The 72,089-nt window shown below is 42.8% G+C and overlaps 2 protein-coding genes and 1 long non-coding RNA gene across 5 annotated transcripts in view; 1 reads left to right on the forward strand and 2 right to left on the reverse strand.

Moving 5' to 3' along the window:
- Positions 1-318: 318 nt before the first annotated feature.
- Positions 319-4,344, reverse strand: LOC138788693 (uncharacterized). The gene is made up of 2 exons (XR_011362632.1): positions 4,037-4,344; positions 319-870 (listed from the first exon to the last, which is right to left on the reverse strand). It is a non-coding gene; the product is annotated as an uncharacterized lncRNA (long non-coding RNA).
- On the forward strand, positions 3,944-14,755 carry IHO1 (interactor of HORMAD1 1). Of its 3 annotated transcripts, XM_069966808.1 has the most exons (9): positions 4,508-4,535; positions 5,757-5,924; positions 6,148-6,211; positions 8,307-8,478; positions 10,618-10,778; positions 10,949-10,997; positions 11,086-11,173; positions 11,549-11,652; positions 13,321-14,755. In XM_069966808.1, exons 2-9 carry the CDS (start codon positions 5,774-5,776, stop codon positions 14,500-14,502), a joined length of 1,971 nt encoding a protein of 656 aa, XP_069822909.1. In that variant the 5' UTR covers positions 4,508-4,535; positions 5,757-5,773; the 3' UTR covers positions 14,503-14,755. The 3 variants fall into 3 exon arrangements, with proteins under 3 accessions (XP_069822911.1, XP_069822910.1, XP_069822909.1); XM_069966810.1 differs by lacking the exons at positions 4,508-4,535; positions 5,757-5,924 and adding an exon at positions 3,944-4,097 and having other exon boundaries at positions 13,321-14,753; XM_069966809.1 differs by lacking the exons at positions 4,508-4,535; positions 5,757-5,924 and adding an exon at positions 4,454-4,504 and having other exon boundaries at positions 13,321-14,753.
- Positions 14,756-45,188: 30,433 nt separating this feature from the next.
- Positions 45,189-72,089, reverse strand: part of LOC138788694 (NUAK family SNF1-like kinase 1) — a 28,091-nt gene continuing 1,190 nt past the window's right edge. Inside the window, exons 2-7 of the mRNA XM_069966812.1 lie at positions 62,745-62,865; positions 60,281-60,432; positions 52,692-52,757; positions 50,513-50,632; positions 49,404-49,536; positions 45,189-48,283 (exon numbers count right to left, since the gene is read on the reverse strand). Of these exons, the coding sequence (XP_069822913.1) occupies positions 47,322-48,283; positions 49,404-49,536; positions 50,513-50,632; positions 52,692-52,757; positions 60,281-60,432; positions 62,745-62,865 (1,554 nt within the window). The 3' untranslated portion in view covers positions 45,189-47,321. The remainder of the gene's footprint in view (positions 48,284-49,403; positions 49,537-50,512; positions 50,633-52,691; positions 52,758-60,280; positions 60,433-62,744; positions 62,866-72,089) is intronic.

Below are 72,089 nucleotides of genomic sequence, written 5' to 3' on the forward strand. Positions count from 1 at the left end.
AGAAAGAGTAGAGGAGAAACCTTGAAAAAAGGGTGCAAAGTCTCTACAAGAACGGGACTTTATTGATTAAAATAGAGAACATGGATATGAAGCAGCATAACACTTTGCAGAAGAGGATAGCTTTCCCCTCAGATGTATAGCTCCCCCCTCAGATGTATAGCTCCGCTATTGGTATGTATATTTCCGCTATACTGATACTAAGCAACCAGTACACTGAGATCAGTATCACCAATAGCACCAGTGTACAATAAGGAAATATTATGACCCTACGTATGGTCAGAGCAGAAAGTTATAATAAATCACATAAGAAGCTGCAGCTCTTAACAGGAATTTTTATATATTAATTATATAAAGATTAGTAATAAGCGGCTCCTTCATGGCCGGCTGAGGTGTCATCTGGCATGTCGTTGTTGGTGTAGAAAGCCAGGACTTTATCCATGGGAATTTTGTCTCCATGTCTGTCACACATATCTTTAATGAAGTGGAGGAAGATGTAACAGATGATGGCTAAAATTACAAGTACAATAAGAATCCACTTTCTCAGAGATGAAATAAAGTTATCTGTCCAATCCTCGCTCATAGCTCGGGCACAATCTTTTTTGGCTTCATTGAAGAATCTCGCCAGGATACCAGGGGTGGCTTCTGGTGTTTGTTGGTTCAGGTCTGGCATAGTGGTAGGAGGGAGTGAAGAGGTCGCTTTAACCAGTCGGCGTAGTGCGTCATATGGCTGGGGAGTATGGCCTCTGTATGTGCTCCTCATTGGGTTAACACTCAGGTGCAGGTTTTTCCATCATCTTGGTTGGTGAGACAGGAATGGTAATGTTGTCTTCTTTCTGATACTTCCTGATAAATGGCCTCCCCTCCACAGGACTGCGAAGAACGGGAAAAGAAGTACAAAAAAATTCAAACTAGATTAAATTCAAGGTTTCTGGCCTGCAGGCTGTGATCAATATACTACAATCGCAGGAGATATAGAAAATGCTGGACACTGTTTCTCTCAAAGAGGCAGAGAACAACTGAGAAGATTATAGTGTAACTTTACTGTACCAATTGTGTGATATCACCTACTTGAATTCTATGACATCATCTACTATGACATCACCCTCAATTCTCTTTCAATGTTCACAAAACAATTACTATAAGGTTATTATGGATTTATATTCAAAACAACCTATGGGTATTACCAGGTAGAAGCATTAAATTAGCTACATCAGCTGTGTATCATTCAAATGCTTCCTAAAGTAGAAGACACAATGGCCCAGATTTATCAAACTGTATAAAATAGAAACTCGTGTAAACTACCAATAGCAACCAATCACAGCACAGCTTTACTTATTTATTTAATTAATTTACCAGAGTTCAAAGCTGAGCTGTGATTGGTTGCTTAGGGCAGTTTACACCAGTATTTTCCTAATACACCTCCTGTGATGCCTCCTGAGTGCTAGGAAGGTCATGGGGCCGCTCTGTCTTAGCAAATAAAACATAGTATCAGGGGTTAATATAATATAAAGTGAAAAATCACAAATAAAATCACAATATACAAACAGAAAATATGTATACTGTAAACAAAATGACCAAATAAATGGGTGCTTTAAAAACAACTTTGTATATTTGGACAGAGGCATCAATATCTAAAATATTTGTAATGGTCAGTGCTCAGAATAGCCGCATAGAGGTCACCATGACTAAAAGTATAGGACTGCAACCTGCATGACAGATTTCACACCTTCAATAATGTGACTATAGCCTCTGACCGCACCCTTCTAATAATTTGACTGCAGCCTTAGAGACAGACCCTGTACCTAAGAAGGTGACTGCATTCTGTGAGACAGACCTGGCACTTTCAATAATGTTTTTGAAGATTATGAGACAGGCCTGTGCAGGTGCAATTCCAATAATGTGACTGCAGCTTGTGAGACAGACCCTGCTCACTGATAATGTGACTGAAACATGTGAGACAGGGCCTTTAGGTTAAATATGTCTATGTAGACCAGCTTTTTTGATGTAAAATGGCCAAAACATTTTTGAACATAAAGATGGATTTCTATAAAGCTGCATTGTGTGTAGATACCTCAGAATCTTTGTTGAGCCCAACTATAAGGGATATATGATTGCTTTGTAGCCCATTCCTGGTACCAGCCTACTTATCTTCCTTCCTTCCCTCTTTCCCAAGTGCTAATGGCATGAGCAGAAGGGGGGCCCACTGGGGGATTCTCTGATTGGCCAGTCAGAGCCTGCCCCCACCCCAGATGTATAGCTCCCTCCTGAGATGTATAGCTCCCCCCTCAGACATATAGATCCCCAAAGATGTATAGCTCCCTCCTCAGATATATAGCGCCCCCCTCAGACATATAGATCCCCCTAAAAATGTATAGCTCCTTCTGAGATGTATGGCTTCCTCCTCAAACATATAGCTTCCCAATAACATGTATAGCTTCCCCCTCCTCAGATGTATAACTCCCTCCTCAGATGTATGGCTCCCTCCCTAGATGTATGGCTTCTTTACCAGATGTATGGCTCCCTCCTCATATGTATAGCTACCTCCCCAGGTATATGGCTCCCTCCTCAGATGCATAGCTCCCTCATCAGATGTATAGCTCCCTCCTCAGATGTATGGCTCCCTCCCCAGATTTATGGCTCCTTTACCAGATGTATGGCTCCCTCCTCATATGTATAGCTCCCTCCTGATATGTATAGCTGCCTCCTCATATGTATAGCTCCCTCCTCAGATGTATGGCTCAATGCCTAGATGTATGGCTCCCTTCCTAGATGATGGCTTCTTTACCAGATGTATGGTTCCCTCCTCCTCATATGTATAGCTCCCTCCTCAGATGTATGGCTCAATGCCTAGATGTATGGCTCCCTTCCTAGATGTATGGCTCCCTCCCTAGATGTATGGCTCCCCCCTCCTCATATGTATAGCTCCCTCCTCAAATGTATGGCTCCCTCCTCATATGTATAGCTCCCTCCTCAGATGTATAGCTCCCTCCTCAGATGTATGGAGAGAGAGTGGGTGGCGGGGGTGCTTCCTGGTGTAGCACAGTCTGGTGAGTAATTTCACCAAAGGTAGTGATGAAAAGAACTCACCTGATTGGGTTGTGCTAGTGGATAGGCACAACTCTATTGAAAGCCTAGTAGGAAGAATACCGCAGCTCCTGCCACCTCACCAAGAGGTGTATAGAACGATGCAAATGTGAACCAGCCAAGGATCACCGGACCCAAAGGGATACAGTCGGGCGCAGGTATTACAATTCAGTAGTGGGTGGAAGACATCAGAGGACTGTCAAAATGGACGATCCGTGCTCCGCAGGTAAAGCAAATATATTTTATTGTACACAGCGCGTTTCGGCCCTCCGCATCCAAGGGGGCCTTTCTTAAGCTTGAGAAAGGCCCCCTTGGATGCAGAGGGCCGAAACGCATTGTTAACAATAAAATATATTTTTGTCCATTTTGGCTGTCCTCTGATGTCTTCCACCCACTACTAAATTGTAATACCTGCGCCCGACTATATGCTGGAGTCCCTTTGGGTCCGGTGATCCCTGCCTGGTAATCCCTCCTCAGATGTATAGGTCCCTCCTCAGATGCATAGATCCCTCCTCAGATGTATAGTTCTCCCCTCAGATGTAGGCTGGATCAGGGTTTTCCCTATGTCCCTGCTGTGTACCGTATCGCTGCGTATTTATTGCTGCGTGTTTGGTGCGATTTTTACATGCGAGTTTTGATTTTCACATGATTTTCATGTGAAAATCAAAACTCGCATGTAAAAATCGCACCAAAAACGCAGCGATAAAACGCAGCGTTAAATACACAGCGATACGGTACGCGTGAAGGCAACCTGTATCTGTACACCACCTTATTTATGAGTGTTGGGGGTCCCCAGTTACCACAAGGCTAGTTTAGTACTGGTCTCTCATGGTGGTGCCTCAGCCACCTAGCACCACAGAAGAGATATGGGAATACACCTCTGCACCTGTCAGGGACATTTTCATTAATTTCTTTGTGAGGTAAATGATTGTTTTGGCTGACCAGGACATACCTGACAACAATCCCAGTTTTGCTGACCAACTGACCAAAGTCCTAGGGTAACTGAACCAAATGTAAGTCACATCAAGCAACATTAACCTGCAGCCACATTGTTGCACTGTAACTTGTAGTTATAGTTTCAATACATTGACTTCTCTTCCACAAGCAGCAGCCATAATATGAAATTCTATTATCCAGTATCATCTCTGGATACTAATCTACCTCAGGGAAAAAGGCTATAATATTATTAACTTCCCCTCAGGACCTGCCTTATATAATGGCTGCGCCTTCCTGACTACGTTCTGAGGTAACACAAGAGTGTTGGCAGCCATTTTAGAAATGGGAGCTGATAAAGCAGTATAAAGCAGAGCAGTGGTATTGTCCATGGCAACCAATCAGATTGCAGCTTTCACAGTGACTGGTTTCTATAGGTAACCCTAGTGCTCCCCTCTGCCCCTGGTCATGTAGATGTCTGTCAGTAGTGAGTGTGGTGTCTCCTGCTGTCACCAGCTGTGAGTAGCTGCAGAGGAGGCTGTGTGGCCATTCCTGTGTGTCTCTATCTCCATTCTAAAAGTGGTGGATGGAGGAGACATTTATACAATGGTTTTCTCACAGAAAGTGTATAATGTAAAGCATTGTGCCAGGACCTGGTCACTGACTATCCCCTTTTGGTGCTGGGGTTGTAATAAATGTAGTTGGGACATCACAATGCACACCACAGCTGCTGTAGAACCTCATATTAAGCAACTCAGCTGCTGCAGAACCTCATAATACACATCTCAGCTGCTGCAGAACCTCGAAATTTGCCCCTCAGCTGCTAACCAACCTTATGGTACACACGTCAGATGCTGCAGAACCTCATAATACACACCTCATCTCAGTGTTTTTCATAATCTGAAGTGTATATCATAATGTTCTGCAGCAGCTGTGGTCGGTATTATAATATTGCAGCACCTGTTGTTAATTATGATGCTCTTCAGCCGCTGCGGCAGGGGCGTAGCTAGGATTCATGGGGCCCCATAGCAAAAAACTTTATGGGGCCCCCCTTCTATATATATATATATATATATATATATATATATATATATATATACTCGGTGATGTGGCAAAAAAAAAATTCTCTTGTGGCCAGAGGCGGAATCCTGCGTGCAGCCACAACAGTGACTGGCAGAGGAGAAAGCCAATGTCTGTTTGTTCTGTCCATCCACTGTATTTAACTATAACAGCGTATTAGGAGCCTAATGGTTATATACATAGGTGCAGGAGCAGACTACCTTTTGCTTTATTTACTGCAGTGTGTAAGTGACCCAGTGTTCTCTTACATGCTGTAACACAAACAAAGGGTTAATGCAGAAGACAATTAGCTTACTCCTGCACTGATAACCCCTGACTTCTGCAGGAGCTCAGAGGTTATCAGAGAGCTAATTGTCTTGAGCTTATATTAACCCTTTTTTGTGTTGCAGCATGTAAGAGAACACTGGGTCACTTACACACTGCAGTACATAAGGGGTTTAAGCAAAAGGACACAGGAGGCTCTTATCTTCCCTGGGCCCCCTCCCTCCACGGGCCCCATAGCAACCGCCTTCCCTGCCTCTATGGTAGCTACGCCACTGCGCTGCGGTGGATGTTATGGTGTTCTGCAGTAGCTGCTGAATGTATTACGATATGCAGCATCTGTGGAGTGTATGAGGATGTTCTGCAGCAGCTGGAGTGAGTATTATGTTGTTTGGTAGAATTTACCCTGTATGATATGATGCTCTGCAAACAAAACTGTTCAGTCGACACTGCAGCTGCTGAAGAACCTCATCACTACATGTCAGTTAATCAGAAATGGACACCGGAAAAAGAACTTTCTAAACATAAATCCTATCACAGACCTAACTTAGGAAGACCTAGGAAGAGTAAGTGTAGTAGTGCTCTGCCCCTCTGTATAATGGCTAGGCTCTGACATGAGGAGTGTATGAATATTGCTTACAGACAGGAAAACCGTCCATTGTAATGCATTACATAGTCTATTACTCCTGCATGTGTCTACAGATTCTATTGTCCTGGGATACTAATGGGAGTGTATATTTTATGCGTAGAAATCGAAATTTTTTCCTCATTTGTTTACTTTTCCTACAGGCCTAAAAATGAATCTGAATGTTTGGAACATCAAAGACATGTTCAGCATTCCTCCAGGAGCTGGGTAAGGGCTTCTCTGTATTCATAATGTAATTTATTTCTCCATCAGGTTTAATTCATGGAAATAGGAGGATTTTAACTGGCAGGCTTCATGGTTTTGTGTGTCTCAGGACGGCCGTCACATAATTCTCTGCTGAAACCAGCGATTCCACTGCATATGCTGAGCGTATTTTTTGTCACATCTGTCACCTTCAGATGCTCAGGCCACACAGCGGACCACTTATGCCTGATTTTGGTATAAAGTATACTTGTTAAAAAGTTGTCTCCAAAATGGCACCAAAGCTGCAGTGAAATATCTGAGCACCTCTAGTGACCAAAAGCAGGCTGAAGGGGGCATGGAAAACACTAAATAGTCGCTGTGGTCCAGCATTATTAGTCTGTAAAAAAGGAACCGGTGTAAACTGTCCACAGCAACCAATCACAGCACAGATTTCCTTTTACCGGAGCTAAAAGCTGAGCCGTGATTGGTTGCTATGGGCAATTTACACCAGCTTTTATTTTTACACTTTTTAATAAATCTGGTCCTTTTTTAAAAAAAAAAAACAAACAAACTTTGCATAGACAGATAGTACAAGCAAATATAAGAAACTTTGTAATAAATCTTATTAGACACACATGCTTCCTTCTCATGTTATCCACGTGTTTCCACGTGTATATTATTTTTTTCTCTGAAAAAAAAGGCTGATTGCTTATTTTCATAGAAACACAGTTATGCTCCCACACTGTAGTCTTAATCTATATGGTTGTTAGATGCTATACTGTATGTCCCATTGTTGTTATGTTCCTATGCTTTAAGTTCCCCTGTAGTTGGGTCTCCATACTGTATACATCCCTCCCCCCTCTGTAGTTGTTCCCCCATACTGTATACATCCCCCCTCTGCAGTAAGGCCCTCATACTGTATACCTGCCCCCCCCCCCCCCTGTAGTGGCCCCCTATACTGTATACCCACCTCTGTAATTCTTTCCCTATACTGTATACATCCCCAGGGCCGCCATCAGGAATTTCTGGGCCCCATACACCCAAAGTGTCTGGGCCCCCCATTAACAAAAAATCCGGGACATATCTTTGACTGATGTCTCTGGTGTGGCGTGGGACACAGCTGCCTGTAGAGGATTTGGTTTTATTCGATATGTCCCACACCAGACCAGTTCCACCCAATCTCCCAGTAGCACCTGCGTCTGAACACCACTCCAGAGACATCAACTTTGAAAGAGGTACCCGTTAAAGCAGTGATGGCTAACCTTGGGAATTGTAGGTTTGACACAGCTGGAGTGTCAAGTCTAGCCATCACTGATTTAAAGGGTACCAGTCATTTAAAAAAAACTTTTGACATGTTATAGAGACATATCAAAAGTTTTGATCGGTCCAGGTTCGAGCATTCAAACCCATACCGATCAGGAGAAGACCACTGCAGCGCATCCTCTCCCCCGCTCTGTGTAAGAAAAAAAAAAGACACCATAGACTAACATTATAAGCCTGTTTTTTTCCATGTATGATGAGGTTCTGCAGCAGCTGAGGTGTATTATGATGAGGTTTTGCCGCATCTGAGGTGTATTATGAGGTTCTGCAGAAGCTGAGGTGTATTATGAGGTTCTGCAGAAGCTGAGGTGTATTATGAGGTTCTGCAGCAGCTGAGGTGTATTATGAGGTTCTGCAGCAGCTGAGGTGTATTATGAGGTTCTGCTCCAGCTGAGGTGTAGGATGAGGTTCTGCAACAGATGAGGTGTAGGATGAGGTTCTGCAGCAGCTGAGGTGTATGATGAGGTTCTGCAACAGCTGAGGTGTATGATGAGGCTCTGCAGCAGCTGAGATGTATGATGAGGTTCTGCAGCAGCTGAGGTGTATGATGATGTTCTGCAGCAGCTGAGGTGTATGATGAGGTTCTGCAACAGCTGAGGTGTAGGATGAGGTTCTGCAGCAGCTGAGGTGTATGATGAGGCTCTGCAGTAGCTGAGGTGTATTATGATGAGGTTCTGCAGCAGCTCTAACACCCTCTATCTATCTATCTATCTATCTATCTATCTATCTATCTATCTATCTATCTTTGTTTTGTATCACCTTATATATTACTTAATTTACACATGATAAATTGTTACAGTATTAGCAAGTCTGCAACTCGGAGTGCTGCTCAGAGTGACCATTCAAGCCTTAGTGATTCCCAGTTCCTCTTCAGTTCTCAGCTGTGCCCTGATAGCTCTTCTCAGCAGGGATCCATGGATTATGCCACACAGACTAAGTATCAAAAAAACTCTACTCAAAACTCCCAAGATGTAAGTATTGGCAAGTATATAAGTATATAACATTATTTATGTAAACAATGTAAAATGGTTTTGGAATGATCTCATCATAAACATCCATATTCGAATAAGGAACAACCCTAACCCAGTCCAATATGCATTTGATCTGATTTACTAATGTAGACTTTAGTAAAAGAAGAAAACATACAAACATTACGCTTTAAAGAATAAGTATTGCAAGTTAATATTCAGATACACAGCGCCATCTGGAGTTTGCTACACAAATATTGATATATAATGAGTCTTGTAGAGAATAGCAAACCTCCAGCATGCTCTGGTTCATCCGAACCCTGAGGCTGCATTCACACGTTCCGTGTTCCGCACGGAACATGGACGTGGAATGCCTGTAACAGACTTCTCCCCCCACCCAGACAGCAACTGTGATAAGATGCTGGGAACGGGGGAACTGTACAGATATGTGGTGCACTGTAATGAATCAGCCGCGCGGCTCTGTCATTACATCACAACGCATATCTGTACAGTTCCCCTGCTCCCAGCACAAATGCTGCCCGGGCGGGGGGAGAAGTCAGTCACAGGCATTCCACGTCCATGTTCCGTGCGGAACAAGGAACGTGTGAATGCAGCCTAACGCTCTGCATTTGAATACTGGTGGCTGAAGTAGTTGGATGCAGCCCTACAGAGGCCTGGAAACATGGATACAGCCTATGTGCAATTGTGATGTAGAATGGAAAGCAAATCTGCTTTATAGGAGGTGTCACACAAAAAATATTGGGGGACATTTATAAAGTCTGCCCTTTTTCTTACGGCGGGCTTACAAATGTCCCCGCAACTCCGGAGCTCAGGGAATTTTTGTAGTGGTGCACTGCCAGTGCCTCTACATAAAGCCCAATCACACGGAGCCCATCTGTGCGAAAATTTTGAAACCTACGCCAGCTCAAAACAAAGGCATTTATGCCTTTTCATACATGTCCCCCATTGTGTATACGTGGGAAAATAAATATTTCATCCAGAGCAATTGATTTAAGGGGTATTTCAGAAGTAGCAATTTTTTTTACAATTCCGTTTTAGTACATTACTTTAGTAAGGTTACATCACTGTAATATAACTTCATTATTACAATACATGTATTTATTAATAATTATAATTTTATGTTGACCCATTGCAGTCAAACATGCCTGATGACATGTCAAAAGTTTTTTTTCAAAATGACAGGTAGTCTTTAAGGAGTGTACAGACACTGTTGCCTACAAAAAAAAAAAAAAAAAAAGCTGAACTTTGGAAATCATTAAAAAGTTCAAAAGAAGCAGAATCTTTCTACTTACTTTCCTTTAACTGCTGTATAATTGCTGACTGAACTTGTGATGCATAGAAGGGATTGCCTAGCTTAGTGATATAATTAAGAGGGTTACTTGGACTCCAGTGTTTGCAGGCTTACAGCAGGGGGGATGCAAATGAGAAGAAAGATAAAATTTATAGATTTGGAATCATCATCTTTTGCTCTATTTACATATTACTGTAGTTTGGGAGGTATCGGTGATGACAAAGTTCTTTTAAGAGAGTTGAGCTGCAGTTTCTCTGCACAGTAGGTGGTCAGGATGCTACTATGCTGGGAAAGACTCATCATTTTTAGAAATAGTGAGGTCCTAGAAGGCAGGCCTTCACCAATCATAAACTGGTATCATATCCTAGTTATATCCTATAAATTTACAAAATGACATCTTTACAGATAGATTTTTCTAAACTAGATTGGACTATGTTCACATCTGCACTGAAAGCAGATCAGGGACTTGTAATGAATATTCTGTCGCGTTTGTGAGGCCTCTCTGGCAGCATCCATGGTATCCTGTTCATGATAGATCTGGAATTATGTTATGTTCATAATGAAATCTACAATTCAGATGTGAAGAGACCCTTACCTCAGTGTAAAGAGAATGCAAACAGAACAAGTTCTTTATAGACCCTGAACAAGCAGGACTGCAGCTTCATTTCAGCTCTGAAGCCTGCAGGTTTGCGGATATACAGTAGCACTGGAGTACAATACAGGCCACAATGCAAGAGCAGAAAATGTAAAATACTTTAATTGTAACCTTGTTTTAACTAATAATCCCACATTTCTATTAAGCTGCTAACATACTGTATTAATTACCACAGAGTGAACCAAGTATATTCCAGAAATACCAGGCAAAACCACCTTTGTGCAACAGTGATTCCAAAGAAAGGAGCACTTTTCATCCTTTTGGAGCAACAAAAACCAAAGATATTATAGAACAATTTGAGGAAAGCAAAAAAAGAGCCAAAGAAAAACATGAAAGGTACATTAAAAAGAATTTGTGCATAAACCAGACCAGAGACCTCTGGTCGGGTGAAATAGGAATGGGAAACATTTTTATTAAACAAAACATGTAAAATAAGTAAAATTCTATATAAAACTGAAAATTCAGTCATTAAAAGTGTTTCTGTTACTATTCCCCCTTTCCATTAGTGAACAGTTTACTCAGTTGATTTGCAACATTCAAGAAACCTTACAGAATGTGAGTAAACATTCTCATCTATAGAAATACCTTATTAATAGCCACACTACCAAGACTAATGCTTTTGTCTGTTTTTCTTTTCTTGTAGCTTAAAATACCATTTTTTAATATAGAGGAAAATACAAATGTAAGATGTCAGTCTATACTGGATGGTATTTATGCCGTTTCTAAAGCATGTAAGTGAAATGTGGCCATTTTTTTTTAGTTTACCACTAGAGGGCGCATAAGTCTTGTAAAGCACAGGCAGGGGGCTACAGACACAAAGTTTAACGTTTCCCTATAAGAAATGTGTGTAGCAGAAAAGCCACATTACTGTTTCAGCCCCATGTACTCATTTTATTAGGGAGTTCTGTGTAATGCTAAATTTTCCCTGTAAGTACTGCAGGGGAATTGAACACTTGCAGTAAACTGCAGTGGTGACAGAGGCCACATTTGTGAATTTAAGTTTCTATGAAATGTACAGTTCTGCTGCAATTTTATTCATAATCTGTTGCATTTTGTTACTTAAATTTTTGTTATATAAAATGATATTGGTATCTTGTGTTTTCCAGTAGAGGAAAAAATATCAGTGTATCAGGAATCCCTGTTAAAAGTAATGCCCCTGAAATCTGATCTGGAGCAAGCAATGGTGAACCTGGAAAAGAAAATACATTTAGTGAGTTGAATGTATTTGTAATGTGCACATATAGCTGTCACATTGCTGCATAAACACTAGAGATGAGCGAACCTGGAGCATGCTCGAGTCGATCCGAACCCGATCGTTTGGCATTTGATTAGCGGTGGCTGCTGAAGTTGGATAAAGCCCTAAGGCTATGTGGAAAACATGGATATAGTCATTGGCTGTATCCATGTTTTCCAGACAACCTTAGAGCTTTATCCAAGTTCAGCAGGACCAGCTAATCAAATGCCGAACGTTCAGGTTCGGAACGACTCGAACCCAAACCCGGTTCGCTCATCTCTAATAAACACCTTGTAACAGTTTATGTTCAATATAATCTACAGAAAAAGATAACATATCTCATCATGTTTACTTTGTAATGACATTACTTATATTGTACATCCTGAAATTCTTTTATTTATAAATCTAAAATGTTACAATATAATAATAACTTGACTATAAAACATACAACATATTTACATAACACACTCACTCACAAATCTGTATACAACAATATTATATACAACAATGACTCCATATTAGTCCATAATTGTCTATAAGCTTTTTGGCTGGTCCAACTGCATTCACACCAAACACATATTACTTAATAATAATATGATTTTTACGTATTACATCCTGTATAATACTCGAGAGCTGTATACATTATTCTGCCAGTGCCTCCAATGCTTTAGCCCAGGTCAGTGCTTGATAGACCAGCGCCATGCACAGGAATCGGGCTGCAGTTTAAAAAAAAAGGAAAGCGGCACCGGCTTCCCGCACTGGCGCCGTTCTATTCATTTGCAACATTTATCATCAGGTACAATTGCTTTAAAGGAGAAGTCCGGGGCATGAGGTAAAGTAACAAAGAGTACTAACTCACCTCTTCTCTTGCCTCTTCAGCCCTGGATCCCCACTCTGGAACCTCCGCTGGGCTACGGGATCTCCAACGCTATACACATCATAACCTGGCTGATGGACTGGCCGCTCAGTCAGTCAGTGACTATAGAGTAGTGGCGCTCCAGTCACTGATTGCCATCATCAGCCGGGACAGGCATTTTCCCCTGAATTGTGATGATGCCACGACTCGAGGGAAAATGCCTTCCCGCGGGCTCACCGTGGGCATGGGTAGAGGTAAGTTAGGACTCCTCATTACATTCCCCCCTGCTTCTGCCAGCTGCCATTTTTTGAAAATGGCCGGACTTTTCCTTTAAGACCATTGTCAGTTATCTTGTACTGATCCTGAGTTACATTCCAGAGCTGCATTCACAATTCTACCGGAAAGTTTGTTTTTCCTGCAAAATATTATGGTACACTGTCTGCTATAACAAAGATACTTCCATAAATGCAAATCACTAGAGCAGTCTTAGCACATACAGTGAATCAAAGTAGCCCACTATACACCTAGCTTTCAGTTTCACAAGTAACTCATAAATACCCAAAATACCATGGGCCCCACAAGCCCAGTAGACACCTCTGCCAAGGATGGCCTCTGCATAGGCTTCTCTGCTGCTAATGTGCACCCTGAAAAAGAATATTCTTTTTTAAACACTTGACTGCTCAGGCAGCCACTTACACCTAATCTTCAGCCCTTTCAGCATTCTCCCTCATCCCACACGTTTGTTGTTCCCAAGGTTTCTTTTATAACCTCTCTCCTTCATTTTGTAGAAAGATGCAGAAATTTCAGATTTAAAATCAAACATACAGCTGCTTTTATCAGCCTTGGATACAATGAAGTCACAGCAAAGTGAGAAGCATCTGGAGTTATCAGAGAGATTAACACAGTTATCAGGTTCTATGCAGTCATCAGAAGACAGAATATTAAGTGAAATCCGTGGAAGCAAATTGGTTTCTGAGCCGACCTGTAGCTTGAAAGACAAAACTACACAAACTTCCCCCATATGTATCCAAGACCTGTCTATCAAGGAACATATAACATCACAGTGTAAAACAATAAGCACCAGTCCAGATGAGCCTTCTCCTTCATCTACTCATGTCTCGTGCACATGTGGTGGAATTAGCAATACCCTGTCTGTGCAGCACAGAGGAAATCCCTGTGTTACAGAAGTAAAAGGTAGAAAACCCTGCAATGTAACATCTGCAGGGAGTGCCAGGGAGTCTTTAGCTGAATTTAAAAATTCTAATGATCAAACAAGGTGGAAGAATGCAATAACTATGGATGATACAGCTGTAACATCTGCACATAATCTCCATTACTTATGTCAAGATGATAGCGGCATACAGAATGACAACACATCTAGAAATACCCGGCAATACAGTAAAAAAGAAAATCAGGTAATTGTAACTAGATCTAAGACCAAAAATAACAGGTCAAAAAGGCCAAAGATGAATAGGCCTAGGAAAGGAAAGAAGAGAACGAAGAATACCACACAGGTTCCTTCCAGGGCTAACTTCTCACAATGTGCACCTGGCAATGAACCTGTCACTCAACAATGGGCAAATACTGCCAAAGACACCCAAGATTGTTTTACGCCTTTCTCCCAGAACTGTGGATCATCAATCTCAGCTATCACTCCTGTGCTGCTCAGGAGGACACAGAGGAAGAATAGTTTGAAATTTTCACTCATTAGATCTCAACAACTAATAGAACAATCTGAAATAAAAGGAGCTGGCTCTGGTGAAGAGAATGAACCTGGACATTGTAAGGCGCCCTCATGGGACAGCAATAATCCGCATTATAGCAAAATCTCAGAATGTGAAGACGATAAAATAGTCTGGTTTCCATCCTCAAGCCCCTTATACAACAATAGCTCAACACATCCTGCCCAGAAGAAAGGCCAAAAGGATCTTCTCACTTTGTTTAGTGATAGCAGTGATGATTCTGATTGAACTGGAAGAATGTATGGCCGATTTGCTTCTCAAAAGGTCATTAAACAAATATTAAAGACGTACAAAAACTGCAAAAACTAGAGGTTTTTAAAAACAGAAATGCGTGGGTAACTGTGTGATGCTGTGAACTTATGTGGCCGCTAACAAGGCACAATTCAGATCAACAGATATAATATATAACAAATAACATTCTCCTTCATCCCTTTATTAGTAAAGTTTTACTTCGTAAGTTAATAAAGGAAATGCTTTGTAAAAGTATCACAGGTAACTCCCTTTTGTGATCATTCTTTGCTCTTTGAGTTTTAGAGCATATTTATCCAATTGCAAAGTTCAGTTGTATTATTAAAGGGGTTGGCCACTTTATTGTAAAATCGTTTATTATACAGTATTAGCAAGTGTACTCACTGCACTTACTGTGTACCTCATAGAGCTAAAATTAGACTCCCTTCCTCCAGGCTGTGCTGCCCTGCTCTGTGGTGATTCTGTCCATAAGATGAGGGATATGGAGGAACATAATAATAATAATAATGTTTTTATTTGTATAGCGCACACAGATTCCTCAGCACTTCACCTATCTGTATGTCTTTGGGTGTGGGAGGAAACCGGAGTACCCGGAGGAAACCCACGCAAACACAGAGAGAACATACAAACTCTTTGCAGATGTTGCCAGCGCTGCAAGGCTACAGTGCTAACCACTGAGCCACCGTGCTGCCCCATGTGACCATGCCCCACCCCCCAGTGTCCACCACTCCTGTATATGCCTATGGAGGACACTGGAGGCAGGACATGGTCACATGCTCCTCTACGTCGGCCAGAGAGCTGCTCACACTAGCAATGGCCTGTCCTGGGCTAACATTAAGCCTACAAACTGGGCAGATAGGATCCAAATAATCTCTATTTATAGCGCCCACAGGACATGGGTGGAGTGCAAGTCAACAGGAGGTAGCCACACCCCCCACAAACAACAGAAAAAAGCTAAAATTGGCAGAACCCCTATGCCTCTGTTCACACTGCAGGTTGCACGCCACATGTTGCTTTAACCCCTTAAGGTCAAAGCCTATTTTCGTTTTTGCGCTTTTGCTTATTCCATTTTAAGTTTAAAAGTCCATAGCGCTTGCATTTTTTCACCTAGAGACGTATATGAGCGCTTATTTTTTGCGAAACCAATTGTACTTTGCAATGACCGGCATTATTTTTCCATAACATATGCTGCGAAACCGGAAAAAAATCATTTGCTCTGTCAAATTGAAAAAAAAAACGAATTTGTTTTGATTTCAGGGAGTTTTGCATTTACGCCGTCCATTCCATGGTAAAACTGACTTGTTATGCATGTTCCTCAAGTTGTTACGATTACTATGATATATAACATGTATAACTTATATTGTATCTGATGGCCTGTAAAAAATTCAAACCATTGTTAACAAATATACGTTCCTTAAAATCGCTCCATTCCCAGGCTTATAGCGCTTTTATCCTTTGGTCTATGGGGCTGTGTCAGATGTCAGTTTTTGCGCCATGATGTGTTCTTTCTATCGGTACCTTGATTGCGCATATACGACTTTTTGATCGTTTTTTATTACATTTTTTCTGGATTTGATGCGACCAAAAATGCGCAATTTTGCACTTTGGAATTTTTTTGCGCTGACGCCGTTTACCGTGCGAGATCAGGAATGTGATTAATTAATAGTTCGGGCGATTACGCGCGCGGCGATACTAAATATGTTTATTTATTTATTTATTAATTTATATTTATAAAATATGAAAAGGGGGGTGATTTGGACTTTTATTAGGGGAGGGGATTTTTTATTAATAAAAACACTTTTTTACTTTTTTTTTTACATGGACTAGAAGCCCCCCTGGGGGGCTTGTATATACATAGCACTGATCTCTCATAGAGATCAATGCTGTGTATATACACAGCAAAGATCCATGAGATCGGTCATAGATTGCTATGGCCTGCTGCAGGCCATAGCAATCTACTGCCGAGCCGGGATCAGCGTCATTCCGACGCTGAGGCCCGGCACGGCCAGAAGAACGGATCTCCCCCCCGCGATCGCATCGCGGGGGGGAGATCCGACCCACTAGACACCAGGGATGTTGTGCATAAAGCACTTCAATGCAGCTGTCAGGTTTGACAGCTGCATTGAAGTGCTTAATTAGCCGGCGCGGCAACGGGACCCGCGCCGGCTAACAGAGGCACTGCCCGGCTGCACGTGTCAGCCGGGATCAGCGCCGTTCATAGCGGGGTCCCGGCGGGACCCCGCTCTGAACACCCCCCGCGGCGCCATGACGTATCAGATACGTCATGGGTCGCTAAGGGGTTAAGGGGAAGTCCTGGCAAAACATTTTTAAGATAAGTTATTGCCCAACCAAAGTTATGAAAATTACTAATAGACACTTATTATGGGACAAGCACCTATAGTTCATTTTCTCTGCACTTACTACAGCATGGCCTGTTTAGATCTCTGTAAAGTTGGTCACTTCACATACACTGCCGACACATGCTGCAGTGGTTGGACAGACTGGAGAAGTAGGAGTTGGGCAAATTTTGTTGGGCAATAACATATCTTAAAATTATTTCGCCCGGACTTTAAGTACAAACAAAAAACAGAAAGTGCAACAGCAAGCTACAGGTGCAAGTGCTTACCGTACATACTCCCCATGGCTGACTATAGATATAAAAAAAAATTAGGATCTTAGCAAACCATTTGATCAAAGAGAGTGTGCCATGTCACCACGTTAAGGTGTCCTCAGAGCAGGGGCGTAGCTACAGTGGTCGCAAGGGTCGCAGTTGCGAGCTGGCCCGCCAGTCATAGGGGCCCGGCCCCCCCTTGCTACTTCATAGTCTAACCAACCTTGTGCAGCTGCTTGCATCCCACAAACCCAGGGATGCAGGCTGCTGCCGCTACACAGGAAGCGCTGTAGCCGGTAGGGGGCCTGAGGTCCCTGCCCCCTGTATGTCTGACAGTCTCCAGCGGCAGGCTGCAGAGCTGAGGACCCTCACCAGGACGAGTCAGGGATCGCACATCCCCCTCCTCTCTCCACTGAAGCAGGGGGCTGGTCATGTGCAGCACTCACCTCCTCATAAGCAGCTGTCGGGACCGGAGGGCGGAAGAAGCATCATTAGAGTGAGTGGGTCGGGGGCTTGGGGGCTGTGTATCTGCTGTATCAGGCTGTCAGGTTTGTCTGGGCTCCTGCACACTGTCCTTATCAGGCTTCCTCCCCCTTACTGGAGCAGACACACACAGGGGCAGGAGCTCTTAAGGGGGATTTATTGTGAGTTTCCTCAGTAGTAGCTACAAGTACTATACAGCTGCTAGTGAGTTCACAGAATGGATCCACTTTTTCCCTGTCCCCTCCAGTTCCCTCCCTGCTGCACACAATCTCCATGTAGCCCTAACCTATAATATCTTATTCTCTATAAACTGCTGCATCGGGGGTTTATTGATCACCACTTGTCCAGCACCAGAAAACTTGGAGATTCCTCTGTTCAATATTTCACACCACCTATACACAGCCAGGCAGGTGGAAGTTTGCCTTTAAAAAGTGTTTTCCTATCATACAAAATATTGCTAGGAAAGCAATCACTTTCTGGTTACTATGACTGGTTACTGGAGAGGACTTCTCACCCTGGCTCCTGAATATAAGGACAGGGCAGCAGTATACACTGACACTGCACACTGTAGCTGCCATACACATTACAGTAACAGTTCCCATCATAGTAATTTGTATCTTTCATTACAATTTTTTCTTCTATGAGGTCTCTTTATTGTGGGAGAAATTATACTTTTTGCCCCCCGCCCTCTCAAAACTGCAGTGTGTGACAGAACTGTGTGTGGCAGCAGCCTAAAACAAAGACACAACTCTTTTTTGAAAGAAGAAATCACCTTGCATCCCAATTCTCTGAGCCCTGTAAATGTTGTATTCTACTGTGGACTGAGCTGTGTGAGGTGCATTTGTCGTGTGCTCATCTGTACTTATCTGTACTATTTTAGAGTATGTTCACACAGCGTATGAGACCAGCCGTTCCGTGATCCGGCCAGATCACAGAATGGCCGGTCTCTGCACAGATCATCCTGGCCGGTACTGCAGTACCAGCCGGATGATCTATCCGGCTGCAGGGCCGGCGTTAGGGGGGGCAAGCAGGGCAAATGCCCAGGGCCCCCATCCCCCAGGGGCCCCCTACCGCAGTTCCAGTGGAGAGGAGAGCACAGACAGCGTCCTCCAGCGTCTGGCAGTGATCCCCGGCTGCTGCTATCAGGGGTCACGCAGAGGCTGCAGGACGCTGGGCTCGGTGTCTGCTCCCCCTCCCCCTCCCTCCAGCTCCTCTCACTGCACGTGACTTCCTGCTCTGGTGTGGAGCTGTCGGGACGATGGAGGAGAGGGCTGCCGGGTGAGGATGACAGCCTGCTGCTGCTGCAAGGTACATGAGGGGGATGCACCACTACAACCAGCATGCTAGAGGGAGTAAGTATTCTGTACATGTAGTGTGTAATGTGTATGAATGTAGGTGTATAATGCATGAATGTAGTGTGTGTTACATGTCCTGTGTATAGTGTGTGGACTGGATGGTTTGTATCTGTATAATGTGTTTTCATGGGTGTGTGAGTGTGTGTGTGTGTATATATATATATATATATATATATATATATATAATGGTGTGTGTGTGTGTGTATATATATATATATATATATATATATATATATATATATATATATAATGGTGTGTGTGTATAAGCACTGCTGACTCCAAGTGTTGAGGTGAATAGACTGTGTATAGGAGCTGCAGCCATTCTCCGGCCTCATCAGTCCTATGTAATTGCTGCAGCTCCTATGTATAGTGTGTGATGACATCACTAAGGCAATACGGTGTATTTTATTGAGAAAAAAATAAGGTGGTATTCAGTCTTTAGGTGGTGGTCACTGTATGGTGGTAATATTGGTCTGTATATAGTGTCATTATGTAGTGGTCACTGTATGGTGGTAATATTGGTCTGTATATAGTGTCATTATGCAGTGGTCACTCTTTGGCATTAATATTGGTCTGTATATAGCGTATATATATACACTCATTACTGCCATAGATTGACTACCACATAATGACACTATATACAGACCAATATTACCGCCATACAGTGACCACCACATAATGACTCTATATACACACTATATACAGACCTTCAATAGTACAACCATAGAGAGATCGCCCACATAATATTGGTCTGCATACAGTGTATATAGAGTCATTATACAGGGGTCAGTCTATGGCAGTAATTTTGGTCTGTATATAGAGTCATTATGCAGTGGTCACTCTATGGCGGTAATATTGGTCTGTATATAGTGTCATTATGCAGTGGTCACTCTTTGGCATTAATATTGGTCTGTATATAGCGTATATATAGAGTCATTATTGCCATAGATTGACTACCACATAATGACACTATATACAGTACAGCCACAGTACAGTATATATAGTACAGCCATAGAGTGATCGCCACATAATATTGGTCTGCATACAGTGTATATAGAGTCATTATACAGGGGTCAGTCTATGGCAGTAATATTGGTCTGTATATAGAGTCATTATGCAGTGGTCACTCTATGGCGGTAATATTGGTCTGTATATAGAGTGTATATAAAGTCATTATACAGGGGTCAGCCTATGGCAATAATATTGGTCTGTATATAGCGTATATAGCGTAGAGTCATTACTGCCATAGATTGACAGCCACATAATGACTCTATATATACACTATATACACCAATAGTACAGCCATAGGGTGACAGCCACATAATATTGGTCTGTATACAGTGTATATACAGTCATTTATTATACAGTGGTGAGTCTATAGCGGTAATATTGGTCTGTATATAGTGTATATAGAGTCATTATGCGGTGGTCACTCTATGGCGGTAATATTGGTCTGTATATAGTGAATATAGAGTCATTATGGGGCGGTCACTTTTATGGTGGTAATATTGGCCTATATATAGTGTGTTTTCTTCAATAACGGTATGGAGGTAATATTTGGTCCTGATTATAGTGATTTTTTTAAATTTATTTTTTTAAAGCAATTCATATAAATAGTTCTTGTATTTACACCACTAGCGGGCAGTCCTGACATTTAGCGGCAGTCCTGGCATGTAGGGGCAGTCCTGGCATTTAGCGGCAGTCCTGGCATGTAGTGGCAGTCCCAGAATGTAGCGGCGGTCCTGACATGTAGGGGCAGTCCCAGAATGTAGCGGCGGTCCCGACATGTAGGGGCGGTCCCGACATGTAGGGGCGGTCCCGACATGTAGGGGCGGTCCCGACATGTAGCGGCGGTCCCGACATGTAGCTGCGGTCCCGGCATGTAGCGGTAGTCCTGACATGTAGCGGCATGTAAACTTCTGAACTGAGTAAGGGCCCTAATACATGGAGCGAAAATTGTCCGAATCAGGACGCTATCGCTCTGTGAGGACACTGGGGAACATGATCAGGTAGTATATATCACAGACAAGGCCTGAGGACACCGGGGAACATGATCAGGTAGTATATATCACAGACATGGCCTGAGGACATCGGGGAATGTGATCAGGTAGTATATATATATCTTTATTGTTTACTATATACAGCAAGGATTGCACACACATCACTAATGATATACTGTATATATACACATAGGGGGAGATTTATCAAACATAGTGTAAAGTGAAACTGGCTCCGTTGCCCCTAGCAACTTATCAGATTCCACCTTTCATTACTCAGATTCTAAGTAGGTGGAATCTGATTGGTTGCTAGGGGCAACGGAGCCAATTCTTCTTTACACCAGTTTGATAAATCTCCTCCATAGCTTTTGCTGCATCATAAAAGAGCCATGTAGTAGGCTCTCTAAGCGAGCTCCATTCTACCAGATTGGCGCTCACTTCTGCAGAATATCAGGCCGTGTAATACGGCCTTAAAAGTGGCCGTATGCTTCCAATAACTGCTGGCTGAATATTCCTTCAGCTGACAATTATCTCTCCCATCTGGTCCCATCCTCCCCATACATAGAAATTTGGCACATCTGAGTTTTCCTGTGTTTTCTATGAGAGGGTAAAGCCATAGCCATACAGATCTGATGGCGGCTTATCTCTCTTAGAACAAAGAGGTTGGGCATTGATTTTCCATCAAGCTTGATCCCCTATGTCCACTGATATCATCTGTCAGAGGACTGTCCAGAGCCCCATACACCTTACACTGATGGCCGAACCCACCAGGAGCAACAGGTACCACCAACAAAAGAGTAAAATGTATGGGGACCTTAAATTGTTGCTAAAATATTTCAGCATTTGGGGCCCCACCTTTAACTTTGCCCAGGGCCACATCTAGTCTAAAACCGGCCCTGTCCGGCTGCAGTGTTCTGATGCGGGCGCATCAGCGCGTCCGCATCAGAGCACCTCATAGCACACAAAGAAGCAAGCGGCCGGAGCTGCTCACTTCATTGCGTGAACTGACAGATCTTTCTGCGGCCGCAATTCACTGAATTGTGGCCACAGAAAACTGACATGTCAGTTGTTTGCAGCGCCGTACAGGATCCCGGCCGGAGCGTATACTATGTGTGTACACTCTGGCCGGGATCCCATAGAAAAATAGGCAGTGTTCAACCCGTACAAAGTACAACCGTTGTTGCCGATGGCAACAACGGCCATACTTTAACACTGTGTGAACATAGCCTTAGGGTAAAGGGGACTTTTTTTTAGGGGGGCCCCAAATTGACCTCTTGCACCTGGGCCCATGAGACATTAGCTACGCCCCTGCCTCAGAGACATGTGTGGGGTGTGGCTACCAGGGCAGTTTCTAGGTAATTTTGACTACAGGGCGAATCTTGATAGAAGCGCCCCCCCCCCCCCATCCAGTGACTCACAGGTGACGTCTTCTTTGATCTGAGGTGTCACTTTCCTTTTCCTCTCCATCCGGCCCAGACCACCGTGATGATTACTTGCAGCCACAATTCATCTCTTCTGAACCTGCCAGACAAACATCTTAGAGTCCGCACTTACAACAACTTCCTTCCACATTTTTGTGTCATGTGCAGTAGAGTCAGTAGGTATGTGGGTTGCCCCCTGTATGTAGCATCCCCTGCTGTGTCCTCATATAGTAATACTGCCCCCTGAGCCCTGTCTCCATTGTAATACTGTCCCCCGTGCTCTGTCCCCATTGTAATACTGTCCCCTGTGCTGTCCCCACTGTAACTCTGTCCCCACTGTAACTCTGTCCCCCTGTGCTCTGTCCTCATTGTAGTACTGTCCCCTGTGCTGCCCCCTGTGTAATACTGTCCCCTGTGCTGTCCCCATTGTAATACTGTCCCCCAGTGCTGTCCCCATTGTATTACCGTACCCTGTGCTGTCCCCATTGTAATGCTGTCCCCCAGTGCTGTCCCCATTGTAATACCGTCCCCTGTGCTGTCCCCATTGTAATGCTGTCCCCTGTGCTGTCTCCATTGTAATACTGTCCCCCAGTGCTGTCCCCATTGTAATATTGTCACCTGTGCTGTCTCCACTGTAACTCTGTCCCCCTGTGCTGTCCCATTGTAATACTGACCCCATTGTAATACTGTCCCGTCCCCCTGTGCTCTGTCCTCATTGTAGTACTGTCCCCTGTGCTGTCCCCATTGTAATACTGTCCCCCAGTGCTGTCCCCAGTGTAATACTGTCCTCTGTGCTGTCCCCATTGTAATACTGTCCCCCAGTGCTGCCCCAGTGTAATACTGTCCCCTGTGCTGTCCCCATTGTAATACCATCCCCTGTGCTGTCCCCATTGTAATGCTGTCCCGTGCTGTCCCCATTGTAATACTGTCCCCCAGTGCTGTCCCCATTGTAATACTGTCCTCTGTGCTGTCCCCATTGTAATACTGTCCCCCAGTGCTGCCCCAGTGTAATACTGTCCCCTGTGCTGTCCCCATTGTAATACCATCCCCTGTGCTGTCCCCATTGTAATGCTGTCCCCTGTGCTGTCCCCATTGTAATACTGTCCCCCTGTGCTGTCGCCATTGTAATACTGACCCCATTGTAATACTGTCCCTTGTGCTGTCCCCATTGTAATACCGTCCCCCAGTGCTGTCCCCATTGTAATACTGTCCCCTGTGCTGTCCCCATTGTAATACTGTCCCCCAGTGCTGTCCCCATTGTAATACTGTCCCCCCCTGTACTGTCCCCATTGTAATACTGTCCCTTGTGCTGTCCCCATTGTAATACTATCCCTTGTGCTGTCCCCATTGTAATACTGTCCCCCTGTGCTGTCGCCATTGTAATACTGACCCCATTGTAATACTGTCCCTTGTGCTGTCCCCATTGTAATACCGTCCCCCAGTGCTGTCCCCATTGTAATACTGTCCCCTGTGCTGTCCCCATTGTAATACTGTCCCCCAGTGCTGTCCCCATTGTAATACTGTCCCCCCTGTACTGTCCCCATTGTAATACTGTCCCTTGTGCTGTCCCCATTGTAATACTATCCCTTGTGCTGTCCCCATTGTAATACTGTCCCCCTGTGCTGTCGCCATTGTAATACTGACCCCATTGTAATACTGTCCCTTGTGCTGTCCCCATTGTAATACCGTCCCCCAGTGCTGTCCCCATTGTAATACTGTCCCCCAGTGCTGTCCCCATTGTAATACTGTCCCCCCTGTACTGTCCCCATTGTAATACTGTCCCTTGTGCTGTCCCCATTGTAATACTATCCCTTGTGCTGTCCCCATTGTAATACTGTCCCTTGTGCTGTCCCCATTGTAATACTGTCCCCATTGTAATACTGTCCCTTGTGCTGTCCCCATTGTAATACTGTCCCCCTGTGCTGTCCCCATTGTAATACTGTCCCTTGTGCTGTCCCCATTGTAATACTGTCCCCCAGTGCTGTCCCCATTGTAATACTGTCCCCCAGTGCTGTCCCCATTGTAATAATCCCCCCGTGCTCCGTCCCAATAGTAATACTGTCCCCCTATGCTGTGCTGTCCCCATTGTACTACTGTCTCCTTGTGTTCTGTCCCTATTGCTATACTGTCTTCTGCATGGCCCAGCACAAAAAAATAAAATTATACTCACCTAATCTTGGCATCGGATCTTCTCCAGCCTGTCACCGCGGGGATGGATCCTGCTGGAGGGAGAGACGACGTCCAATGGCGGCGGCGGCCTGTTCATGTGATGTGCGCAGGGGATGCTGGTGGGCCTGAGCTCAGAAGCTCAGATGAGTGCAGTCGCAGCCAGGTTGCGGACGGCGGGGACAGCAGCAGATGAGAGCGGTCGACGGCAGAAGCGGGTGATGCGCGCAGTACAGGGGGGATGCAGGCGGGAGGCGGGGGCGGGGGCTGCATCAAGAGCAGGGGTTGACACTGGGGGGGGCGGCAGCAGAAGAGCGCAGTGGGCGGCTGCCTGGCACACTATTTACCCCGCTGGGTGAGGTTTTTATCGTGTGTATGGGAGGGGGTGGGGGTATGTACAGTAAGAATTGCACCTATAGGTTGCTGTTGCACTTTCAGTTTTTTTGAGAACTGGATAACCAGGGGTAGATAAAATAAAGATACTTTCCTGCAACAACAGCACTACTCCTGTTCTCAGGCATTATAGTTCATCTCCCTTTACTTCAATGGAACTGACCTGCACAACTACACCCTAACTAAGTTAAACTGTTTCTAGAAGAAAGCATCCATGTTTTTCTAAGACTGGATAACTCAGACTTTTTTTTCTAAGACTGGATAAAAGACATCTAGCAGCAGGTAAAATGATCCTAACCTGCTGATTGATTTTAATAATGCAGGGCAAATGGAGGACACATACTTTTTTATGTCAGTGTTTTTAATGCACTGGGGGTAGTCCTTGAGTCCTAAGTGCACCAATTCACTCACCATCCCACCATCTCCAGCAGAATGCCTAATGATGAATATTCAGCCTGTGCTCTGCTGTTACATAACTGCAGAGAGCCGGATGAATATTCATCAGCAATATTCTACAGGAGTCGTCAGGCAAATAGGTGCCAAAGGACTGCCCCCAGTGCACTGAATGCACTCATTTACATAATTCTCATATGATAGGATAGACCAGCTGATTCCGTTTAAATATGTAATTTCCAAATTTATTTCACTTTCTGGCCCCAAATTATTTGAACCTTTTTTTTCTTTCAGAATATCCTTTTAGGGTATAAACCCACACACCGTATAAGCAGCGTATTTACTGCTGCGATACGCAGCAAACACGCAGCAAACACGCAGCAAATACGCAGCAGATTAGATCTAAATAACTGAACACAGCATCAAATCTGTACCAACAAATCTGCTGCGTATTTGTTGCGTATCTGCTGTGTATACGGTGTGTGGGTTTGTACCCTTAGAGCGGTTGTTCAGGGCCAAAAATAATTTACCTTGTTATAAAATGTGATATAATGTGACAAGCTGTGTTCACACTTGCTTCGGAGGCATTTGAAAATGCTTGAAAAATTAGTGCAGCATGCTGAACTATTTTTTATGGTAAAATGTCAAACCTGTCGCTCCTCATTATAGTCATTTTCAGTATTTAGATTTTTGTGTTCCTGTCACAGAATCAAAAATGTGAATGCAGATGTGAACATAGCCTTAGGAGTTTAGACATTGTCGTCAGTTTCAAGAACAGATATTGCCTCCATCTACTCCTCACAACCCAAGTCTACCTCTTTTGTTGACTGGCCTGTCTTTCAGGTTGTAATGACCCAAAAGCTGTGGACTTGCTGTGTTACTCAATCAGTTCAACCTCAGGAGCCAAGACTAAGTGCTCTATTACACTGCTCAATATAAAGGAGCAAGTGAGTTTCGGCCTGTCAGGTCAGAGCTCACTTGCTCCTCGTTTCTCTATTACACGCACAGACATCGAGCAAGGGGTGCAGGTGTGGCAACACAGAAATAGTCTAGCAGTTAACCAGAGAAATACTTTAAAACTCTTCAGTGAAATACATGTTTAGGCTCACACTATACGTAAGAGACGGGCCGGGTCACGGAACGGCCGGTCTGTGCCCGGTTCATCGCGCCGGTACTTAAGTACCGGACGGATGATCCGTCCAGCCACGGAGCTCTGATGCGGGCGTATCAGCGTGCGCCCGCATCAGAGCTTCCTATAGCACACAGTGAAGCGAGCGGCCGCAGCCGATCCCTTTACTGTGTGGACTGACAGGTCCTTGTCAGTTTTTTCCGGCGCCGCATGGGATCCTGGCCGGAGCGCATACTATGTGTGTATGCTCCGGCCGGGATCCCATTTAACATCAAGCTATGTCACGCACCACAAAACTACGGCCGTAGTTCTGTGGCGAGAACTACGGCGGTAGTTTTACGTAGTGTAAACATAGCCTAAAGCAGAAAAAAACTTGTGCAGGTGAGACAGAGGATGAAAAGTAAGTAGAAGTTGAGGTAGGTAGAATAGGGACCATTTTGGTGGCCTTGTCCAGCTAGCAATGTACTCTGCTGGGGTGAGCTTAGTGGACAGATAGAGAATCCTATGGAACACACATACTCACATATAGATAGGTTGCTATCTGACCACCTTCTGCCCAACTAATTCAGCAAGTGCCAAGTTGGGTAGTATGAGTCCCAGGCCTTACAACTGGTAGTAGCAGACTTTCTGAGGTTCCCAGAAGAGGCATGCAGGGTCAGCCAGATACCACAGCTGGATGCCTTGCTGGGGGTCAGTTCCTAGCTGTGGCCACTGCCCTGAGAATTCAGGAGAAGGGTCCCCGCCGTGGACAAAGGTTTACTCAGCGGATGGCCACCCCTTCTGAGGGTTTAGCATCAGAACCTCCCACAGCACACAATGAAGCAAGCGGCCGGAGTCGCTTGCTTTATTGTGTGAACTGACAGGTCTTTCTGCGGCCGCAATTCACTGAATTGCGGCCGCAGAAAACTGACATGTCAGTTGTTTGCAGGTCTGCATGGGTTCCCGGCTGGAGCGTATACTATGTGTATACGCTCCGGCCGGGATCCCATAGCAGATAAAGCAATGTTCCACTCCGCATAAAGTACAACCGTTGTTGCCGATGGCCATACTTTTACATAGAGTGAACATAGCCTTATAGTGGAAACTGAGCTTCGCTGTGACTGGTGGGGATGCTGGACACAGGAGAGAGAAGAAGTGTAATAAATGTAAAAGTTAGGGAAAGACACCGGCACCTTTGATAGGACAAAACAATAACGTGATAAACAACAGTTAAACCAATACCTTCCTTGTGCTCACAAAAAAGACTTACACAAATGACAGAGAGGGACAACTAGTGGGGAAACACATAATAACACCTTCTTCCCCTTCTAGTGCAATACCAGACAAAGGCACTTTACACAGGTGGAATAAAGCTTAGTAGACCACCCATACTGGGACACTACAGTGAGATTAGTGAAAGCATGAATAATTGTCTGGCAGCATAGCAGCAGGTTCAGGTCCAGACAGTTTAGCAGAACATATTTAAGGCCATATTACGGGGCTTTTAGAGACTCTATTATACAGACCCTTAACCACGCTGTCTCTATTACACAACTATCTGTGGATGATGTGGACTTGCGCGTTCAACGCACTGAATCTAGTATGGCTGAGATCAACAAGGCGCACAGCTCCCTAACTGACTCTGCATATTCTGAATACAGAAACCCAGCATATAACTACAGCCTTGACATTAATGGTAGATCGCTCTCGACAGCGCAATGTTAAGTTGAGGGGCATACCGGAGAACATTCCTATCTCTGAACTTTCGAATTATGTGCAACGTTTTTTGAAGACTATGCTCCCGGATTGCACTACAAGGGAGTTGGTGATAGACTGGGCACGCAGAATTCCTTAGCATAAAAGCATACCCAACGACAGCCCTCGAGACACTATTGTGTGCATTCATTACTTGCATATAAAATCAGCTCTTCTGGCAGTCCTCAAGGAGAAACCGACTATGCCTATCCAATATGAAAGGATCTCAGTCTTTTTGGATCTATCTGCTACCACAATGCCCTGGTGTAAATCTGTAACTCCGCTTACTAAAGTCATGAGAGAACGCCACATCTTGTACACTTGGAAAACTCCAGCGCGGCTGACAGTTCTTAAAGGGGACTCCTGGGTGATCCGGACCCTGGAAGATGGAAAGAAATTGCTTCAATCCTGGAACATTCCTATCCTGTAGCCAACGCTGTCTAACATTCGTCTGAGCATAGACAACTGACCTGCCAGCGGAACGGCTCTCACAGTCCACTACTACAGGGGGACATTGCTTGTACATGCCAATCACTAAGCTAACTCTTTCCTCCACACAGTTTGCTTCTTGTTATGACATCAGCTGGACTTTAGTGCCCCACCCAATTAAGGCTAACCTTAAGTTAGCAGTCTACTGTTGCGCCCTATGACACTTGTTTGTTGTTCTTTTTTGTTTTCTTTGCATATCTATCTTTGTTCTTGTGTAATTACTTGTCCCCTCCCTTTGGTCCTTCTTTGTGAGTCTGTTTGTCATCCGTATGCCTCAAACTAAGTCCAAACCATGAGACTGTTATTACATCAGACTACCTCTATGCATTATCTCTGCGACTTCTTTATTGTGTTGCAACTACTTTCCTTTGTGGCTTACCTGTTGTACTGTATGTGTTATATGTTAGTGCACTGTACCCTATCAGTGCACCTGCTATCTTTGTGATCTGGGCCTTATTCCTGACAAACCTCTTACCTTTCAACTACTCTGATGGCTTGGCTCTTTCTCGGACTCACGCAACATTACCTGGGACTATATAAGCGAATGACGTGACTATGTTTATTTCTAACTTTGTGTGTATTGATATGTGTACTTTGTACTTCCTTCCTGATTCTATGTTCACAGCATTGTAACCTGCTCTATAATCTTGCTATCTTTTTGTTGTGTAAAAATTTAAAAACTTTGTCAATAAAAAGTATTGAAACATTAAGGCCATATTACACGATAATGAGGGGGAAGCAAGGCGACCTGTCAGATCCCCGCTTGTTTTCTGTGCTATTAGCGAGTAGGGCCGTGGGGAACAGTGGCCAGGACAATCCTTAGATTGTTTGGACTGCCTATTGAAGTCAGCAGTGACTTTTCAACATGTTGCAAGACCACAATCAGTCAACATCGTGCATGTCAACTGATAGCGGTCTTTTAAAAATGTCTTATTACACCAAACGATTATCAGCCTGAACAGCTGATATTCAGCCAAGTACAGCCGATAATCGTTTCGTGTAATAGAGCCAGGGGTGTAGCTAGGGTTTCAGCCTAGGGGGGGGCGAGTGAATCTCAATGGGCCCCCAACCCAGATGGAACCTCAGTAGATGACAATGCTTTTCGAATAATAAAGGGTATTTACTACTACATTATTCATAGTGAATAGGGACTGAGAACAGTAGAAAAGACTTTCTACATTTCACATATATAAGCAAAATAAGAGCCCGTGGAGCCTCATCAAAGAGTCTCGAAACACAGGAATAGCAAGATATCCCTCCGGGAAGGACCCAGCCGAGGGGTGGCTCCTGTTAGGAAACCACGAAAACCACCATATTAAGTGGCCCATTAAGTCAATGTAACGAAAAGGGAAGAACCAAGGCCAGGTAAACATTCACATACAGCTGTTTCGGGGTATTGACCCTCATCAGTGTGGAGCAGGATTCTGGCTAGGTGGGAGCAATACCTAGTGGAGCCATAAGAGGAACAGATCCCTGATCTCAGGGAGACCAGCCAAACGACAACACTGCCTGTTGCTAGTGAAAGCGCTCAATGCAGTGAAGTCCTAGGTGCATTGCCCCCTGGGAAACATGAATATGCAAAAGAAGAGCCCCTGGAGCCTCATCAAAGAGTCTCGAAACACAGGACTAGCCAGATATCCCTCCAGGAAGGACCCAGCCAAGGGGTGTCTCCTGTAAGGAAACCACCAAAACCACCATATTAAGTGGCCCTTTGAGGGAACCTCAGTAGATGACAATGCTTTCTGAATAATAAAGGGTATTTTCTGCTAGATTATTCATAGTGAATAGGGACTAAGAACAATGGAAAAGAGTTTTTACATTTCACATATATAACCATGTAAAAATTAAAGGGGTTATCCAGCATTGCAAAAACATATCTGCCTTTTTCCAAAAAGAGTGCCACTTTTCCTCAAAGCTTAGATGTTGTAGTGCCGCACAGTTCCACTAAAAGAGAATGGAACCAAGTTGTAATACCACAAACATCATAGAGGAAGCTATGGCGCTGTTTTTGTTTTCTAACTAGCCATCCATCCATTCTTCTATCTCTTTATATCAAATGTATCTGTCTAATATCTATTGGGCAGCATGATGACTAGACCACAGCTGATGGTCAATGGCCAAATAGGCAACAACTGAAGAGGATACCCGCAGTACCAATAGAGTTATGTATAGTACAAATGCTGGGTAATAATAAAAAGTCCCATGCAGTTCAAGGCAACTATACTAAATAACCTATATACAAAAAAGCCAGACGACTGCAACATAACTAGATGGAATAATTACTTTACTAATTCATAGAAAAAATACATGACAATACATTAAAATGTAGGAGAAATCAGCCCCGATAATCATGGTGTACAGGGTATATGAGAGCAGACAATTTATGCCTCCATGTAGTATTTAGACCCAATTTTAGCCCTTATATAGTTTGCAGGGTCCCTTTATGCTCTCATATAGTAAAAAGGACAGCATCTATACCCTAACATAGTAGATTATTATAGTGCTTGAAAAGCACTATATTGTAATCCGTATTCTTCTTCTTCTTCTTCCGTTTCTTCTTCTTCCAGCTATTTTTCTGCTCGTAATACAGCCCGAACCGCTTTACACACAGACTCCGTTCAAACTGCTTTTCGAAGCCCTCGGCGGTGTGTGGTGTGCTATCTATTTTTCGTTTCGATCAGATTTGTCGTTTTTAAGAAATTTACGTTTAAAGACCCCAAATTTCCCATAGAAAATAATGGCCCATTGCAAATAGTGGCCACACTCTAACCGCTGACAGCCAATCACAGCACATATGCAAATAGCTGAGATATAGCAGCCAATAGGAACTCTAAGGTCTCGTCATGCATTGTATCACACCATCCACAGTCACATGTCCACTATTGGCCAATAGAAGATGCTCTTAAAGGGTCCCATGTAGCTCTTAAAGGGATTCAAGTCGCTCTTAAAGGGACGGGACCCAAGTTGCTCTTAAACGGACGGGACGCATGTTGCTCTTAAAGGGACCCAAGTCACTCCAAAAAGTATGGGACCCATGTCGCTCTTAAAGAGACCAATGTCGCTAGAGCGACCTGGGTCCCTTTAAGAGCGACCTAGGTCCCTTTAAGAGCGACCTGGGTCCTTTTAAGAGCAAAATATGTCCCTTCAAGAGCCACCTGGGTCTCTTTAAGAGCAACCTGGGTACCTTTAAGAGCTAAATGGGTCCCTTTAAGAGCGACCTAGGTCCCTTTAAGAGCAACCCTGGTCCCTTTAAGAGCGAAATATGTCCGTTTAAGAGCAAAATGGGTCCTTTTAAGAGCGACCTGGGTCCCTTTAAGAGAGAAATGGGTCCATTTAAGAGTGAAATTGGTCCCTTTAAGAGCGATCTGGGTCCCTTTAAGAGCGATCTGAGTCCCTTTAAGAGCGAAATGGGTTCCTTTAAGCATGAAATTGGTCCCTTTAAGAGTGAAATTGGTCCCTTTAAGAGCGACCTGGGTCCCTTTAAGAGCAAAATATGTCCCTTTAAGAGCAAAATGGGTCCCTTTAAGAGTGAAATTGGACCCTTTAAGAGCGACCTGGGTCCCTTTAAGAGCAATCTGGGTCCCTTTAAGAGCGACCTGGGTCCCTTTAAGAGCGAAATGGGTCCCTTTAAGAGCGAAATTGGTCCCTTTAAGAGCGAAATGGGTCCCTTTAAGAGCGACCTGGGTCCCTTTAAGAGCGATCTGGGTCCCTTTAAGAGCGAAATGGGTCCTTTTAAGCATGAAATTGGTCCTTTTAAGAGTGAAATTGGTCCCTTTAAGAGCAAAATGTGTCCCTTTAAGAGCGACCTTGGTCCCTTTAAGAGCGAAATGGGTCCCTTTAAGAGCAAAATGGGTCCCTTTAAGAGCGAAATTGGTCCCTTTAAGAGCGAAATGGGTCCCTTTAAGAGCGACCTGGGTCCCTTTAAGAGCGATCTGGGTCCCTTTAAGAGCGAAATGGGTCCTTTTAAGCATGAAATTGGTCCTTTTAAGAGTGAAATTGGTCCCTTTAAGAGCAAAATGTGTCCCTTTAAGAGCGACCTTGGTCCCTTTAAGAGCGAAATGGGTCCCTTTAAGAGCCAAATGGGTCCCTTTTAGAGCGAAATGGGTCCCTTTAAGAGCGAAATGAGTCCCTTTTAGAGCGAAATGGGTCCCTTTAAGAGCGAAATATGTCAGTTTAACAGCAAAATGGGTCCTTTTAAGAGCGACCTGGGTCCCTTTAAGAGTGAAATTGGTCCCTTTAAGAGTGAAATTGGTCCCTTTAAGAGCGACCTGGGTCCCTTTAAGAGCAAAATATGTCCCTTTAAGAGCAAAATGGGTCCCTTTAAGAGTGAAATTGGACCCTTTAAGAGCGACCTGGGTCCCTTTAAGAGCAATCTGGGTCCCTTTAAGAGCGACCTGGGTCCCTTTTAGAGCGAAATTGGTCCCTTTAAGAGCGAAATTGGTCCCTTTAAGAGCGAAATGGGTCCCTTTAAGAGCGACCTGGGTCCCTTTAAGAGCGATCTGGGTCCCTTTAAGAGCGAAATGGGTCCTTTTAAGCATGAAATTGGTCTTTTTAAGAGTGAAATTGGTCCCTTTAAGAGCAAAATGTGTCCCTTTAAGAACGACCTTGGTCCCTTTAAGAGCGAAATGGGTCCCTTTAAGAGCAAAATGGGTCCCTTTAAGAGCAACCTGGGTCCCTTTAAGAGCGAAATATGTCCCTTTAAGAGAAAAATGGGTCCTTTTAAGAGCGAAATTGGTCCCTTTAAAAGCGACCTGGGTCCCTTTAAGAGCGACCTGGGTCCCTTTAAGACCGATCTGGGTCCCTTTAAGAGCTAAATGGGTCCCTTTAAGCATGAAATTGGTCCCTTTAAGAGTGAAATTGGCCCCTTTAAGAGTGAAATATGTCCCTTTAAGAGCAAAATGGGAACTTTTAAGAGCGACCTGGGTCCCTTTAAGAGCTAAATGGGTCCCTTTAAGCGTGAAATTGGTCCCTTTAAGAGTGAAATTGGTCCCTTTAAAAGCAAAATATGTCCCTTTGAGAGCAAAATGGGTCCTTTTAAGAGCGACCTGGGTCCCTTTAAGAGCAAAATGGGTCCCTTTAAGCGTGAAATTTGTCCCTTTAAAAGTGAAATTGGTCCCTTTAAGAGTGAAATTGGTCCCTTTAAGAGCGACCTGGGTCCATATAAGAGCGAAATGGGTCCCTTTAAGAGCGAAATATGTCCCTTTAAGAGCGAAATATGTCCCTTTAAGAACGACCTGGGTCCCTTTAAGAGCTAAATGGGTCTCTTTAAGAGCGAAATGGGTCCCTTTAAGAGCAACCTGGGTCCCTTTAAGAGCAAAATATGTCCCTTTAAGAGCAAAATGGGTCGCTTTAAGAGCGAAATTGGTCCCTTTAAAAGCGACCTGGGTCCCTTTAAGAGCGACCTGGGTCCCTTTAAGAGCGAAATTGGTCCCTTTAAAAATTACATTGGTCCCTTTAAGAGTGAAATTGGTCCCTTTAAGAGTGAAATTGGTCCCTTTAAGAGCGAAATATGTCCCTATAAGAGCAAAATGGGTCCCTTTAAGAGCGACCTGGGTCCCTTTAAGAGCGACCTGGGTCCATATAAGAGCGAAATGGGTCCCTTTAAGAGCGAAATATGTCCCTTTAAGAGCGAAATATGTCCCTTTAAGAGCTAAATATGTCCCTTTAAGAACGACCTGGGTCCCTTTAAGAGCTAAATGGGTCTCTTTAAGAGCGAAATGGGTCCCTTTAAGAGCAACCTGGGTCCCTTTAAGAGCAAAATATGTCCCTTTAAGAGCAAAATGGGTCGCTTTAAGAGCGAAATTGGTCCCTTTAAAAGCGACCTGGGTCCCTTTAAGAGCGACCTGGGTCCCTTTAAGAGCGAAATTGGTCCCTTTAAAAATTACATTGGTCCCTTTAAGAGTGAAATTGGTCCCTTTAAGAGTGAAATTGGTCCCTTTAAGAGCGAAATATGTCCCTATAAGAGCAAAATGGGTCCCTTTAAGAGCGACCTGGGTCCCTTTAAGAGCGACCTGGGACCCTTTAAGAGCAAAATGGGTCCCTTTAAGCGTGAAATTGGTCCCTTTAAGAGTGAAATTGGTCCCTTTAACAGCGACCTGGGTCCCTTTTAGCGTGAAATTGGTCCCTTTAAGAGCAAAATGGGTCCTTTAAGAGCGACCTGGGTCCCTTTAAGAGCAACCTGAGTCCCTTTAAGAGCAAAATAGGTCCCTTTAAGAGTGAAATTGGTCTCTTTAATAGCGACCTGGGTCCCTTTAAGAGCAAAATGGGTCCCTTTGGGAGCAACCTGGGTCCCTTTAAGAGCGATCTGGGTCCCTGTAAGAGTGAAATGGGTCCCTTTAAGAGCGAAATAGGTCCCTTTAAGAGCGAAACGGGTCCCTTTAAAAGCGACCTGGGTCCCTTTAAGAGCAAAATGAGTTCCTATAACAGCGAGCTGGGGCCTTTTAAGAGCGACCTGGGTCCCTTTAAGAGCGACCTGGGTCCCTTTAAGAGCGAAATAGGTCCCTTTAAGAGCGAAATGGGTCCCTTTAAAAGCGACCTGGGTCCCTTTAAGAGCAAAATGAGTTCCTATAACAGCGAGCTGGGGCCCTTTAAGAGCAACCTGGGGCTCTTTAAGAGCGAAATATCCCAGGGTCCCTTTAAGAGCGACCTGGGTCCCTTTAAGAGCGAAGGGACCAACGTCGCTCTTAAAGCGACCCAGGTCGCTACTAAAGGGACCCATGTCGCTCTTAAAGGGATGGGCCCCAAGTCGCTCTTAAAGGGACGGCACCCAGGATTAAAGTTAAAAGGAAGTCACTGGTAAAGGGGCGCTCTTTTCAAGCACTATGTATTTCCCTGGAAATGCAAATCTAGTTCTCTCTTGTTTCTCCAAATAGAAGATAGACCCTCCCTGTGCACCCCCATATAGTAGTGAGGCCCCTCTGTACCTTCATATTGAAATTCAGCTTTTCTGTGCATCCATATAGTAGTTAGGCCTTCTGTGCCCCAATATAGTTATTATATCCCTCTGTTTCCATGATGTAGTAATAGTTAGGGCTCTCTTTGCCCCCCTATAGAAGTTACACACGAAAAAATTCCCGGCACTCAACCAGCACTTCAAATGCAAGGTGATTTATTCATAATACGAGATGCACCTACATACACAAAGTCAGGACGCGTTTCGGCGTTACCGCCTTTCTCAACTACCTCTCTGTAGGCAGTTGAGAAAGGCGGTAACACTGAAACGCGTCCTGACTTTGTGTATGTACGTGCACCTCGTATTATGAATAAATCACCTTGCATTTGAAGTGCTGGTTGAGTGCCGGGAATTTGTTTGTGTGGAATCGTATTGACATCCACGAGCACCAAGCAACAGAGTGCCGACAGCTGGGTAAGGACTCCTATAGAAGTTAGACTCCCATCTGTGCATCTATCTAGTATTTAGACCTCTCTATGCAGGCAACCCCCCCCCCCCAAAAAAACAACAACAACAAACAAACAAAACAAAAAACAAAACATAGTATCCTCCATGTTGGCATCCCCTCCAGCGCCGTCTCATGTAGGTAATCCCCCTGGTATGTATTCCCCATGAAGCCACCCCCTTCCCCAGCAGTAAACTCCTTTGTAATCATTATAGTTGTTAGACACCACCACCGTGAGTAGACTGTACCCCGTTTTTAGTTAGCCAGCACATCTTATACCCCAACCCCCATAGATAACATCCTTCCCAGGAGTTAGTCCCACCCACCGACAACCTGCTGTGCGGTTGCAGTACTGTAGTCTTCTGATGTGCTCATGTCCCACAGCTCTAAGGGAGGGAACGGCCTCAGCTAAATGGTCAGACACAACATTCGGTAGCCGTGTGGGCCCCCCAGGAGCACTGGTTGCTGGCCATGGGCCACCTACAGCCAAAATACATTTGTTAAGTCTGTCTACAAAAGCAATAGCCCCCTCTGCCCCCACCAAATTACGCTACTGAATAGAGCCTTTAGAGTCAGGTACAGATGAGTGAGGTCAGGCACAGAATAACAGAACAGGAACACCAAACCTTAGCTATAGAAAACCATGCCATTGTTCAGGCATGGGTGTGTAGGTGAAGCAGCCTTAAATAGGTAATGCCAGGCATGGAAAGGTAGAGGCAGGGGCGTAGCTAGGATTCACAGGGCCCCATAGCAAAAAATTTTAAGGGGACCCCCTTGCCTACGCACAACACAAAGCACTGCGTGTGTGTATATATATATATATATATATATATATATATATATATATTATGCTTTACTGCTGGTGCACTAATAACCCTTGACCTCTGCAAGGAGCTCTGCACACTATCCTTTCCTACTTGATTGCCAGCTGGAGAAGAGAGGTCAGAAGTTATCAGTGCAGTGAAGCAAAGATCTCTGTCTTCTGCTTGTTAACCCTTTTTTGTGTTGCAGCATGTAAGTAAACATTGGGCCACTTACACACTGCAGTACATAAGGGGTTAAGCAAAAGGACACACGCTCTTACCTTTTCCTCCAGGCCCCCCCTCCTACACGGGCCCCATAGCAACTGCCTACCCTGCCTCTATGGTAGCTACGCCACTGCGTAGAGGATATATTAGGAGTGCATATGTTGGTCTTTTAAACTGCAGGAAGAGCATGCATGCACACCCTACAGGTCAAACCAGTAACTGCAAGCTGCTCTTTTGCTAGGCAGCGGATCCCACTGACTACGCATGTGATCTCAGCCACATGCTATGCGGTTCCCCCTCTTCTTTTCCTAGCATCACTGCATCAAGTTCCTCTCTGTGACAGTGTCACTGTGCAACACCTAACATTACAGTGCAGTCTCTGCATGCGATCATATCCAGGCCTGTGCTGACACTGGACTCCTGCTCCTCTGTTACCTGGGGTGGCCACCACATGCAGTAGCATGCTAGGCAGTGTGATGAGGAGAAGGTAAGTGGACTCAAAAAGGAGGAACACTAACAGTGACAAGAGGTAAGGGAAAATGGGCTCGGAAATGTATACAAATGGGAGAAAGTCAAACACTGTAAAAGGGGTAAGGGTTAACCTTCCATACATGTTTAATATTAAACGTTATCATCAGACACTACATCACATTTCATCTTTGTAAAACAAACATTTATTTCTGTAGGTTTTAATGGGTCCCAAAAATGACTCATCTAACTATGAAGAGGCCTTGATATCTCAGCTGCACTCTTATAATACAGACTGTATCTGGAAAGGCTCTTTTATAATAACACTAAATTCCATAAGTTAGACAGAATGTTATTTTTAGGTCTCCAGTATTTGCATTGTGAACTATAAATACATAGAACAAAAATCCTGCAATGTTCCAGGGTATATTATAAAAGCTCTAATGTTGAATTTTTTAATTCCTCCAAGATTAACACTTGATGCCTCCTCCAGTGCACCAACAGTCCCTAGCCTCAGTCATTCTTAAAATGGCAACCCTGCAACACAAGACTAAGGGCCATATTACATAGCCCAACATTACACTGTAAACAAGCTCCTATCTAGCAGATATATATATATACGGCCCATACATGGCAGATATATATAAGGGCCCATACACAGCTCCATTATCGCGCAGGTAAGGCTGCAGAGACATCATTAGCAATGTCCGTGCAGCACTTGCTTTGGTGTAAAAATAATAAAGAGGTGTACTTACTTCTCAAGGCTCCCTTGATGTTCTCCAGCCTCGTTCCTGTGTTTCCAGCTCACCACATTCACCTCAGAGACTTCTGATACCATCTCAGAAGTGACAGACCACTCAGCCAGTTACTGGCTGAGATGAGACAATGCCGGTTTGAAAGTGCTTAAGGCGGCTGCAGTGAGTGGAGAACACAAGAACAAGGTTGAAAGACACTATGGGAGCCTGGACACGTAAGTATAATCTTTTTTTTTTTTCTATACCCTAGCATCAGCTGTCGCCAGGGCGAGCAGCCGATGATTCTTAAACATGTTAAAAGACAATGATAAGCTGATTATTTTTTTGTCTTTATTACTGTACGTGGAGCAATAATCTGCTGAATCGGCCTGATTTGACAGATTATCACTCTGTGTAATAGGGCCCTTAATCAGTAATCGGGCGCAACATTTCAATTGTGTTTGGCAATGATTCACTAATGCCAAAGAACATTTGTTGTTGGTGCCAACAATATGAGGAAACAAGCTGTTTATGCAAGGGAAAGAGCACAGGGCCGCCATGTACTTCAGAGGAACATTCAAGAAGAATTCAAGAATTTTCTAAGTAGCCCACACCAGTCCATTTGTTGTGTCAGCCAACAACTCGTGATGTCTGTCTGGCTTGTGTTAAACTGGCGTATAATCATGAGGCCCCACATCTGTTGCTTTTCTTGCAGGTGACAGAAGAAAGTGTGTAGGATTTAGGGACATCACAAAACACAGAGGGCGACAAATTCTTAGCGTATTTGATGCAATGAAGCAATGTCATAAAGTTTACTGTCCTAGTGTGTCCATATGGGGATTCCAAGCAATTCTTAGAATTCTTAGTACATTTTGGTGCAGTTTCTCAAAGAAAAGCTTATGGCCCTTTCTTTGTTGCGGGAAACACAGTTATGGGGCACACAGACCTTGAAATGCTGCAGAACTGGCTCTTTCCATGACTTAATGAAGATTTTGACAACTCAAATTTTCAGCAAGATGGAACAATTGGCATCTACATTTTAAACATTTTTGAAATGACACACTGTCTCAATGTTGCATAGGTCGCACAGGACCCCAGGACTTGGTACTATGCTTTTAGCCTTCAAGATCCCCAGACATTAAATACCAATAGTGACTAATCTGGATGACCTCAAAAACAGAATCACACAAGTACGTCAGTCTTAAATATGTGGTGCACTGCTGTGAGGCTCAACCGGTCACTTGTTAGGTGGTACTGTGTGACGCCACTACTGTGGTGGTTGGTTGAAGTATAGCGCAGCCAGATGTTGTAATGTCGTGATGCCAGTGCCAAGTGGGCACACAGGTCTGGAGGCACGCCTGTTTTCAGTTTAGAGTGGCGAGCTATACCCTTTCCCCTGTGGTCGGTGACCTGCCGGGCTGTGAGAGGGTCCCTTGGGTGCTTATGACGGTGGTCCGGAGTGAAGTTGTGACCCACCTGGACTATTGGTACTGCCAACCACAGAAAGGGGAGATGACCCAAGAGTCCTGTTACCATAAATAAACTCTTCTTTACTTTAGGAATACTTGGTACAGTAGTATACAGTAGACTTGTGACTTGTCAATACACTTTGGACTTGACTGTCAAGACTTGTGCTGAGAGCTTGAGAGGCAGAGTAGAGTGAGTACAGAGAAATAGAGAGAAGGATGTCACGAGAGTGCCAACCCAAGTAGTAATGTGCTCTGCCAGAACTTTAGAAGTAGAATAAGTAGAATACTTAAGAGTAGAGAGAATACTTGTGCCCGTGTTTTGACTTCTTGTCTTTGCACCACCTATTGCCCCCTAGTGTTGGATGACCCGTCCTATAAGGGTGACACAAGCCCCAGACCTTGTTACCTGGGTTGAGCAGAGTGGCCAAGGTTTCCTGGTTACACCCTCACTGCGAGATACGTAGACTTCTAGCAACTTTGCTCTGTCCGGATTCATTCCTCTTGCTTCAGGATACTGTCCTGCACCTTTAGACTTGTTCTCGGCTTGAGCTGGGATGATCTCTGACTTTGTCCCCTCTGTGAGCGTTTAGCACTGCATAGTGTGTAGAAGTGCTGCTTTCAAGAAGTGTCCGTGCTTCCCATGTGTGTCTGTCCACTATCTTGCTTCAGACTACACTAAACTGTCCTCTAACAGGGGACCTGGCATTAGCCATCGCCCAACGTGACTGCTGTTCTGGACCGTTCTGGCTTGTGTCCTCTCTGTACGGGAACCAGACTAAAACTGACTAAGTGTGTGACTACACTTCCTCTCCCCATGTGTGTACCTTTTACAGGTATGTAATACCTGCTGTGAGTGGGTGAGAAGAGAGTGCAAAAAAGAGAGGTGGAGAAGAGAAAGAGCCCTCGTTGGTGCACAAATCACAAAGAACAATAACCCCTTGAATACTACAGCTGTGCAAAACTTAAACACACAATATACATACTAGCGACATCTAGTGGCAAAACTTAGGTACAACTTCATTACCACTGTTACTTAGAATACAGGCTTTTGTGAGGGGTGTATAAACTAGTTACACCTGTGGTGGGACACCACAAATAAAGTCCTTCCTCTACTCAACCCGCTGGCACACACTTTTTAATGAATCCAGCGGGACCAGTGCCAGCCACACGGCGAGTGCAGAAATTTACACCTATTCCAGAGCAGGTGTAGATTTCTACCAGGATTTAAGCCTGTTTGCAGAAGTTAACCTTGATAAATGAGGCTCTGGAGGAGGCCATGTTTCTTCCCTGTCTGCTTTGCCCCCCAGGTCCATCAGGTGACCAGGCCGTAAGCCACGATAAGGCCACAGCTTTTGGCGTACACCAGGGTGCGTCTTGACTAATACCCCTTATTATATGTACACATTCTGCTATAGAAAATACATTACAAATAATAAGCACATCCTTTGCTCATTTCAGTTAAGGGCATACTGGAAGCAAAACTTCAGTCATGCCTAGAAAGTTCATTATTGTGACTATACACACATACAAACATTTTTAAGTATAGAAACTAACACATACTGCGAACATTTATTTCACTGAAAAGCAGACCCCTTTGTAGATACAACTCCTGTCCTTACTAAGCAGCTGATACTTATTTTCTCATTCTTACCAGCAGCAACTGATCTTCATTCCAAATTGTGTTAATTCAGTCTGTGTTTAGTAATGTGAGCAGAGGGCACCGTAATAACTGAATTAAAGACTGTGCCTTCCAGGCAGTGCTATATGCTTGATGCATGTGTCTTGGCACACAATACGCTTTTCTTCATTTCTCTGCTTTACTGTAAGAAGGACGAAAGAATTGCTCCAAGGTGATCAGGCAACTTCCCGTTAAGGCTGATTCATCTTGGATCCCGGAAACCAACCATTTGTATGTTTGGGAAAACTGTAGTTCTTTGCACAGGAATGGTCCAACTACAGAACATTCTTCATTCCTGATGGCCTGCAACCAGTGGCCAACTACAAGTTAGGAAACAACTACTCACAACATATACTAACAACCTATAGCTGTCATGACAGTTTGAAAGTTACAAAGAGCTACAGGTTTAACAGAGGGATAATTATTGAGGAAGCACTCTGCAGTGACGTCACTCCATGCGCTTATCATTGCAGAGCACCGCATGAATAGTCTGACAGGTGTGCAGAATTGGTGCATCGAGGGCTGTAGTACCAATGTAGTACCAACCCAAGTGCAAAAATCTGTGAAAATAAAACTACCTTCTTTCTCAGTTTCCCCTGCTCTATGGCAATATAACAGGTTGCATTTAGTTCCCTTTTGAGTCAAACATTGCACAGCAGGTGTGTGCTTTACCTTTCAAAAAAGAGCTTGTACCAGTGACAGACAATAGGCCCCTTTTTTTTTTTGTGGTGGTGGTGGGGGGGGGTGGGGTGGTATGGGACTGCTGAAACAGCATATGTAAAGTGGAAAATGGCACAAATGAACCATGTTATGTAGTGTTTTGCTGTCACTTCTTCCCTACTTTTCTAGAATTCGAAAATTTTGTCATCAAGATTGTAATGCGCACCTCATTTACAAAGCAGGCATTACAGTTTACTAGGTTTGCTAGGTTTTACAAGGTATCCCCTGCCATACAGGAAGTGTGATTGCAAACGGACGTTTGTTTGTTTTATTTTCTTTTAACTATGGGGGCATATATTATTTCTTGTATGCCATTTCTTGCATAGAAAGGATGAAAATGTTGGGCAAGCTCTATCTTCTGTCAATCATTTGCAACTTAAGACTACGTTCACACAACATAAAATTTCTATTAATCACGGCCCTTGTAACAATGACTGTGATTAATAGAAATTTCACATTGCACTGCAGTTGGAGGGAATCCACATACACATAGTATACACTTTGGCGACCGCAGTAAAAACTGACATTTCTGTTTTGTGTGGCTGCTATTCATTAAATAGCGGCCACACAACTGACTGTTCACACAATGAAAAGTGTGGCTCCGGCCGCACTCTCCATTGTGTGGTATGATGAATTGGGACGTGGGCGCACACAGATGCGCTGCATCCCAGTTCAATAGAATTTAAGTTTATCTGGCCGCCACTGCAGTACTGGCCGGGATGATCTTCACTGACACCAGACGTTCTGTGACATGGCTGGGTCACAGAACGGCCGGTGTCTCACTTAGTGTGAACCCGGCCTAATAGGGTTATCTAGGATTCAAAAAACATAGCTGCCCTTTTCCAGAAACAGCATCACTCTTGTCTTCAGTTTGTGTGTGGTATTTGCAGCTCAGTTCCATTGAGGTGGATGGAGGCAAATTGTAATACAGCACACAACCTGTGGATGGGTGTGACACTTTTTGGAAAAAAAAGCAGCTATGTTTTTCTAATCTTGGAAAACCCCTTTAATTGTTACCTTACTCCAAGGACTTTCTGGATGAATGGTTAAGGCCTATAAAATTATCTATCAGCAATCTATCCTAGCATGTAGCTTCCATAGATTCCTGCATGTGGTACAGAAAGATGCTATAACTTTATTGGACCTGGTTTATGAAATGCTTATCTCAGCCCATTGTCAAAACACAATAATAAATAAATAAATACACATCAATGTAGAAAGATTTTTTGGTCTATTCTTTATTCTTACACATTTGTAAAAATGAACTGTCAAGAACATAAAGCAGATTTTTTTAAAACTTATTATTTGAAATTCACAAACGTTGTCGCCAATCCCATCTTGTTTCATCTCATAAAATAAGAGGGGTTACCAGGCATTAGGAGTGAAAAGCTATACATTATATTTTTTACAGTAGCAGACTGCAGCCAGGAGGAAACAGAATGCTTCATTGTCAGGATAAGACAGTATAAATAAATACTACCAGTAGAACTGTCTTCTTGTCTGTGGTATTTGCATGACACAGTAAATTATCAGTTAATTAAAAGTATTGTCAGGGTTGAAAAAAACAGTGCCACATGTGCCCACAGGCTGTGTGTGGTATTGCAATACAGCTAATTTTCAACTAAGGCTAGCTGCAATACTAGTCATAACCCATGGATTGGTGAGCTGCTGTTTTTGGAATAAGGCAAGTATCCTTAATCCTCTATAACCCATTTAATAACGGAGGCATCATACAGTAATACTGAATGTGAGGTAAGGTGAGGCTGAAAAGGAACTGTCTGCTGCAGATAGTCCAGATTCCTTAAAACATAGTGGTTCATACATAGTGGTCTCCTTCACTCAGTGATGGGGAGGACCCACCAAAATACTAACACAGCGTAGCGTTACCACTTGGTATGAAAAACACAGTGCCCTCTAGGGCTCTACAGTAACTGTACCCTTATGCTGGGTTCACACTGAGTTTTTACAATCTGTTTTGCATAAAACGGGTGAAAAAAATAGATGCATTTGTGCAACCACGTTTAAAAAATTGCATGCACTTTGAGACTTTTTAATCCTTTTTTATAATGGAAGTCAATGGAAAACGGATCAAAACGGATGCACACAAATGCATCTGTTTTTTTTTTTTTTTGCATGAACGGATGAAAGAATGGACTGCAAAAACACAGTGTAAACCCAGCCTTAATGTCCTGTTTGAATAAAAAAATAAAATAAAAACAAGGCACAGCAATGTTAATGTATAGCAAAAACTCTGTATTTATCATATACATAGAGCCTTTTTTGTAAACTAAATCATGTACAGTAACAGCAGCGATTCCGCTAAGCATTTAGTAGATCACCTTCGAAAACCAGTTTTTATTACTAAGTAGCTAATTTCATTGTATAGTCTAAACTCCATTAGGCTACTGTATATGAGCTGCAGTGAACCTGTCCCATCTCAAAGGAAAACACCTGGCAAAAATAATTGAATTAACATTAGTGAAGTGGTTGAATTATCATTAGTGAAGGGCCTGTGAAGGATAAAACAGGGATTCTCACTTTGGTGTTTATTAAATCCCTGTGCATAAATTTTTTTCTGGACTGTGTCTAAAGGCCGTATTAGACGACCTGAGCCTAAAGGTCGTATTAGACACACTAAGCCTAAAGGTCGTATTAGACGCACTGAGCCTAAAGGCCGTATTAGACGACCTGAGCTTAAAGGCCGTATTAGACGACCTGAGCCTTAAGGCTGGGTTCACACTACGTATATTTCAGTCAGTATTGTGGTCCTCATATTGCAACCAAAACCAGGAGTGGATTAAAAACGCAGAAAGGCTCTGTCCACACAATGTTGAAATTGAGTGGATGGCCGCCATATAACAGTAAATAACTGCCATTATTTCAATATAACAGCCGTTGTTTTAAAATACCAGCAAATATTTGCCATTATATGGCGGCCATCCACTCAATTTCAACATTGTGTGGACAGAGCCTTTCTGTGTTTTTAATCCACTCCTGGTTTTGGTTGCAATATGAGGACCACAATACTGACTGAAATATACGTAGTGTGAACCGAACCTAAGGCCGTATTACACAACCTGAGCCTAAAGGCCGTATTAGACGACCTGAGCCTTAAGGCCGTATTACACGACCTGAGCCTAAAGGCCGTATTAGACGACCTGAGCCTAAAGGCCGTATTACACTACCTGAGCCTTAAGGCCGTATTACACGACCTGAGCCTAAAGGCCGTATTAGACGACCTGAGCCTAAATGCTGTATTAGACGACCTGAGCCTTAAGGCCGTATTACACGACCTGAGCCTAAAGGCCGTATTAGACGCCCTGAGCCATGCCATTTACAGAACCTATTTAATGGCTCCAAAATCATGCACCCAGGGCGGCAAGAAATATCACCAGACTGTGACCCTAGTGTTAATCAGCCGTCAGTCACACATTTCCCAATTGCACAATTATCTTTTGACAGTTCAAAAATGAGCTATCAGCCAATGAGTGAGCATTTGCTTGTCAGCTGATTGCTGGCCCTATTGCATGGGGAGAGATCTGCCTGATTTACAGATAATTGGACTGTGTAACTGAGCCTTTAAAGGTGATCTAAAATGTTAGAATACTTCAGTGATTCAGCCAATGTATTGTGCCTATAGCGATACATTCATGAGCTTTATTACTTTCTCTACCACCAACGGTCACCACCATTGTCACAGTGTTATGAAGATGCAAAGACTTTCCTGTGAAGAGTAAGGCATGTAATAAAAGTGTAGTTCCATCTTCATCATCTTCTCTATTGCATAACAAGTTCAGACACTTTGTGTAAAAAAAAAATCTTACTTACTTACTTACTTACTGATCTGATTTACATCTTATGGTGCTTTTTTAAATTCTACAAAGGACAAACCATTTAGCCTTGTGTGTAGCTGTAACTTCAGCATCAATATCACTGGAATACTAGATCTGGCATTAAAGAAAGAATTGTGCTCATATAGTATACACTAGTCACATGCAGAGTAACTTGCAAATCCTTTTGCTTGCCTATGGAATAACTGACGAAGTCAGATAAAGCCTAACAATTCTGTATGAAACTGGTGCCACTAAATTTAATCAAGGTAATGACATTCCTCCCGAGCGTCTTGTTTTCCTTTCACTTCCTTATAAAGAGTCATTGTTTTATGATTTTGTCTGAAGACTAAGTGGATCTTAATCCTGTTATTTATATACCCCTTCTCCAGCTGAACGGCTCTGGCATTTCCATATTTTGTTAAACTATTTCCTCTGGCTTTGGATAAAATACTCCATGTGAAAACATCCTCTCACTAATCAGCTCTAAATGTGAAAACTTCTCAATATCCACCTCCTGGGCTTTTACTTATTTTATCTGTAGCAATATAACCTTAAGACAGACCTGATTTCAGTGGATAAAGAGCTCAAAATCGCTGACCTAGAAATAAAATAAAACTATTAAACTCTGCCTGCCTGCAGCCTCCACTAGGAGGCGCTTACTGTAAACAGTTCATGCACTGAACTCTAGGGTTAATCTGTATGCAGTAAACAAGAATTGCTTGAAATAAATGGGATGAGATGCAATGGCAAAGTTAGAATTATGGCCATTTTCTTATACAATGTGTGCACCAACAGCCACTTTTCCATAGGACACATTATTAGATAAAAAACAGCTCTTTTCTGTGCCTATTTATAGCCATTTGTACTCTTTTGACAATGTGTGAACCCAGCCTAATGCTCACCCATCATCCTCCATTAATATAGACACTGCAAAGTGAAATTTAACATATTCAGAAGTCCGGCCAAGGAAACATACAGTATGCTCAAAGGATTTCACTGATAAACTATATGTACAACTTATCAACAAAGTCTTTGTTTTTCAAGATCTAGAACAGCTCAGCAAGCTGCACTAGATTTGTGCAAAGTTGAAATATTAGATTTTCAGTACAGCTTCTTCATAGTCCTTAAAACACTATCAAAGGGTGTAAAATTTAGACTGGTGCAAACTACCCACAGCAACCAATCACAGCTCAGCTTTAGGCAGTGCTGAAAGGAAAGCTGAGCTGTGATTGGTTGCTGTGGGTAGTTTGCACCAGTCTAAATTTTACACCCTTTGATAAATCTCCTCCTAAGTGTTCCATTATAGTTTATGGTCTCGATTGCGAAGAGTCTCCATAAGTTTATTGGTTAACACATCTTCCTCCTCAGAACTGTAGGAAGGATCTCTTGAGCTATAGGAGAAAAGTTGAGACTTTGTATCAGAAGTCATATCGAGCAGATCAAAAGAATCACTGGAGAGAAAACTGTCATCACTGATGACACTCGATGGTCGACTCGGACTCGTCGGGGGATCTGCATTAGGTATTACCAGGTCTTCCATCGAGCCTGAAAGTCGGATGGCTGAGCAATCATTGGGAAGGTCTAAGCTGGTGGAGAACCGTCCGTTCTTTTTCAGAATGCCCTTTTTACTTTTTGAGTGCTTGTCAGACTTCACTCTTTCATCAGGTACTGTGAGGTAGGTCTTCTGAATTTCAGAGGATGTTAACCTCTCTGGGGAAGAAGAATAACCCGACTCTCTCTCATAAGTTTTTTTTAGGATCCCTTTCTTAGGCATGTTGAAAGTGCATTCGATATTAACTGACTTGTGCGACTCGTAGGTGGATGTGGTTTGTGCTTCTTTGCTGAGCTCCAAGTGATTCCCAGACAGGTTCTCTGAGAAAGTTGAGTTTAAAAAAGAACTGTCAAAGCTGCTCCTTTTCTTCAAGATCCCTTTTGGTTTCTGCCTGGGAACAATAAGTTCAGGTTCCTGCTGAGAGTGATTAATGTCATTCTCCTTTTTAGACTTTCTCAGGCAAACTTCATATTCATCATCTTCCCTTTGTTGTGCTTTGCAATGTTCTTTCTGTGATCCTTTGAAACTTGGTGTGTTCTGACACTCAATATACCGGGCCAACAGTGGAGACTGGCACTCCGATACTAGATCACAGTCACAGACTACAGTGTCGTAGCCCCAATTAACCCACCAGTGATTGGCAATGTCTTCAATAGTAGCTCTCCTGGCTGGGTTTACTGTTAGCATCCAGTCAATCAGTCCACAGGCTCCTGTACATAGAAGACAATGGTTAGGGTTGATTACTATATAAACATTATAGTTAATAAATAGAAATCATCACAAGTGGCTCATCCTGTTTGATTTGGCACATTTGTAAGTTTATATAAACTATTTCTTGCCTAAAATCATGCTGGAATTTTGTACCACATTTGTGCACAGTGTTGCATGCCCCATTGTAGAGTGCTGTGTAAAAAGGTTCGGAAACACGATAAATTTGGTTAAAAGTTTTTCTGTACAATTTTAGTTAATTTTAATAGTATATCTCCCTAATGGTGTCTTGTAATTTTTCAAAATTCTGGGTATTACTTTCTCATCATTCCTGAATAAGAAAACAAGTAAAGTATTTAAGTGACTTAAAGGGATTATAGACTTTGGATACCCCCATTTGTTGGAAGGGTGGCTCTAACACAAACTTATAATGCTTACTCCCAGTGCTAATCTCCCAAGGATGAACTGTATTCTTGTGGCGGACTACGGCAGCAAGTGTTCAAATTTCCTACAGAGCCACCCCACCATGGGATAAATGAGGAATTACGCATTGAAACTGATAGTATGTAAGCTCATGCATGCGAGCAGGGACCTCACTCCTCATGTATGGATAATTATATGTATCTCTGTAATGTCGATTTTTTGTCTATGTATGTACCTCCAGAATTGTAAAGTGCTGCGGAATCTGTTGGCGCTATATAAATAAAAATTATTATTATTATTATTGAAACTAGGGATGGTTCGAACCTGCCGAGGTTCGGATTCGTACCCGGACTCTCGGCAATGATTCCCGCTGTCTTCCACCTTCGTGGAGAGGGTGGATAAAGCGGGAGGACTGCCTGGAAAACTGGCTGTATCCCGGTTTTCCAGGCGGTCCTCCCGCTGTATCCACCCTCTCCACGGAGGTTTAAGACAGCGTACGAACCCGAACCTCTGCAGGTTCGGACCATCCCTAATTGAAACCAATGGAATGGCTATGTAATGCGTGGTAATGTGGCGGTCCTCCAAAATGAGCCACAAAGTGAGCCACTAGCGACCAGGATTTTATTTCTAATGGGACTTTAATTCTAATAGTCATAAGAAAAAAGGAAATAGAATGAAAAGTGGACATTGTGTACTCACCAGACAGATGAGGAGGCTGCCTATACAGTCCGCTGCCAATGTGTTCTGCCAGGGTCTTGAAATTGCTATTATCAAATGGCATGCTTCCATAGATCAGTGCATATAGCAGTACACCCAGTGCCCAGCAATCCACCTGTGGAGGAAAGGATTGATGTTATAATGAGGACTAAACCAAACAGTTTACAAAGCTCACTGACAAAGAAACAGAGACTGTGATATTAGAAAGAATATGGTATTTTTTTTGGCTTCAAGGTTCCTACAATGACTGCATCTATGAGATAATAACACCCATGCGGTATATGGCTATGTTCACACTGTTTTTTTAAGAAAGAACAAACGCTGATTGAAATGAAATCAGTGTTTGTCCTTTTCTGCAGTGGTGGCATTTCAATGAATTCAATGCAATGCCGCCTGCTGAATTCTCACTTTGATATTTTAACACCCGTTCCTTAGAACGGACGTTAAAATAATGAACGTGTATTATAGATGTTCACACAATGTAAAGTACGGCCGGCGGCCGTACTTTACATTGTAGTCAATGATTAATGAATTGTGGGCAAACCCTACGGTATTTTAAAGAAAAACTACTTTTTTTGCTGTGGCAGGCTTAACCTCTCTCCCCTCCTCTATCCAGCCCAGGGGAGTGCTGAAAGTGAAGGGAGGCAGGGAGAGAGGGCCGGGAAGGCCTAGAGCATGGATGCTCTAGGTGACGCCAAATTGACTCCTCGTCCCTCTGCACTAGTTTTTCTTAAAAATACCGGCACTGGAAGAAAGGCCAACCGAACATGGCGTGAGGAGTGCGGTACTGGCAGTTTGGCGGCGGCTACATACAGAGTAGCTTTAAGAACCAAAGATACTCTTTGCACATGGGGATTCTCACTCTGTTAGCTCAGATGTGGCTAAAGGGGGAATAAAAAAATATGTTATCTAAGATAGACAACTCCTAAAGGCTTGTCCAGCAAAGGTTTGGCCTAACAAATTGTTAATACTCATTCAGTTTTTTAGGTAGCAATTTAACCCACAAACATGCATGGGTATTGGCAACCTCTTAGAAAAGTGTAATAAACAGCACATTAGAGCAGTTTGTACTGAATAGAAATAGTGTTTACCTCTGGTCCATTATATGGAAGACCCTTGACAATCTCCGGCGACGCATACAGAGGGCTGCCACAGTACGTTTCCAAGACCTGGTTCTTCTGATACAGATTTGAAAGCCCAAAGTCTGCAAGCTTAAAATGAAAGAAATATGTAAATCCATTAATGTACAAAAGTATAAAAATATCATATATTATACCAGCATGGAGTCGACATGTTCCCCCGTGTGTATGTAAAGTAAAGAAGCACTCCAGGTTTGCTTGTTTCTTTTCCCCGTATAATGCCACACACCATCACTAGTTCTACAGAGCCATCTGTTTCATTCCAGCACAGCTTATTACTGTAACTGGGCTAGCTGACTGCAATCCTGACCCACAGAAAATGAGAGGAAGTGGTCTGTCCTGGGTCAGCTGACTTCCTATGAACTACAGGATGATCAGCACCTATCAAATCCCCCTCAAAAATGTTATACAAGGTTAGAAAAACATGGCTGGTCGTTTTCTAAAATAACACAACACCCCTACAGGTTGTGTGTGGTACTATAGCTCAACTTCCAAAATGCAATACCATCTACACCTTCTGGACAAATGTGGAGCTGTTTTTGGAAGAAAGCAGCCATCTTGTATATAATAAAAACCTTTCATTGGCTTCCTAAGAAACAACCCAGTGTGTATAAGACAGAGAAATGAGATTTTGTAAGTGGCAGTTGTACTGCGCTGCAGATAATGTCGATGCTATATAACTAACAGGAAATGAATGGTTTACAACACATGGCTGACTACGACCATTTGCAATCACGTTCTTCCCCTACATGTCAAAGCGGCAGCAACAAGACAAAATGTTGGCACGAGAGAATACACAAAGGATCCGGATTGTTTCCTTGAAAGAGTAATTCCAGGAATGCTTATACATCCTGCGATATGTCAGGAATAGAATGAATTACTGAAGACGGATCCAATTAAACGCTTCTTTTTTTTTTCCTGGTCAATACTAAAACACAGACATTCCCGGCATTCTTCTGCACAATGCTAAACCTGCCATACCTTCCATAAAAGGCCCGTGCACCAGCAGGATGTTAGTCAGTGGCAGATCCAGGGTATTTTTAGCCATCCCATGAATCTTTCAGCTATTTCTGCCTGGTTGCACTTCAACTGTTTGATACTTGGAAAATAGGTTAATTTTTGGCTCCGGGACGCTTACTTCTTTCCCACAGTTTATTATTGCTAAAAGCGCACATGGTTGTTAAGGAGCTGGCGGAATGTCCAGCTCTGAGTCCATTAGCATTCCGGCTTCTTGCAAGTGACTGTCCTATCTGAAGGGTGGGAGATTGGGACATTTTGGCAAAAGCTAATGCTTTATGGGGAAAGGGGGGGGGGGGGGGGGGGGGGGGGGGGGGGGGAGTTGAGAGCTGAAGCGAGTCTCCTTAGGTGCTGTCTCACCTCTGTGACCCAGACTTTATCTGACCTCTATTGCAGTCACAGAAGAGATGAACAAACATGTATGACAACCTCTCCATTGAAGTCTAGGGAGCATAAATGGTCACCTCTCTAACCAAATAGGACCACCAAACACTCAGAGAGGTGGATGGTGGAGGACTCCTATCTAATTGGTAGCAAATGGGGGTAGACAACTAGCACAAGGATTTCGAAGTCCAAGGAAAAGAGCGAGAAGGGTCAAAAATCACAGCGCCCTTCTGTCCTGTGTGGCAAAATTGGCAGCATAAGGAGGGACCCAGTTTGATGCAGTCCTAAAAAACATGGAAACAGTCTACGGCTATGTTCACACGTTGTATAAACAAGGGCTGTTATTTGGCACTCAAAACAATGGCCGTTGTTATGAGTATCAAACAACGCCCATTGTTTTAAGTGCAAATTGTATTGAAGTCTATGGACAACGGCCGGAAAATATTACATGATCATTATTTCGATGGTTGTAGGAACACAGCCATTGTTCAATACACTGTATGAACAACAGCAAATCAATTCATTATTAAAAGAACGGCCGTAGTGTAAATTGAAAACAATGGCCGTTCTTTTCATAAAAAGTGTGTTGTGTGAACATAACCTATGTCTGTATCCATGTTTTCCAAGCAGCCTTGAGGGCCGCATCCAACTTCTGCAACCGCCACTAATCAAATGTGCTCAAGGTTCACTCATTTCTAGATTTAAACTTTTTTCCAGTTCTTGCACTTACCTTTACATTAAGGTTGTCATCCAGGAGGATATTCTCCAGCTTAATGTCTCTGTGCACAATTCTGTTCTAAAAATATAAAAACAGGATTAATAATTCAGTAACGAAGGATACATGAGATGATTTGTCACAATATTTTATCAACTATTGTGTGAAATATTGGTACTGTAGGTCACAGAACGTAGATACGGCTATCATTTTTAGGCAAACACATGGGGGGACATTTACTATTGAGTCTAAAACATGCAATTTTTCTACAGAGTATTCAGTTTTTACCCAGCCGTATAGGACTAATTTAATAAATATTCATAAATTCGTGGGCAGAGTTGTTTTTTTTTTTACCCTTTTGGGCCTACAAAAAACAAACAATAAAATAGATATTTTGGGCTGTATTATGACTCAAAAAAACTGCCTGAAAACATAGCCTAAAAAAGATATTACTCTTAGGATTAGAGATGAGCCAATATGCAGTAATACCAAAGTGTATCCCTTTGTTAGTTCAGCAGTCAGCTGCTTTTTTTAACTTTGTGCCGTTCTGTGCTGCTCTGAGTGCCTGGAAAAGCTAGATCCAGTCCTGGAAAACTAGGAGAAGTTTCCCAGAAATAGATCCAGCTTTTTCAGGCACCTGAGGAGGAGCGGCATGGAGCGGCACTGAGTTAAAAGGCAGCAGGCTAATATGCCCACTCCTGAGCTAAATAAGCAATTTGCTTCATTATTACTGTATATTCGCTCATCTCTACTTAGGATGAATTCACACAGAGTTTTTTTTGGCAGGTTTTTTTTCATTTTTTTCTTTCATCCAAAAGTGGATCCAACAGGAAAGAGAAGTGTAAGGAGACGCATATACTTCTCATTCCTTTTGAATCCACTTCTGGTTTTAACTCAAAAGATTTTATGATCAACTGCCACAAAAAGCTGTGTGTGATATTTCTTCCAACAGCGCCACACCTGTCTGTGTTTGGTACTGCAGCTCCAGTATTGGAGCTGAGCTGCATTATGACACACAGCCTGTGGACAGGTGTGGTGCTATTTTCTGAAGAAAGCAGCTATGGTTTTCCAATTCTGCCTAACCCTTCGAAATACAGAAAACATAAGTAAATATAAAATATGCCTGGAAATAAAGCAAGACACTGTTAAAACACAATTATACTATAGCTAATAAAATGTAATTAATAAACATTTGCAAGAATTGGAGTCTTTTTGGCCGTTACACATGGTCTCCACATTTTCTTTATAGATAATAGATGATGAGTTGATGTTTTTAAAGTGAATGTACAATGTACTGCCGATGTTGCGATCCTTTTTTCGAATAGAGTCACGTCACAGAGGGGAGGAGAATTTCCTCCCACTGGGACTGGGCCGGCCCACCTCCAATACTTCAGCCTGGGCCGGTGCTTGGTAATAGACCAGTGCCATGCGCGGGAATCAGGCCGCAGTTTAAAAAAAGGATTGCAGCACTGGCTTCCCTGGCCGTTCTATTCATATGCACCACTTAAAGCGAATGTACCTAATGGTACATTTGTTTTAAGTATTTTTTCTGCAACATTATCTTTATACACTTGAAGTGTGAGCATTTGTTCTTCCCTTTGTTATGTGCATTGGCTCCTAACATTCTCCATAGTAAGTCATACCGGAGAAAGACAATTTATTGTCAGATTCAGACGTTTTTTTATTTCCAGCTGTCACAGCCAGCAGTAACAATGTATTGATTGAAAGGGGAGGAAGCTAAAATAAAGAGCCTCTAACCGGAGATAAACAAGCACAAAGGTTACTCCGGGAACCAAAGTGATGTTTGCCTAGACAGCCACGTGGTGCCAGACCGGCAGACAAGGGACTGCAAAAAGTCAGCCTTAAGAAGGAGAGAAAAAATCCAGACCGACAATCTTATGACAATCCAATTAAAAAAAAATAGACATTACTCCTTTATACCTAAAAATAAATCACTGTGAGGAGATAGTTAAATAGCAGTTCTACATGAAACACACATGAGTTGTGTTTATACAGCTCTCTATGTGTCTCCATGGTTACAGACTACAAACAAACTCCCTGTGTAGTCTAATTCTACAGTACTATGTTACACCTTTTATCAGGCCTAGCTTCCACTATCTGTAGTTTATCAAGAAGTAACAGAATCAAACTACAGAAAAGTTTTATAGTCTCAAACAATGGCGACACATACGTAGGCATAGGAACTATGTAAACAAAACAATTTTTTTAATCCAAGACCATTTGTAGTGTCGCTACATTTAGATGTAGTGAAGCAAAGCAGATGGATGACAAAAATGCAAATATCTCATCGCAGACAAGTCCTTTACTATAAGAGGTAGTACAACAATAAGCCGATCCCCAGAGCTAAAGATCCCAAGACCCCCTGTTAAATAGCTGGCGTCTGTGCTGGATTGACGCAGGATAAAAGGGTTAAGGGGTTTTATGTTATTTTATGACATTCAGGTCTCTTATTTTAATTTTTGTAAAGGGTGGATAACCCCTTTAAAGGAAAAGGAACCACAGGAATTCATGCATTTAGAAGAATGAAGGCTTTTTTTTAGCTTACAAACTTTGGAAGTGAAGCCAAGCCTGTGGCTTCCAGTGATGTATGTGCTGGCATGATTAGAGGATATGAGATTCCTACTGAGAAGAGGACAAAGGTGAAAACTTCCATGTTGATACCAGTTTTGAAAGAAAGAGTAATTGTGAAAGGTAAGACAGCTGGGAGCTGAGGACAGAGGGATAAGGTTGTAAAGGGGTGTTGGAGGGTTCCTCCTATGAAAATAGTCGCAGATCATGTTGGTTTAGGCAAGGAATTAAACTTTTCCTTTCCTAAAACAATGGTGGCACAAGACCCTTAAAGGAAAATCATAACATTTGATTAAAATATAAAACCTGATCTCCTTGTTGAGATCCCTCTCCCAAAGGAACCCAAGTCACTGTGCAAGGGGGCATTGTGAGGGAGAGGGGGCGGCAAACTAGCATGGGCATCATGAGTGTCACATCTACGCCTCCGTCACCATGAACAGCTAGATCAATGTACTTTTATGAAAAATAACTGAATAAGCAGCCAGAACAAAGGTGACATGCTTAAGAATGATCAGTGAGCTATGCGAGCGTGCCTGTGGTTTGTATGTGAATCAGAGGTGACAGTCAACCACATGCACGTTGCTCACCAACGGTTCCAAGCTGATGTCTTACGCAACTCCTCCTCTACTCCATTGTGGCTTTCTCTGGGTCTAGAACCATCCAATGTACTTTAACTTTCGACCAGGCAAGCTAAGTGCTAAGGCTTGCTGCCTTAACAACAACCTTCACAAAGGTAAGCAAGATGCTTGCTTACAGCATAGATTACCATAGCCCACTACTCTAATGCACCACTGGATTTCCTAAGTAACCTCATCTTCCTTTAGTGGCTCTCCAGGGCTCATTCAGTGATGTCAGGATGACAGCTCTCCCACAAGAGTCCCTGAAAAATATGCTGAGTGACAGCCTACCTCTTCCTCTAGGTCCATGCTAGTGCTGATAGCTACAGATGCCTATATGTAGTGCCATCCATAACTGCATGTCTGCCACTATGGACAGCTCTATGGATGTATGGATCGGGCCATCATTTTTTCATACATATAACAAACAATAAAAATAAAGCAATGGATAGTTAATTTTAAAAAGCTGGTAGCCTCTCAGATAACTAAACAGACTCTTACAATTTAACACATATACAGCCTTTTTATTTGAATGAAAATTATAGGCTTACATTTTTTATAAGGTTACAGGCGCAGGTATGGAGTATTAAAGAAACTATCCTATAAAATGGCATCTGCAGCCAAGACAGGAAGCCTCTCGTGAAGTTACTTGTCCTAGCTTGCTCTGCTAGCTTTCACTGAATGGGGATGCACCTATAGGATGTGTTTGTGGGTTATCTTGCTCTGCTACAAAGGACAACTCCTAAACTGGAGTCCTGGTGTTGGTGATCACAGGATATGTCACTTGCTTTTCACATATAAATCTGTATTATTATGCAACATATTTGTGTGTGACAAACAATGAGTATTAAAAAAAGGTAACCTAATGGCCCTGTTGCTTGCTCCTTGTTCCCCACTGGCTGCCAGCGTTATGACATGCACCGTCAGTGAGCAGGTAAGAGCGGGTGGGGAGGAGCGGGAAACTGCATGTCGGCTGATCGTTGCCTTTTAACAGGAGCTATTCCACCAAGCGATTATCTGCTATAATGGCCGATAATTGGGCAAATACAGCTGGTAACTGCCCAGCCTGGTTATGTTGATATCTGAGCAAAAACTCACCGGGATGTCAGCGCACAGAATGATAAGTACAAGAGAGAGTGGGGGGCATTATCAGATAGCTGCCTTCTACAGATGAGTCTCATTCAGGGGGTCCTAAATCTTATAGATCTGCTTTTATTGGCTTCCTGTTAAATTGGTCCTGGAATGGAAGTCTGAGGAAAGCGTGACCACTGTGACATATACAGTGGCTGCTACAGGGCTCATGGACCAAAAACTATTTGCCCCACACTGCCTCCCTGGGGTAGTGTGACCCTGCACAAGACTCCTTCTCTACAGTAACAAATGAAGAAAGTGGGAACGCAAGGCTCATAAATCTCATGTTCTTTAAAAGATGAGGAGGAGGATCTGTGTGATGATTCACAGGTAAACAACTAAGGATTCAGCAGAACTACAGAAATAGCCAAGTAGTATATATGAACAGAAAAAAATCGGCACAAGGAAACTTTGTATTTTTAGAATGTGATATCTAAGCACTTGACTATTTATAGATGTAACAGTACAATGAGCCTCTTATGTGATGTAACGAGGAAAGTCGCATATACACAGAATGAGGTATCATAAGGATTTAAAGGATTTGGAGACATTTATTGTTATTTCAAAGTGTACTACCTAATTTTACCTACTCTTCAAGTCCCCTGTGATGCTGGGGTTCTCTGTCTGTTTCTTAGGCTGTAGCAATGCCATACAGATTTGTCCTGCAACAGTTATTGGCCATGATGCCATGTTGGGTATAGTATGCCACTATTACAGCCTAGTCAACAAGGATGTTTGGGAGCCCCCGGAACCTGTCAATGAGGAATGTGAAAAGTGATATAGGAAGCATATTTTACATTTTTGTACATAGCAGGCTCAAGATGTTCGAAATTGCCTTTAAGGGAAAACTACAGTGAAAATAAAATACGAATGCTTAGCAAGAAAGGTGCGCCGTGTGGGTGGCAACCTGAGGCTCCATGTACATGTGGTGATCAAGCATGGTCACTTTGGGTGGAACAGCTGGGACAATGTCTAGTTAAAAGGAAAAAAAAGATGGCGTCTGAGACTCTGGTGCTAAATGGTGGGTAATATAGGTATAGGTAATTGAAGAGTGGAGAAGGTGAGAGGGTTGTATGTGCCAGAAGGGGACTACTTATCTTCATGATTACAGTAGTCAATTGGGACTTTACTTCACTATGGACACAATGTCACCATGTTAGCTGATAGCCTTGAGTTGTAGCATACGGATAATTATTGTCTTGTTGTTGGATACTTGGCTTGTGATCCATGTAGAATACTTATCCCACCTCTAGGTTAATCTCTGTGGAGACGGCCAATCACAAATTCCTCCCTGGCCGAGTCCTGAAATAAACTCACTACGGCGGTCATGTTATATAAATACCCGGGCAGCACGGCATAGGTACATTCTATAGCCCTGAGTCACTGCTCAGTATTTGCTTGGGAACTGTCTGTTCTCTAAAGTCAGACACTTCCATGTTTAGGGTATTTTACATCACGATTTAAGTTCACTAAAGCTTTGGATATAAATCAGGCAGCTCTGTATACACAGACTCGTTTCCATGCATTAGGTATAAATATACAGTATTACATAGCAACAAATCAATAGATTGGCTGTAATGGATGGAAATTGGCCCATGCCCTCAACTGGGACCCCTATATCAGAGCTTAAAGGGGTTATCCAGCATTAGAAAAACATGACCACCTTCTTCCTGAGACAACATGACTCTTGTCTCCGGTTCAGGTGTGGTTCGCAATTAAGCTCCATTCACGTCAATGGAACTGAGTTACAAAACCTGCACTTAAACTGGAGACAAGAAAGGTGCTATCTTTGGAAGAAAGTGGCCGTGTTTTTGTAGCGCTGGATAATCCCTTTAAAAGGTTTATCAGGTTCAGAAAAACATGTCCCCTTTCTTGGAGAAACAGCATGGCTCTTGTCTCCAGTTTGGGTGCAGGTTTTGTAATTCAGTTCCATTCAAGTGAATAGAGCTTAATTGCAAACCGCACCTGACCTGGAGTCGTGTTGTCTCATCATCAACAAGTTCCCTACCTTGTGACCTAATTTCATAGCATAAGCAATTTTTTCTATAGGCACATTATGGCACCATTATAGTATAAAGTACTGTTATCTGCTACATGCGTACTGTCTTCCCATCAGCATATGGTATTGTTGTTTGGCACTGTATGGCATTGCAACATGTTTGCTGTATAGTATTATTGACATTGTATTATATTACTATTCAGAAGTGTAAAATGAAGCTCCAGTGTACTTAATGCAAAATTTGTTAATAGGGCCCCAACTATGGCGCATCATTTATAGTGTTAATGTCTGTTTTTTGTTTGTTTTTTATTTAAAAGAAGTTTTTTTTTGGATCCCTTCTGGCAGTAGGGCCCAGGTGTGTGCTTTGTACTTATGCCCTTGTTTTTATTTGGCACTTTTTTTTTTATTAGTAATAAATACAACTTATATAAGGTTCCAATGAATAAATGTAATGTGTCATCATATGACTGCTAAGAAGGATGTGGTGACTAATTGGTATAAATGTGCCTATTTGGGAAGCCACAGCAAGTGTTAGCGGGTTACTGCCTGCATCCTATCACTAACCACAATTTTTGTGCTGGAGAGTCCAAAAGGCTCACGTAAGGGTAGGTTCAGACTACGGAATCCGTGCAGAGAAGTTCCGACGGATTCCGTGGCTCGTACCCATTCACGGCGATGCGCATATCTGCAGGCTCCATAGACACCATTCTATGGCCGGGCCAATTCCACTGTCCACCGAAAGAATAGACATGTCAGTTCTTTCGGCGGAACGTGGAATCAGCCCGGCTATAGAATGGTGTCTATGGCATGGGCGGATAGGCGTGCCACCGTGAACGGGTACGAGTCTTGGAATCCGCCAGAACTTCTTAGTGCGGATCCCTTTGTGTGAACCTACCCTAAGAATTGAAAGAAGGAATATATGGTCCTTAGGCTCTCCTAGCCTGCTATGCAGGTTTTCTAACACCACCCACAAACCCAGATACATATATAAAGACTTGGATGCTGGTTTTATATTACACCGGCTACTGCTATCACATATCCCTTTGCTTTACACTGCAGCTCTGCCTCTTCAGATGATTATAACATATAAGCCCATCAGTAGGAAAACGATTACCAGGATATTGCAGAAAGCCTCCATGCTGACACTTTTATTGTCAGTCATCAGGAGACCAGTGCACCTGCCAGGTTTCTGCTCCAGGCTTCAACAAACGTAACATGAAAGCTTTGCGACCTAGCTGGAATACACTGATTTATGTGAACATGCTTACCTTGTGGCAATAGTGAACAGCGGAGACAATTTGCCTGAAGAACCTGCGGGCCTCACTCTCTGGGAGCTGGTGTTTGTTATTTATGAAGTCGTACAGTTCTCCATTGCTGGCATATTCCATGACGATGATGATCTTATCTGAGCTCTCAAACACTGCAGAATAAGAGAGCAGAGTGTTATATTTAAAGTGTCATATTCATTATATTCATTATAGTCTTTTTTCATCCCATGCATAATTTTTCTATAAATGACTACTAAGTGCGCAATTTCTGATAAAAGACCTATACCCTAAGATATTTCTCAGCTATATATCCCCTTATTCCCTTTAACATACACTTTCACAAATACAGAAACTAAAGCTACATCCCCCTCCTCTCCCCTTCTACCCCTAATTCTTTAATTCTCAGAAACCTTGGGCCCATACAATCACTTTTACTTATAAATACTTTTACTTATATTATTTATCCGTTTGCCTAATACAATATTATGGCTTATCCATGCTTAACCTATACTAAATAAAATAAATATATATGGAAAACTAGTCAAGGCTTTTAGCACATATAAAGATGAATATATGAAACATGGCACTCAATACTTTAATAGTCAGGTATTGTAAATCCACCCTACTCAACACTCTGGTTTGTCCATGATAAACTGTGAAATTAAATTTTACATCCACCCTGTTATAATCTTTCCCTGCTGTTAAAATTCGTCATGGTCTTACTCTGTCTGGGATTACTGCACGTTTCTCGTCACACTGCTAAATTATAATTATTTAATAGTAGCTGCCAGTATTATATTAGTTATAGTCTTAAAGGGGTTTTCCACTTAAAACCAACTTATTCCCTATTCACAGGATAGAGGACAGACAAGTAAGAGATTGCGGGGGTCAGACCACCGTACTCTCCAGCAATTTCCAGATTGGCCCCAGCTCCTTTGTTTTCCGGTGGCTCCATAGAGTATGAATACAGTCACATTGTACATAGGGGGCAGTATTATAGTAGCTATATTTTTGTACATAGGGGGCAGTATTATAGTAGTTATATTCTTGTAAATAGGGAGCAGTATTATAGTAGTTATATTCTTGTACATAGGGGGCAGTATTATAGTAGTTATATTCTTGTACTTAGGGAGCAGTATTATAGTAGTTATATTCTTGTACATAGGAGGCAGTATTATAGTAGTTATTCATACACAAAATTCATACACAAAATTCATACACAAAATTCATACACAAAATTCTGATGTGTTTTTTATTTAGCCAAGCGGCACTAGTATCAGCCATAGGTGTGAGGTGCAGCACTCTGTTTCTTCCCTGAACCGCATTTTATTTCTCTCTTTTCTCCGTGTTTTGCACTCCTCCTGGTGAGACCCACATGACCGCAATTAGCAGGAGACACCTGAGTGCACATGGTTTTAATCCCTCCTGTTTTTTCCCATTCTGTTTGCTGCAGCTATGGTGAGCGCAATACCTTATCCAGGCTTGTGCTGCTTGGGGGCGACCTTCTCCGCCGGCGGTGCTGGCCGGGTTCTGGTGTGGTGTTTTTGGGTCTGGTCCTGTGGCATGGGGGTCGCAGGGCCGTCCCATGGCCCCCGTTCCCTGGCTGTGCACGCCTGCGGGGTTGGTGGCCACTGACTGGCACGGTGTGGACTTAGTGTAGGGACCCATGTGTATCAGATACCGGCACGAGGTACATGGGGCAGTATGGCTTGATCAATTCATACACAAAATTCTGATGTGTTTTTTATTTAGCCAAGCGGCACTAGTATCAGCCATAGGTGTGAGGTGCAGCACTCTGTTTCTTCCCTGAACCGCATTATAGTAGTTATATTCTTGTACATAGAGGGCAGTATTATAGTAGTTATATTCTTGTACATAGGGAGCAGTATTATAGTAGTTACTGTATATTCTTGTACATAGGGGGCAGTATTATAGTAGTTATATTCTTTTACATAGGAAGCAGTATGTATGTATGTAATATTCAAAATCAGTGACCGGCATCCTTTCCCATCTCACCTCTGCATTGCTGATTTCTAGCATAGCTATCTTCTTATATGTCAAGGGGCTTTGAAACCCTAAAACACCACATTTCAGATGTATTTGCAATGTATCTGGTTCAGTATCCCCACAGAAATAATGTAGAGATACTGAGCCAGCAGGGGCTTCAGATAAATAAAAGCAGAAACAAGCAAGTGCTGAATACTGATCTGGAGGAGACTCAAGCATTGTAACCCGATTATTATACAAGACAAGCAAACTTTTTGCAAAGCTTCTGAAAACTTCTCAAAGAATTCCAGCGTGTATCAATGAGAATGAATTGCTTCTTTTATGCTTTGGTATGACAGACACAAGTCTCCATGAACAATCAAGCTACTTAATCCCATTAAATGGAGGGATCTGTGATGCCCGGGGAATCCTCTGCCTCTGACGCACTCTATGACATAAGCCCCAGGCTTTTACTGACCTTCAAAGACCTGGATAATATGCTCATGTTTGAGCAGCGCAGTGATCTCAATCTCACGCTGAAGATGGACCCTGTCCAGCTCATCTGTGATCTTGTCTTTTTGAATGGACTTCACAGCAACCTAAAAAACACAAATAACATGGTATTTACCCAGGGGGTGATCACTGTCTGCATTCTACTATCAGTTTCAATTACATTTTATAACTATGGTCTATCTTAAAGGGGTTGCCCCAACACTTATTATCATATCTAATATATATATATATATATATATATATATATATATATATATATATATATATATATATATATATAAAGAGAGAGAGAGAGAGAGAGAGAGAGAGTTACGACATTTACTTATATTGTACGGCTCCACCTGCTATTGGGAGTTTATAGCAATGTAGAAATCTTCACTGAGGCTTACATTACTCCAGACATTGTTATACATGGGTGCAAGTTTTATTAGTGGTACCTATTTATAACTTAGATATTACTGTCTGATCTGTAAAGACATGGACCCCACAAGACCTCTAGGGAAGTTCTGGGGTATTTGGCACTAAGATATTTGTAGCAGATCCCTAAAGTCCTTCAAGTTGTGAGGCCTTCATAATAGGATTTGTTTTTCCACCAAACTTTACCAATGTTTTATCAAATTAAGATCTGGGGAATTTAAAGGCCAAGTTACCACCTTTAACTCTTTATCATAATTCTAAAACAATTCCTGGTGCCATCTCTATGCTTGGTAAGCAGTACACCTCCAGCCATCCACATGATCGGAAAAACCTGATTCATCAAAGATCCCATGTTCTGATGCTTACATGCCCACTCTAATTTTTCAGCCAGTGGATTCAAATAGGACAGGGAAGGACTTCCCACTTCTGGTCAAAAACCTAAATGAAATATTGCTGCAAAATCTCCCAAAAATACTGTCTGTGAAACCTGCCTTAGGGTATAAACACACACGGCTTATACGCTGCGTATTTACTGCTGCGATACGCAGCAGATACGCAGCAGATTAGATCTAAATAACTGAACACAGTATCAAATCTGCTGCGTATCTGCTGCGTATCTGTTGCGCATCTGCTGCGTATCTGCTGTGTGTGTTTGTACCTTAAGGGTGCGTTCACACCTACAGGATCTGCAGCAGATCTGCAGCAGATTTGATGCTGTGTTCAGTTATTTAAATGAAATCTGCTGCAGAAAATCAGCTGCAGATCCTGTAGGTGTGAACGCACCCTAAATGTTTTTCTGATCCAGTCATGAAGCCGTCACTATCTGACCCTTTTCAGAGTCACTGAGATCCTTACACACGCCAATTCTTTGTGCTTTCAGCACATCAACTTCAAGAACTGACTGTTCGCTTACTGCTTATTATATATAACCCCTTGGCAGGAGCCATTGTCACAAGATAAATAACGCTATTCACTTTAATGTTAAGGCTCATTAATATATGTGGACAGCAGAGCAGGAACATTCGGTCTCTGCAGATACAATGTAAATTCAGACCACAAGACCAGATAGTTACATAACCAGCCAGCATTCTGTCCATGGTCTAATTTTACCTTCATTTTGCAATCACTGTCCAGTCACAAGACTTATAAACAGCGACAGTAAACACCAGTGCATATAGTTATGTCAGCAGACAGGAAAACAGACCCTGTTTGGAGCGCCCCTCTCACCTCTAAATGTTCCCATTATACTTTTGTCTGCCATATGGCCACCTTAAGTCTTTCATCTTCCATTTTTAGCATTTGTTCGCTTTCAGCAATTAAAAACATTCAGCAAGACGTCCTAAGTAGGGATGGTCCGAACCCGCCGAGGTTCAGGTTCGTATGAACCCGAACCGAACTCGGTTCGGACCATCCCTAGTCCTAAGACATCTGCTTACCACCTATCTTTTGTCTGATCCTTGGCGTTCTGGCAGCTGGAACACCCACTATCACCAGAGTAGGGGACCAGTGTCCCCCATTTGAATGAAGCCGTAGTTGAACATATACAATGCCCCTCTAGTCAGTTGGGGAGCACTGGACCTTCCATCTCTTCCATTTAGCAGGGGTTATCCCCTTTCCTTCAGAGAAGTGCTAGGTGTCGATCTTGGGACAAACCATCTAACATCCATTCTGAAGATTAGATACAACTGTATCTAATCAAGACCATCCTCTTTGCATTGAGCTTGGACTAATACATTGTACCTCCAATGATACATCGTAGCAAACAAGAGTGGCTTGTGCTACTCATGTATGTATTTATCTCAAAGAGGAATTGTCTACAATTAGATCAGGACAGAACGTTCATAAAAAAGGATGAAGGTATACAAAATAAGCTGCATTTACATAAGATTGAACTTTTGAAGGAGCAATTGTATTGAGGCCATGAAAAAACTATCACAGGGAATATGATAATACTGATGGACAATTTACAGCAATGGCGGACTGTGATCGTCATGACATAATCTGGGCTAGTGCTAACACCAGAAAATATTGCCTTCAGCCTTTTCTGTTAGAATCCTTGTTATTCTGCTATGCTTTACATGTTTATGTTTATATTGCAGATGCTTCTGAAGAAAGCGACTTCCTTCCCCCTTGGTGTTGGCACAATGTTTCTTACTAACTGCGTCATAAGCAGCAAGGAATCCAGACTAAATAGGCAGTGGCATAAATACACATCGGTAGAGCTGGGCATGAAAAGCTTATAGCAGCTGCCCGTAAAAAGAGGATGGCAAATTACGCTTTATCATTTGTCTTCAAATTGTGTCTCTCCAGTTGTTGCCCACCACCACTCAGCACATTGTGACAGCAGCTGCCTGTCAGGTCAAGCTGGGAGTGGCAGTTCTGTAACAGCTTGAAGCTACAGGTTGGATACCACTACTCTGTGTGGGATGATAAGGAGTCTCAATTCCCATTCCAAAAAGTGGTGAATACCGTGGAAAAAATTTCGACCAAAATGCATAATGTAGAGTATAGAATAGAAGTTGAAAGAACCAGTTGTAATAGTAATTCCTTTTACCGTTATTTAGTATGGAAGAACCCACTAACCAGCTACCCCACTCAGACATATTGTCATATAGAATGATAGAATGTCTTCCCATCCCTAGACACCACACCTTCCTACAGTTGTTGACCTTGAGAATCTACTGTGTTGTATATATGTACTTGGGAATTCTGGGAGTTGTAGTTGTATAAAATCTGGGGAGGGAATTAGGAGACCACAATAGTAAAAGGGAAAAAAGGCATGTGTATGTGTGGGCTCTAATAAACTTCCCAGATTCCTCATCTGTGACGTACTGCTGTGAGTAGGCGGAGGTCACGTTACGCAAGTGTCATGAATAGTCATCAACTACAGGACAATTCATCCACTGACCATAAATTATACTAGAGAATTTAGGGTTAAATGACTGATATTATAGACTCCCTGTCACCAAATAAAACAGCACTAGTATTTAGTCAAATGGAGATCTGTAGAGCTTATTAGGTGTCACAAGCAGCAATAACATGTAATAATAAAATAATCAAATAAATGCTACCTATTCACAGACTGACATGTCTGATGGCTGGGAACAATAGCGCTAATGGATGACATCAGTGACATCATACAAGTTATTTGCCATCATTCAACTGTGACTCCAGACCAGGGCCACATCAAAGACTAGAGCCCATAAATTTGGGGTTTAGATAGATTGCTTGTAAGCAACTACTAAGTAGCACTATTTCATTATTTAAAGTAACTATCCATATTTGATTATAGTGTTTTATTATGTGCTCATTAATTTACCAATATATTTTTATGGCATTTTTTTCTGATGTAAAGCTTATAATCCGCCTGCTTTCAGCCACCATTAGAGGGAGCTTAGGAGTTTTTACTGCATACAATAGCCCAGATTTATGAAAATCTATCTGATTCTTAGTGCAAATTTGAGCTGTGTTACATGGTCCAAACCCACGCAATTAACAAGCACCAGTCTTGTAGATCAGAGCTCGATTACGGAGACTGTTACACAGTTTAGCCATCGGGCAGGGAGGGCTGTGCAGATGATAGCTGGATTGTGTGACCCTTTTCTGCCAGCATCTGTTGGTCGCACATCCCCTATTACATACGGAGGGTTGTGGCTGACGGATGATGATTTATTGACTGGTCAAAATAACCAAATCATTGTTTACTCGTTCATCGGCTGATCGCTGGCCCTGTTAAACAACATGATATCAGTCTATTTAACCAAAATTCACCCTGTGTAATAGAACCCTTACACAGACAGTCTGATTAAAAAATCTGATGTTTCTGTAAATAATTGTAACCAACAAGCCTGGTTACTTCAGACCATACATTTTTGGTTGTACTTTTAAAATATAAAGGTCTTGATTGTATTTTTACCTACATCATGTTTATTAATAGTCTCAGCACCACACTATGCTGCTGGAATCACTTCTTCACAGAGTTCATAAGGTGATCTATAGCTTTTATCTGTAGTCTTATCTGCAGACAACTCAGCTGCTTCCGGAACACTTAACCACATCCTCCTGCAACGAATGTGTCTGCTGCATCATCGAGACCATGTGATAAGAGGCCAGTCTCATTCATTAGGAATTCAGGACTATAAATGGAGCCTAACAGTGTGCCCCCCGTGACCTCTATTCCTTACTATTCTATACAATACACCCCCAAATTATAATAGTTTCAGACTTTTCTTTTCTTTCACAACTTCCTGGAGTCCTACACAATGAATATTGCAGTCATCAGAAGATACCATGACTAAAAATGGCCTTAAATAGAACAATAACGGTTTGTTCTGATAAGAGATGGAACAGAAACGTGTCATGCTTTAATGCAGGGATGGGGAACCTGCAGCCTTCAAGCTCTTGCTGTTGCTGCTCTTCTTTAAGGCTATGTTCACACTACGTAAAACTACGGCCGGCTCCGCAGCCGGAAAGATCACTTAAGTACCGTCCGGGATGATCCAGGCTGAGACCGGCCGTTCCGTGACCCAGGCGGGGTCATGGAACGGCTGGTCTCACACGCCGTGTGAACATAGCCTAAATAGGTCAGGCTATATACACTGTGCTTCTTACTCCATGGCACACTTAAGGGCCTTTCACACGGGCCGATTATCGTGCAAAAAATAGGTAAGTCGTTTCAATCTAAGCCATAATCTTCTGGTATAAACGCGGCAACAATTAAACCATGAATGAAAATTTGTTCATATGTTGTTGGTCGCATCTTTTAAGCTGATTGTTAAGCGTTCTCATGTCTTTCAGTGTAAAGACTCATACTGTACAGTATAAAGATACGAACGTAATTATGAATATTCACGAACTATATACAAACACCATTATAATTGCATTGCACATAGAATTAAAGGGGAACTATCAGCAGGTTAGAGGAATGTAACCTGCTGATAGCCCCTTATAGCGCCTGGGAAGCTGAGGAGGAATGTATGTGCCTTACCTTCCTCCTTGGCACCTGTCTTGTGCTGTAAGCCAGCGTAATCTTTGGCCAGGAGCACTGTTAGTAGCGTGCTCCGCTCCCAATGTGTCATCCAGCCCGACTGCTCCATTGATTATCAATGGAGCGGGCGGGCCAGATGATGCTGTTGGTAGCGGAGCAGTGCTCCTAACAGTGCTCCTGGCCAAAGATTACGCTGGTTTACAGCACAAGACCGGTGCCGAGGAGGAAGGTAAGGCACATACCTTCCTACTCAGCTTCCCGGGCGCTATAGGAGGCTATCAGCAGGTTAGATTTGTCTAACCTGCTGATAGTTCCCCTATAATTCCATCTGTGCTGTCAATCATCTGCAGCATATGTACACAGACCTGCTAACAGTGAGTTTGTGGTAGGCAGGAGCTGGTTAGTTGCAATGTCTGGAATATGAGGCTGTTATCTCTATTGCACATGTGTTTATCCTTGTCCCACCAATGTTTAGTGTGTATGTACAGTATATGTATATATGGGTCAGTGTGTGTGTGTAAATTGTGTACTTTGTAAGTGTGCTCATGTTCATTCTACCAATTCCAGCCCCGAAGCTTTAGTCTAGTGTTCAGCAGCATAGACAGAGATAATAATAACCTTTGTTTATTTAGTCCCAACAGATTCCTCTTTACAGTCCAAATCTATGTCATTTTAACTTCTACCAAATGTGTTGTGGCTGTCCCTTTCAGTCTGCATTTCTTATACGTCTGATACAAGTCGACCTATGCTGCGTTCACATCTGTGCAGACGACCACATCTCACGGACCACCATTCATGAAAGGGAAAGCTTTTCCTTTCTATCCCCATAGGAATCTCAGACTCCAATATTTCTTTATATAAAATTCCTCCTGTCTACTCTGGGAATTCTGCTGGAATGTTGGCAGCGACTTAAGTCATTCAGAGTCTTTCTAGCACATTCTGGGCTAAGAATATTGAGAAAATAAAGGTGGGAAAACAGTGAAAGACAACTGGAAAAAATCCCATGCTGTTAAGATAAACCAAATGGGCAGCTTTGATCTCTCCATCAGAAATATGTTGGGGGGAAAAAACATATGCAGCAAGATTCCTTCACGGCATCATCAAGCGCCTTAGGAGGTGGCGGATAATGAAATATTCTGGATTAATGGAAGATCATATAAACAGATGATATAAACCTTAGAAGCAGAAATAAATTCTTCCATCCCCTTATTATTCATAATGGGACACAACTCATGGATGATCAAACGTCTCTATAGATCCTCTACTTAACTTGTAAAATTCTATACTATTGAGCTAAAAAGATGTGCCAGATTACCAGACTTCTGGATTATCAAATGCTATTTTAAAGGGATTTTATTGTATAATTCATGGTATAATGAATTATTGGGGCTATTTATCAGGGTGCTGTGGTGCTCTCCCCATCATGGAGATGCCCCGTGGCAACAGGCTAGGGATATCTGACTGTCCCGTGTTTTGAGACTCGCAACCGAGGCTCCGTGGACTCTTGTTTTGCACATTTAAATATTTTTTTTGGGGGGGGGGGGGGGGGGGGGGGGGCATCAGTGGAGACTCTTGATTGAGTACTTCATTGGAATTTTTTAACTGATCTCCTTGAGTTCAGTGATTACTGTGTTTTGTTGGTTTATAATGAATATTATAACTCTAATATACCCTTACAAAGGTGTCTTCTATAGATTCCTGACAATTCAATAATTCTGAATGAGCCATAATCCAACATCTATCAAATCCTAATGATGCTGGATTATCTGTATATACTGAGAAAGCTGAGAGACAAACAATATAGATGCCATTATAGCTTCAGTAGGAGGTGTCCTCTAACTCACCCCAGACACCTTCTGCATGACTGCATAGCTAATGGGACATTCAAATGTTCTGTGATACTAGTTCATGCTACTGAAGATGTGCTATAGACCGGAATCACAGACCTCCTGGCATCATGTATCGTTATTATGCTGGGAATGCTGCAACTGTTTAAATCTTTGCTGTACTGTACTGACACAGCTGCGTGGCTGTGTCAGTACAGCACCGCAAAGTTTTAAACAGTTACAGAATGTGTGAATTTCCTTTAAGTCTGTGATTATAGACCTAAGGAAAGTTGGGTAACAATCCATCGAGAGCTCTGACCACAGCTATGATATTTCTGGGAAAGCTAGGTGAAATCTAACTATACAAGGGTGAAATAATAGAAAATTACTTGAGTTGTAAGATTTTGGGTGTTGTATCTTGGCTTTTTGTCTGTTTGACACAATGCAGTTGCAGCTGGGTGGCAGGCACATGTGGGCACGGCCGATTGGCGTGTTTAGACAAGTCAGCACCCAGCGCCCTGTGCTCGCACAATATATGACACATTTTATGGAATTCTTCTTTTCACCATTGCACACTCAGCCTTTATTGTTACATGAGACATTTGTATATTTCAGAGCTGACAACTCAGGGAATAATTACTCCCAAATTGAATGCGTTTCCATTGTGGTGGGCATAACATTGAAACACCCAACTGAGGACTGAGCCTTCAAACCCTAACAGATCACTAGAATGAGTTGGGAGAGAAGCATGCGCTTCTCTCCCCACTCTCTCATTGCCAAGCACTGCTCCATTGAGAATGAATGGAGCGCTAGTTGAAGATCAACAGTCTACTCTTTTCATTGCAGGGATATTTTCATTTCTGCTATGGTGATTTGTGGGGGTCCCATCCTCACCTAACTATTTTCTATCCTATAAAACTGTACAAACACCACTTTAAACTTGCTCTAAATGTTTTATCATTTATGTTTTATCAGTTGGGCCCTCTTGTAGACTTTGCACTTGGGCAAAGAAACTGGCCCCTCTCAGACCAGGACCCTGTTGGCATCAGTTTGCCGCCAGCCTCTGGCCTGCATTGTTTTCCCATCTGCCATACACGCCTGCCACCTTGTCCATATCTCTTCTGTCAGCTTCTACGTATTAAACAGCTGTTCTGATCTTGGGTCTGGGGATTTGGTCTATTTTTAAGGGCGCAGCGATGCAGGACTATCAGTTGACTTCGTATTTACATCTGCGCCAAACAGTTTATTTAACTTGGCAGGGACGAGGCATGCTGCGCTGCAGACTCATTCTCATTGCATTCCAGCTATTCTGGAGAGTTTTCAGCTTGTAATCACTGAACATTGTAAATTTGAGAATCGTCTACAGAAAATCTGAGATTGTTCCTTACAAGCCAAAATCCTTAATATAGCCCCCTGTACGGTCCAATAGTTCTGTGTCCGTTTTTACAGTGACTGCAATAAACTCTTGTCCCACTTATATGGTTCCGGGAAGCTGAGATATAAGTAGCTATTTGCATAACCCTCATATGATATAATAACCAACGCTTACAAGAAATTAGGTTAGTAGTTCACGACATACTATGCACTATAACTATGACTTGCACAAGTCAGCCACCATACATTTACTCATAAGGACAGCGCCAATATGCCAACTGCATAGCATAAATAGATCTCATGTCTCTCTTCCGTCTTTATGCCGCAGACACTATGGGGTATTCTTATCAATGGCGCTGTAGTGGGCATGGATTTTCATGTTGGTAACAATGGTGCAAACAGTGCCAAATTTTGCATGACAGTGTACATAGGAACTAACCAGACTCTGCATACCAAAATTATGGCACTTGCTGCGTAGCCTAGTTTTGTTTTTGTCACAATTGATTATATGGTTCTGGCACGCTTTTATTCTGGTCTAAATATTAAAACAGTATCATTGGCTGAATGGTGACTGAAATGGCGTGCATGCTCTCAAGTGTCACTGTGCAAATGTTACAACGTCTTCTGTATCTCTGACCATCACTATGCAGCAGGTATTTACCTCCAGGGGCTGCAACCCTAGTGACAAAAATCATCACATTTGTAT

Source organism: Dendropsophus ebraccatus, chromosome 4 (assembly GCF_027789765.1).
Source record: "Dendropsophus ebraccatus isolate aDenEbr1 chromosome 4, aDenEbr1.pat, whole genome shotgun sequence".
Lineage (NCBI taxonomy): Eukaryota > Metazoa > Chordata > Amphibia > Anura > Hylidae > Dendropsophus > Dendropsophus ebraccatus.

Bases quoted from the DNA above. Each gene is read 5' to 3' on its own strand.
- IHO1 (XM_069966808.1), top strand. From the start codon at position 5,774: ATGATGCTCTGCAAACAAAACTGTTCAGTCGACACTGCAGCTGCTGAA. The intron at 5,925-6,147 runs GTAAGTGTAGTA...CTTTTCCTACAG, and splicing joins CTTAGGAAGACCTAGGAAGA to GCCTAAAAATGAATCTGAAT. The intron at 11,174-11,548 runs GTAAGTGAAATG...TGTGTTTTCCAG, and splicing joins TTATGCCGTTTCTAAAGCAT to TAGAGGAAAAAATATCAGTG.